Source organism: Odocoileus virginianus, chromosome X, assembly GCF_023699985.2.
Source record: "Odocoileus virginianus isolate 20LAN1187 ecotype Illinois chromosome X, Ovbor_1.2, whole genome shotgun sequence".
Classification (NCBI taxonomy): Eukaryota; Metazoa; Chordata; class Mammalia; order Artiodactyla; family Cervidae; genus Odocoileus; species Odocoileus virginianus.
Window position 1 is genome coordinate 11,563,828 of NC_069708.1, and position 72,089 is coordinate 11,635,916.

A 72,089-nucleotide genomic window follows, 5' to 3' on the forward strand; every position below is an offset into this window, starting at 1 on the left:
TAAAAAAAAAAACCCTGCAAACAACTGTTGAACCCTACTTAATAGGCTTTCTTTGTACAATTGTAAGGGTTAGCAATTTTGAAGTTATTTGTGCATTTGTAAGCTTGAGCAAATGAGTAAATATGTTGAGAATAATGGGAGTTGGGTTTCCCACTGTTGGAGAAAAAAGGTCTGCAAGTAGGAATCCCAGGATAGAATGCAGATTGTGATAAAAAGAATTTAATTGTATTACAAATGAATGAAGCAACCTCACTGAAGTTTCCTCACTGAACGGCCAAGGAGGGGCTGACATAAATAACTGAGGAAATGACCAGCTTCTCTAAGAGGAAAGGCAAAAGGAACTGCACAGAAGCACTGTACCCATGGGGTTCCAGATGAGTTCTGACTCTGGTACATATATATACCGGAATTGAACAATTTCAGTAAATGGATGGTGGGTGGTGAGAGCCAGGTCTCTCACTGCTGGAGTGAGAATCATCAGCAAGGGGAGGAGTCTGGAATAAGCTACATGTTAATAGATTAGAGTTGGAGACATAGGTATAAACTCTTGTTTAGCTTATAGCAATACAGATGTTACCTCTAGAAATATTTATAGATGTATATATTCACAAGTTACTATACACATATATTTCTTTGCTCTGTCAGCTGAAAGAGGCTAGAAGCAATGATACCCCAGTAACAAAAGCACATCTAGTGTCATGACCATAGTTTCTAATACAGTACTCTAACAAAATAAAGTGGTGCAAATTAATTCTAGGGCTGGGGCAGGAAGTATGCCAAGTGAGCCTGGAGCAGCTTTTAGTGCCAAAAAGTAAGGAAATGCTAAAAAGCAAAACAAAAAACATTGATAGGATTATATCAAAGGGACACAGGAGCCAACTGAAAGTTCCCAATGGCCAAAGCTGGAAAATTTTGAGCAACAAAATAAAGTAGTACTGGATTAGTAGCAAAAGTGTAAAATAAATATCTATGAGTCCATTCTGATATAAAGAAGTTATTGAGTAAATAAATAAATGCAGGAGAATAGACAAATTTCCAGTGCAGAAGAATTCCAAATAATTTATGTAGATTCTCTGCCCTCAAGGATGTGGTATGTAACTCCCCACACCTTAAGGTTAAGCTGCAGGTAGTAATAGTGCAATGAAGGAAAGGGGTGGGGAGGGAAAGAGTAAGTTTACAGTGGAAAAACCCAACAAATACTATCCCAACCAGGTGATTGATCCCCAGGTCAAGATCAACAGTGATAAATCACATTGACAGTATGTATCCTGGTTATGATGTGATGATAATTGCACTTTATTTCAGGGGTGTTTCTCCCTGTAACTCTAGTTGAATCCTCAGAAAAACATCAGACAAATTCTAGTTGAGGGGCATAAAACATATGACCAATACTCCTCAAAATCTTCAAGGTTATTATAAACAGGAAGAGCCTGAGACACTGTCACAGTCAAGAGAAGCTTAAGGAGTCATGATGACTACATGGAATGTGGTATACTGGATGGGATCCTGGAGCAGAACAGGGATATTGGGTAAAGGTCAACAATATATGAGCAAAGTGTGGATCCTTTTAATAACAGCATATCAATACTGGTTCATTAATTGTTACCACACAAATGTACCACACTAATGCACGATATTAGCAACAGGGGAAACTGTGTGAGATATATGGGAATTCTGTGTACTATCTGTAACTCAACAGCTATAGTTTTTCTATAATTCTAAAACAGTTCTAAAAAAAAAACAAAAATGAAAACAAACCCTCAGTTACAGATTGCTGGCAGTCATCAGGAAAGGAGAGTGGAGAGCGCGACAAATAAGAACAGCCATGACGGTCCCAGTGCGCCCTTCTAGGGGATTTTGAAAGTTCTCCTCTGTCCAAATAGTCTTTTCTTGGAGAATTTGTGCAGCACACCTTTTTAATCTGCCAGCAGAGAATGGGCTTCGATTAACGCCTGCTTAGCAGCCTCAGGATGGTGGGGAGTCTGAGTAGACCCCCAAGACAGCCTGAGGCAGAGGCTGGGGCACCTGCCCCCGGCAGGGCTCTGCTGACCCAGCAGGCAGAGCAGCCTACATGGGTGTGTGGGAAACAATGATGCTGCCTGCCTCCCTGGGCTGTTTTCTTGGGGCCTCATAAGGATCTACTTTGGGTGAACCAAGAGGTTCAGCTTTGACGGTTCCATTGTATTCTCTCCATGTGGTGTGATCTGGCCATTTCAGCTGAGAAACTTCCAAACTACAGAACTGAAGGAAGCATTTCAGCTATGCAGACCCTTATCAGGCTGTTGCTGCTGTTTGTGGAATTAGAACATCTAAATAAGAGCTGAAGGTGCCGATACCTCGGGTTTTTGGGAGAATCATGAATAAATTGTAGTTTGTGTTTTCACTCCACAGGTGGCCAAGAGCAGAGACTTCTTTGCTTATTAACTGTCTGGTGTGTTTTGACCAAGACTGACTAAATGGTAAGCAAGCTGATCAACCTCAACCTGGTCAGTATGCCTCGGGACAGCCGTGTTTACCATAAAATAAACCCCACATTCCAGGGTTCCAGTCATGTATGGTCAAGAGCCAACACAATTTGAGAGTGGCAAATACTTCCTGGTTTTTCCAATTTCCCTTTTGAATTGAAAAACTGAGAGCCTGCTGTCCCATCGCCAGAAGGTGAAGTGTTAGGTGGCAATTAATATAGGCCAAGGGTTCCATCTCCTCTCCACATATGCTTTGAGAAAAATACTATTGAGTTATGATTTGAGTTTATATCAGACTAGTATAAAACTAGAATAATTAAGATGGAACAAAACATTAGCAACAAATATTTATGTCTTTCTCCTCTCTTGCCCAACAAGGATTTCCCTCACCAATGGGACTGGAGAAAGGGGCCTTGGAAGAAACATTTCTCTCTGACTTGTTGTCTAGTCCACTATGGTGAGCAGATAACATCAATAAAACTTCATTCCTAACTGACTTTGAGGTTCAAGCTTTCGTATACACGTAAGTCCATAAGAGCTGGCAAGGGAAACCTAGCTTCTATACTTATTGATCTAAGATTGGGATTTACTGCTGCCTAGAAAGTTCTGACCAAGTTCAGCTTTGGCACTGTACCCAGAAGAAGGAAATGATAAGTACCACTGTGCCATTGTGGCTGTCCCTTTAGAAAGCATCATGAAAGGTAAAGACAAACACAAATTCCAGAAAAATTTGAATTGGTTTTCCTGTCAACACTACTGAAAGATGGGAAAATACTGATAGAAAGAACTATGTGTTCCTGATAAAATGTTGTCTAACTACTACATAATGCAGAGGTATGTTTCACTGTCTCTGGAAAAACAGGGAATATGTCTTCCTTGAGGAGCAGGTGACCAGTGATCAGTGCAAAGAAATAGAGGGAAACAATAGAATAGGAAAGACTAGAGATCTCTTCAAGAAAATTAGAGATACCAAGGGAACATTTCATGCAAAGATGGGCTCAATAAAGGACAGAAATGGTAGGGACCTAACAGAAGCAGAAGATATTAAGAAGAGGTAGCAAGAATACACAGAAGAAGTGTACAAAAAAAGATCTTCACAACCCAGATAATCACGATGGTGTGATCACTCACCTAGAGCAGACATCCTGGAATGAGAAGTCAAGTGGCTTAAAACTCAACATTCAGAAAACTAAGATCATGGCATCTGGTCCCATCACTTCATGGCAAATAGATGGGGAAACAGTGGAAACAGTGACAGACTATTTTTTTGGGCTCCAAAATCACTGCAGATGGTGATTGCAGCCATGAAATTAAAAGACGCTTGCTCCTTGGAAGAAAAGCTATGACCAACCTCGACAGCATATTAAAAAGCAGAGACATTACTTGGCCAACAAAGGTCCATATAGTCAAAGCTATGTTTCTTCCAGTAGTTATGTATGAATATGAAAGTTGGACCATAAAGAAGGCTGGGTGTCAAATAATTCATGCTTTTGAACTGTGGTATTGGAGAAGACGCTTGAGAGTCCCTAGGACTGCAAGGAGATCCAACCAGTCCATCCTAAAGGAGATCGGTCCTGGGTGTTCATTGGAAGGACTGATGCTGAAGCTGAAACTCCAATACTTTGGCCACCTCATGCGAAGAGCTGACTCATTGGAAAAGACCGTGATGCTGGGAAAGATTGAGGGCAGGAGGAGAAGGGGACGACAGAGGATGAGATGGTTAGATAGCATCACCGACTCAATGGACATGAGTTTGAGTAAACTCCAGGAGTTGGTGGTGGACAGGGAGGCGCGACGTGCTGCAGTCCACGGGATCACAAAGAATCAGACACGACTGAGCGACTGAACTGAACTGAGCTAAAGAGTAGGTCTTTAGAAAAGATTCTCATATTTTCCTTCTAAGGGAAATGAAAGCAGAGAGAGAATGGAACTTGAAAAGTTTCAGAGAAAGCTTAGGAAACCATCAGGAACCGTAAGGTTGTGTTTAGGAAATTCTCTGACTACTGTAGCTTCCTAAGAAATGATTTCATTTAGGCTTTGGGAAAGTGGTTTGGACTATCTTGACCAGTCTTTTGAGTGACTTGAATACTTGCTTTCTCTGTTGCCTGATGAAGGCAGCAATACTGAATTGTCTTCATGGACAAATGCTTCCTTGGTTTATCTGCTCAAGGGCCTCCTAGGGTACCTCAGGAGCTTATACACTTTTTGGCAAGGCAGCTCAGAAATGCTGGGGGATATAAGGACCCAGAAGCAATCCTCAGCCAATAAGAATGGGATTTGGCAGAAGTACTCCGGCTTCCCCATCCCTTGTTGTTGCTGTTCAGTCACGCAGTCATGTCCAACTCTTTGCAACTGCATAGACTGCAGCAGGCCAGACCTCCCTGTCCTTCACTATCTTCCGGAGCTTCCTCAAACCCACGTCCATTGAATTGGTGATGCCATCCAAGCATCCTGTCCTCTGTCATCTCCTTCTCCCCCTGCCTTCTATCTTTCCTAGCATCAGTGTCTTTTCTAATGAGTTGGCTCTTTGCATCAGGTGGCCAAAGTATTAGAGCTTCAGCTTCAGCATCAGTCCTTCCAATGAATATTTAGGGTTGATTTCTTTTAGGATTGACTGGTTTGATCTCCTTGCTGTCCAACAGACCCACAAGAATCTTCTCCAGCACCACCTAAAAATTGTGGTGCAATTCTGAGGCAAGTTCTACAAGATTCTTCAGAGTTTTCACCAGCAGGATCAAGCTCCAATTGCCCATAGTAGAAGCTCTTTCATTAAAATTCCCTTTTCTTATCTTCTTATCTCACTTTGTCCACCCTCTCAACTGTGTTTCCTGAGATGACCTCCTAAATAAAGTGCCTGAAGCTAAGCCACTTCTCAGAGTCTTTTTTTTTCCTCTGAGAGACTAGAGTTGAGACAACTATCATTGGCTTTACCCACTGCTGAGCATGGGAAGTAGAGCCATAAAAGACTGTGAAACAAAATTCATTACTTGTCGCTACATAAATACTTACCATGTAAAGCCAAATAGATGCATGCCAAATTTTGGATTTATGGAAAATTAACACAAATTATTGCAGCAATAAGAAATAGGCTTTTGGGACAATGGCTACAGCTAGAAACCAAAGAAAAATGTTCATAATACACTAAAATGGAGGAAGAAGTGGTGTCTGATTATAACATGTAAATGACTCATGTGCTCATGGGCCCATAAACTTCGTCACTTCCATCATGTTCCAACAAGGACAGCCAAACATATACAGTATGTATTATAGTGGTCTGCAAAACTGCATTTGCTGCATGAAAAAAAAAAGTTAAAAAAAAAGCTGTTCAAGGCTTTTAGTTCAGTATAAATTCATTCCTCTAAAGGAAAATGCCACCCTAAACATTTTTTACTTGCAAAACAATCTTCAAGATATAGAGTAATTTATTTCACATGACATTTACAGAAAATCAACAGAAGTAGCTTTTATAACGTGTGAATCCACAAATCATGTTTCCTTGCTATGGTTATGAATTGAAATCTCTTGAGGTCTCCTCTGGTGCTGCCCCTGGGAGAGAGCCTTTACAGATGATTGTTTCTGTTCACATAAGTATCCTTTTCTCAATGGAAAATTTGTATTATTCTCTACTGGGGCCCCATTGCTTTCTCCATTCCCAAGCCCACAAAGACAGTCATTGACAAGGGTTGCTACATTCTGCCTTAATAGTTCCATTGTCTCCAACATTTCATATGGTTTTCCTTGAAGCAAACAAACCAAAATTTTAAAAAGAAATGTAAAAAGGCACACCAAAAAAAGTGCAAGCAATAGTAATGCAATGCAACTTAACTGGTATAAAAATAATTCAAACATGAAAATCTGGGTGAGCTCCATGAGTGTAATTATAACAGAATCTAGGAAAATGTGGTGACAGCATTAGTGTCCAACCTAAGCACATTATTACAAATGACCTTTCCCCTCTTCTCATTCACTCCCTTCAATACTTGGAGGATGGCTTTCATAATGCCAGCTGAGCTCAGGGTCAGAGTGGGCTCTCATCTGGGGATGTATAACCACAGCATTGAGTCTTTGGCCTGGGTTATTGCTATTTACCATTTAATGTTGGTCAACAGAAGACAGATGGCAAGCAATTACTTTCTGATGGCTTGTTCAGAAATAATCATTATATTTAAAATTTTAATTTATTATAGATTTTTGCCTAATTAGGTCTATATCCTTCATCAGAAGGATCTACAGGTTTTGAGCACAAGCACAGTGGTTGCCAAAACAAAGGTAAATTAAAACATAGTAGTGGGCCAGATTTCAGATTTCAAATGAAGGTGGTGTTGGAAGGGCAGAGGATGTGCTATTAATGAAATGTAGGTGAGTACAGGGTTTGGTTGTGATCTGCATAGTCTGTTTACAGTATTCAAGACATCTGGAAATGCTCAATAAAAAAAGTGACCCCCTTAGTCAGTCTGGGTTGCTATAACAAAACACCAAAAGCTTGGGAGCTTAAATAACATATTTCTTTCTCATAGTTCTGAAGGATGGGAAGTCTAAGATCAAGGTGCTGTGATCATCTTGGTGAGGGCCCATTTCTTGGCTTGCAGATGGTTGTCTTAGTGCTATATAATCATATGGTAGAGAAAGAGCTCTGTTTTCTTTTTCTTTTTATAAGGGCATTAATCTCATCATGGAGGCCCCACTCTCAGGACTTAATTGAAAACTAATTATCTTCCAAAGGCCCCGCCTTCAAATATCACATTGGGCAACTAGGGCTTCAACATATGAACTTGGGGGGATGTAAATATTCAGCACCTTCAAAGACAGGTTCTTGCCAAATCCTCTTCTATCAGCTAACTTTCCTGGCACTATCAGCAGACTTTAACACATAAAGCCTCTCTGTGCAAGTGAACTGAGACTGCTTTAGGTTCTTTGGAAGAGTTTGCCCTCAAGATCCAGTAAGGCTCTTGTTCAGATTTTATAGAAAAATTAAAAGCTTTACAGACAAGCAAAAGCTAAAAGCATTCAGGGCCACCAAACCAGCTTTACAACAAATGCTAAAGGAACTTCTCTAAGTGGAAAAGAAAAGGCCAAAACTAGAAACAAGAAAATTAAAAAGAGGGAAAGCTCACCATCAAAGGCAAACACAGAGTAAAGGTAGGAAATCATCTACACACAAATATGACATTAAAACCAGCCATCATGAGAGGAGAGTATGAATGCAGGATATTTGAAATTAAGAGAACAGTAACTTAAAACAATCATATATAATATGACTATCTATTATATATATATATATGTGTGTGTCTGTGTGTGTATAGACTGCTATATCAAAACCTCATGGTAATTGCAAACAAAAAATCTATAATACGTATACACACAAAAAAGAATAAGAAATCCAAACCTAACACTAAAGATAGTCATCAAATTACAAGAGATGAGAACAAAAGAGTAAAAAAAGAAAAAAGACTTACAAATCCAAAACAATTAACAAAATGGCAATAGGAACATATATATTAATAATTCCTTTAATTTATCTTTTTGGCCACACCACATGGCTTGTTGGATCAGTTCCCTGACCAGGGATTGCACTTGGGCCCATGGCAGAGAAAGTGTCAAGGTCCAAACCACTGGACCACCAGGAAATTCCTGATAACTACTTTAAATGTAAATGGATTAAATGCTCTGACCAAAAGACATAGACTGGCTAAAAACAAGACCTAGATATGTTGTCTACAAGAGACCAACTTCAGATTAGAGACGTGCACAGCCTGTAAGTGAAGGGATGGAAAAAGGTATTCCATGCAAATGAGAATCTAAAGAAAGATGGAGTAGTAACTGTCATTCAGACAAAACAGACTTTAACATAAGGACTGTTATAAGAGACAAAGAAAAACACTACATAATGATCAAGGGATCAATCCAAGAAGAAGATAAAACAATTGTAAATATATATTTACCCAACACAAGAGCACCTGAAGATATAAGGCAAATACTAACAGCCATAAAAGGAGAAATTGACAGTAACACAATAATAGTAGGGGACTTTAACACCCTCACTTACATCAATGTACAGATCATCCAGACAGAAAAGCAAGAAGGAAACACAAACTTTAAATGACATATTAGTCCAGGTGGACTTAATTGATATTTATAGAGTATTACATCCAAAGCAGCAGAATATATATTCTTTTGAAGTTTCAACATGGAACTTTCCCCAGGGTAGGGAACATGCTGGGCCACAAAGCAAAGTGTTGGTAAATTTAAGAAAATTAAAATCGTATCAAGCATCTTTTTTGACAATGTTGTGAGATTAGAAATCAATTATAGGAAAAAAACTAAAAAACACAAACACATGGAAGCTAAATGATATGCTACTAAACATCCAATGGATCACTGAAGAAATCAAAGAGTAAATTAAAAAATACCTAGAGACAAAAATGAAAACATGGCAATCCAAAAATTAAGGGACACAGCAAAAGCAGTTCTAACAGCAAAGTTTATAGTGATACAAGTTTACCTTAGGAAACAAGAAAAATCTCAAACAATCTAACCATATACCTAAAGCAACTAGAGAAAGAAGAATAAACAAAACCCAAAGTTAGTAGAAGGAAATAAATCATAAAGATCAGAGCAGAAATAGAGACTAAAAAGACAGTAGAAAATATCACTGAGACTAAAAGCTGGTCCTTTGAAAAGATAAAGAAAATTGATAAAGATTTAGCCAGACTAATCAAGAAAATAAAGGGAGAGGGCACAAACCAGTAAAACTAGGAATGAAAAAGAAGTTACGACTGACACAACAGAAATACAAAGGACCATAAGAAACTACTATAGGCAACTGTATGCCAATAAAATGGACAACCTAGAAGAAATTGACAAATTCTTAGAAATTCTTAGAAAAATCTCCCAAGACTGAACCAGGAAGAAACAGAAAATATGAACAGACTGATTACAAGTACTGAAATTGTGTCTGGTGTTTAAAAACTCTCAAAAAACAAAAGTCTAGGACCAGATGGCTTCACAGGCAAATTCTATCAAACATTTAGAGAATAGTTAACACCTATTCCTTCTGAAACTATTCCAAAAATCTGCAGAGGAAGGAACATTTCCAAACTCATTCTATGAGGCCACCATCACCCTGATATGAAAATCTGATGAATATACCACACACAAAAAAGAAAATTACAGGCCAGTGTCACTGATGAAAACAGAGGCAAAAGTCCTCAACAAAATAATAGCAACTAAATCCAATAATACATTAAAAGGATCATATACCATGATCAAGTAGGATTTATCCCAGGAATTCAAGGGTTTTTCAATATTTACAAATCAACCAGTTCACATTAAAAAAAACTGAAGAATAAAAGCCACACAATCATCTCAATAGGTGTAGAAAAAATTTTGATAAAATTCAACATCCATTTATGATTTACAAAAACTCTCCAGAAAGTGGGCATAGAGGGAGCATACATCAACATAATAGAGGCCATATATAGAAACCCACAGCTAATATACTCAACAGTGAAAAGCTGCAATAATTTCTTCTAAGATCAGGAATAAGACAAGGATGTGCACTCTTGCACTTTTATTCAACATAATTTTGGAAGTCCTAGCCACAACAATCAGAGAAGAAAAAGAAATAAAAGGAGTTCAAATTGGAAAAGAAGTAAAACTGTCATAGTTTGCAGATGACATGATACTATACACAGAAAATCGAAAGATGCTGACAGAAAACTACAGAACTCATCAATGAATTTGGTAAAATTGCAGGATACAAAATTAATACACAGGAATCTGTTGTATTTCTATAGACTAACAACAAAAAGTCAGAAAGAGAAATTAAGGAAACAATCCCATTTACCATTACATCAAAAAGAATAAAATACCTAGGGAATAAACCTACTTAATGAGGCAAAAGACCTGTATTCTGAAAACTATAAGAAACTAATGAAAGAAATTAAAGATGACACAAAAAGATGGAAAGACATACCAAGCTCTGGGATTGGAAGAATCAATACTGTGAAATACTATACTATCCAAGGCAATCTACATAGTCAGTGCAATCCCTAACAAATTACCAATGGCATTTTTCACAGAACTACAACAAAACTTTAAAATTGGTATAGAAACATGAAAGAGTTGAAATAGCCAAAGCAATATTGAGAAGGAAAAACAGAGTTGGAAGAATCAGGCTCCTTGATTTTAGACTATTCTATAAAGCTAGAGTCATCAAAACAATATGATGCTGGGACAAAAGCAGAAATATAGATCAATGGAACAGGATAGAAAGCTCAGACATAAACTCATGTACCAATTATCAATGACAGTCTCTTCAGTAAGTGATGCCTGGAAAACTGGACAACTACATGTAAAGAATGAAAATAGAACATTTTCTAATACCATACATAAAAATTAACTCAAAATGGATTAAAGATTTAAATGTAAGACTGGATAATATAAAATTCCTAGAGGAAAACATAGGCAGGACACTCTTTGACATAAATCATAGCAATATCTTTTTGGATCCTTTTGTTGGAGTAATGGAGGTAGAAACAAAACTAAACAAATTGGACCTAATTAAACTTTAAAGCTTTTGCACAGCAAAGAAAGCCATAAACAAGATAAATACAACCTACAAAATGGGAGAAAATATTTGCAAACAATGCTACCAACAAGGATTAATCTCTGAAATATACAAATAGCTCATATAACTCAGAATAAACAAACAAACAACCCTACATGTATATGTATGGTTGAGTCCCTTTGCTGTTCAACTGAAACTATCACAACATTGTTAATTGGCTATACTCCGATACAAAATAAAAAGAAAAATCCAACTGAAAAATGGGCAGAAGATCTAAATAGAAATTTCTCCAAAGAAGACATACAAATGACCAAAAGTTACATGAAAAGATGTTCAATATCGCTGTTAGAGAAATGCAAATCAAAACAGTGTGTGTATATATATATATTACACACAATGGAATATTACTCAGCCATGAAAAGAACTAGATAATGCCATTTGCAGCAACATGGATGGACCTAGAGATTATCATACTGAATGAAGTAAGTCAGAGGAGAAAGAAAAATATCATATGATATTGCTTATATGTGGAGTCTAATAAAAGACAACCAAACTTTTTAAAACATAAAGACTTATAGATACAGAAAACAAACTTACGGTTACCAAAGGTGAATGGGGGGGTTGGTGACTGGAGGGATAAATTAAGAGGTTGTGAATAATACTTCTACATATAATATAGATAACCAATGAAGACCTACCATACAGCACAAGGAAATATACTCAATGTTTTGTAATAACCTATAAGGGAAAAGAATCTGAAAAAGAATATATAACTGAGTCCCTGTTGCTGCACCTGAACTAACACAACATAATAGACAATACTTCAATAAAAAATAATAATAAAAGAAAAAAAATATGTGGAAACTTTCAAACTCAAGTTATATAAAAAATACATTTATTAATGACCACATGGCTTTCTCAGGAGGGTGGGTCTTCTTAAACCAGAGCCAGGGCCTCTTTTTCTTTTTATAACCATGGTAAAATTCATGTAAAATTCTCTATTTTAAACCAGGACTTCTCAATCTTTTTTGTGCCATGGATCCTAATGGCAGTCCAGTAAAATCCATGGACTCCCTTCTCAGAACCATGTTTTTAAATGCACAAAATAAAATACATAGTTTCAAAGGAAGACAATTACTTTGAAATTTTGTTGTCAAATTTTTAAGGATTAAATAGTGAAACAGTAGGGCTTCCCAGGTAGCTCAGTGGTAAAGAATCTGCCTGCCAATTCAGGAGATGCAGGTTCGATCCCTGGTCCAGGAAGATCCCCTGGAAAGGAAATGGTAACCCATTCCAGTATTCTTGTCTGGAGAATTCCATGGACAGAGGAGTCTGGTGGGCTACAGTCCATGGGGTCATGAAAGAATTGGGTATGGCTTAGCAAATAAAAAACAGTGAAACAGTAATATATGTTTCTTAATTAATGCATTAATAGTAAGAGCTAGCAGGCAGGACTAATAATTGGTACAATTTCAAAGTGGTGATGAACAAACATGATTTAGCTGCAATAACTATAATCTGACATGAAAATATCTAATTTCTCATGGTGGCAACAGACTTAGGTATTGCTATTACTACTAGGGTTTGTTGCCTAGATACACAGTAGAAGCAAATACTAAACATTGGATGTTCATGAGAATAAAGAAGTAACATTTTTCTATCCAAATTTATGGACCCTCTGAACTCTTAGCTCCAGATTAAGAACCTTGCAGGAAATACAACCAGGTTTGTATGGTTATCTAAGTTTGGAAGCAGATTCTTCTGTTAAGAGAGGGAGGGGGAAACATCTGGTGCTGAGAGGGTTCAGTCTGCAAGGAATGCACTAGGTGAGTATAGTGCAATCATGGTGACGAGATGGCTATGGGGCAGTCTCAAGTCAGTGATGCCTACTCTCAGTTTTTTTTTTGGTTGTTTCTGTTGCAACATTTGATATCAACTACTTATCTGTCTCCCTTTGAAATCTTCATTAAAGTCTGATATATTCTGGAATGTGTTATGAGAGTGGACTTTTTGTGGCCTTTGGATGAGGACCTGTTTTACACATTTGAGAACTGAAGCCTAATGACCACCTGGTCAAAAGTCAGAGCCCCCAAGGACCTCGGGCCTCTGGGGAGTCACAAAAGTCCTGAGAAGGACCTTGGATTCCTGGTGTACAGAGCTGCAGGCATGGCTTATCTAGATCCCCAAGGAACAAAGGCCCCCAGATAATGTCCAGATATACTTGTTTTCTATGTGTGTGTGCAAGCTCAGTTGCTCAGTCATGTCTGCCTCCTTGTGACCCTATGGACTATAGCCCACCAGGCTCTTCTGTCCATGGGATTTTCCAGGCAAGAATACTGCAGTGGGTTGCCATTTCCTCCTCCAGGGGATTGTCTTGACCCAGGGATTGAACCCATGTCTCCCGCATCTCCTGCATTGGCAGGCGGATTCTTGACCACTGAGTCAACTGCAGAATAAGTAGAACTACAGGAGGTATGAGTCTGACCCATTTAGACCCAGAGCCCTCCCACTTCAACTGACCTCTGAAGTCTGGAAGCAGACTTCTGCTTTGGAGCTGAGCTGAGGGGTAGAAACTAGGACTCTAACTGAATAAGTCCCTTTCCTGCCCAGATCTTACACATCCCTGCTTGGCCCAGTACTTCAGTAGAGCCTGAAGTCAGGCAGGTTGATTCCTCCAATTCCATTCTTCTTTCTCAAGATTGCTTTGGCTATTCGAGGTTTTTTGTATTTTCATACAAATTGTGAAATTATTTGTTCTAGTTCTGTGAAAAATACCATTGGTAGCTTGATAGGGATTGCATTGAATCTATAGATTGCTTTGGGTAGTATACTCATTTTCACAATATTAATTCTTCTTGGCACAGTACTTCAATCACTCCTCTGGCATTTGTTTGCTGTCCCCTATTGCCAAATAGCAAGATGGTGACAATGCAAGTGGCACACAGCTAGGGCGTCAAGAGCCTGAGGGAGGTGACATAGTGTAGTGGGCAAGAACTCACACTTTTCGTGCCTGGTCTGAATTTGGACTCTGGCTCTGCTACTTATATTGGTCAAGTTCCTTCACCTCTGTAAGAAACAACTCTCCCTATCTTAAATGAGGAAAAGAGCTACACCTGATTCATGTGGCTTGCATGAGGATTAAACCCAACAATATGTGTAAAGCTGTTAGTGCAGTTTGTGGAACATAAGCAATGTAGCTATTAATACTGTTGTTGTTATTGGTGTTATTATGATTATATCAACCTTCCCCTCATAAGAAAGGTCAGTCTCAGTATTTTTTAAAATTTTAGTGTAAACTAAGAAAATCCTTACACAAAAGACTTTAAATAATTACAGCAATGCTTTCTCTCTGCTCCTCCTCCTATCCATATACCCCCACCACTTCACTTGACTTTTTTCCTCTTTACCTTCCTTTGGAATGACTCAGGTGAAATACTTTTCATAAGGGGAAAAGATTTCTTGAGAACATATACTCACCCTTTGCCCCAACTAACTATCACTGTAAACACCCCTCCCCCACCTACACACACATATACACAAACACATGCATACACACACACATACAAACACACACATTCCTCTCTCCCTGTGATAAGAGAATCAAATTCAGGCCTCCTGCCTGGAACTGCAGAACATTACCATCAGGCTGGTCCATTAAATATCATTTGAAAGTCAATTTTATCCCAGAGTGGTAAGTAGTATGCGTGCTTATGTCTTCATCTACCTTAATTAGGAAAAGCAATTTGCTGCACATTTCTTAAGAAAAAGAAAAAAAAAAAGCTGATCAAATTTGAGCTCCTGATAGATTGAAACAGCGTATGTTGTGGTGGTGGTACAAAGATGTGAAACCACTTCCCACATCTAAATTATGGCTTGGTCTAAAAACAGTCCAGCCTTATGACTCGTGTGTTTTCTAAGTAACTTGCGCAATTGCCCGTAATTATGGAAATAGGGGCTGTCTCCTGAAAGCCAGCCCCTCCTCATTCTGTTTCTCGACCCAGAATAGAAAACTCCATTTTGAGACTATCACTTGAGATGTTTCCACTCCATCATATTTTCTGCGATTCTCTACCATTAACAATCTCAAGACCATTTTCACACATCTCCTTTTGCCAAAATGGTTGGAGTGTCTGAGAAGCTATAGTTCTGTTGAACGTAGGTGTCTGCTTTTCTCATTTGTTTCTTTTAACTAGGCCAGACCAATTTTAACTTACAGGGGTGCTTCTGACTTGAATCCTCCTGAAATTCTGGCCTGGGAGTGTCAGCAGCGCTGCAGGGATGAGCCTGTAAGAAGTCTTTGTGTTTGAGGAACTAAGCAGTCTCTTAAGAGGGCACAACCCCGGAGAGAAAGATGAGTCAGGGAGGAAGCAGCCAGGCCTAGGGAGACTGACCCAGTAAGAGAATTCCAAACTTGAGAAGGAGGAGGTGTGATTATGACTACATGTCTTGTGCTCAGTGGCACTCTATGCTGACCCCTGTGTACCTCTGAACTCACATCTGGGTCCTGTTGAGAGATGAGCTGTTATTCCCCTCCCACCCCCTCAATATTCAATTTGTCATACAGCAGCCAGATTTTCAAGTCATAAATCAGATCATGGTACTCCTTTGCTTAAAAACCTTCTATGGCTTTCCACTCGATGCAGTAGTAAATAAAACTCCCCTTGTGAGAGCTTACAAGACTCTACCTAAGCAGCTTCTGTCTGCTTCTCCCACTTCCTCTTGTGCCTCTTCCCCCTTTGCTTTGTTTGTTTCAGCCACAGGGCCTTCTTTCTTATCCTAGCCAGGCCCATTCTCACCCTACTGCTTCTATATTTGCTTTTCCTTCTGTCCTGAATACTCTTGCCTAGAGGATACCTTCTCATCCTCCAGGTCTCAATTTAAGTATCACCTCCTTATATTGTCCTTTTCTGAGCCCCATAAGTGACAGCTCTTCTCATGCCCCGTAACTCTCTCACATCATCTTTCTTGTGTTATTCTTAGCCCTTATCACAGGCAGACATGATTTTGTTTGGTAGCTAATTTATTGTTTGTCTCTTCCTTCTGAGGACAGGACCCAAGTTCAGCTTCCCTTTCAGAAGCAAAGCCCAAAACAAGTGTTAGGTGCATGGACTTTGTGTTCAAAGACAGAGCTCCCCTAAGTATTACAGAAATAAAAAGGTTTAATATACGAATCAGGGCTTGCCTGAATAGGGGAGAATCCAGAAGAGTAAAGGTCAATGAGACTGAAGCTGCAAGGTCAGGGACACTGACACTCATATCTCAGCCTGTAGCAAAGCACCAACATAGTTGGTTCTCAAGTGTTCTCGGAAACTCTCCTATCTGGCTTCCATAACTCTCCAAGGATAGCCTTTTCTAAACTTATTTCTTTCCAGTTCCACCCAGGTTCCTCTCACTGGCAAATTCTAACTTGCCCCCGGGGTTAAACTGGGTTGACGCCTGTGTGAAACTGCTGGCTACAGCCATGACTGTGATTAGAAATGAGGCTGACTGGATAGAAGGTGCCTGTCACTGGGAGTCTGCAGGGTGCTTGGTGTATCATAGATGCTCAGTAAGTGCTTCCTGAGTGATTGATTGACACGAGGGCCAGAAATGAAAACAGCTGTGACACTGAGTTTGGGAACCCAGTGGCACAAAAGCCACATTACTATGGGATCCCTCTAATAGAGGGTACCTTGAAAGTTTGAGAGGCAGTCTCCATCTATTGGTCCAGACACTGGGCTCTACCAGCATGTAAAGGTCTTGGGCGTTAATGGTGGTGATAGTGGGAGGTAATAGAAAAATATGGCTCCCAGTGAGGAGTCGTGGATAGGCACAGGGATATCTGAGTAAACTTGTTCAGGAGCACATGTGAGACACCTCAGGGACCTTCTAGAACTACTACAGATAAGGGCAGGGGTGAGTGAAACCTTTGCTATTATATGTGATGTAAGTTTATCAGTACTACTGGCTTGGCTAAAGGAAACCCAAGTAAAAATATTTGCCAAAAAGAAAAAATGTGTCATGAACAGAGCACCCACAAGGATGGGGTACATCACTGAAAAATTTAGAATCTCCTAGAATAGCCTGGTTGCCTACAGGATTCTATTAGCCAGTGAGAAGCTGAACTGGCCAGGAGGGGAGAGGAGGATATGACTTTGTTTTAATGGTGTCATTCTTGTATCTGTTGATAGTGTGGCCATGAAATTCAGCATGAATCCATGGGCCAAGGGCATGCAGGAAATCGAGTGGTAGACAGATGGATTAGAATTTAAATCAAGCAAGCAGACCAAAGCACGAATGGTGTAAAGGGCAGTGCATTAACCCCCCTAAACCTCTATGTAGTAAGTATGAGCCTGCTGAGGTCTGGAGGATAGTTAATGAGTTTGACAAGTGCTAGTCCATGAATTCCATAATGGAAAGTGATGCTGTTCCCAGTTATTCAGATAAGATTTTTATAAACCTCTAGGTAGTGTATAGCAAGTTTAATTTTCAGCTTTTACTTGAGTCCTCCTGGGTATGAAGACTGGTCTTCATAACTTTGAATATGCTATTTCTATGTTTAGTCATTCAACAAATATTTGTTGAGATCTTACTATGTACCAAGCAATGAGCTGAATACTAGGGATGTACTGGGGAAGAAAACAGGGCTGACATCACACATTTGTCCAAAAAGAAATGAAAGCTAAACAGATATTTCTCCAAGGAAGACATACGGATGGCAAAAAAACACATGAAAAGATGCTCAACATCACTCATTATCAGAGAAATGCAAATCAAAACCACAATGAGGTACCATTACACGCCAGTCAGGATGGCTGCTATCCAAAAGTCTACAAGCAATAAATGCTGGAGAGGGTGTGGAGAAAAGGGAACCCTCTTACACTGTTGGTGGGAATGCAAATTAGTACAGCCACTATGGAAAACAGTGTGGAGATTCCTTAAAAAGCTGGAAATAGATCTGCCATATGACCCAGCAATACCACTTCTAGGCATATACACTGAGGAAACCAGATCTGAAAGAGACACGTGCACCCCAATGTTCATCACAGCACTGTTTATAACAGCCAGGTCATGGAAGCAACCTAGATGCCCATCAGCAGACGAATGGATGAGGAAACTGTGGTACATATACACCATGGAATATTACTCAGCCGTTAAAAAGAATTCATTTGAATCAGTTCTAATGAGATGGGTGAAACTGGAGCCCATTATACAGAGCGAAGTAAGCCAGAAAGATAAAGACCACTACAGTATACTAACACATATATATGGAATTTAGAAAGATGGTAACGATAACTCTATATGCAAAAAAAAGAAAAAGAGACTCAGATGTATAGAACAGACTTGTGAACTCTGTGGGAGAAGGCGAGGGTGGGATGTTTCAAGAGAACAGCATCGAAACATGTATATCTAGGGTGAAACAGATCACCAGCCCAGGTTGGGTGCATGAGACAAGTGATCAGGCCTGGTGCACTGGGAAGACCCAGAGGGATGGGGTGGAGAGGGAGGTGGGAGGGGGGACCGGGATGGGGAATGCATGTAAATCCATGGCTAATTCATTCTAATGTATGACAAAAGCCACTGCAATATTGTAAAGTAATTAGCCTCCAACTAATAAAAATAAATGGAAAAAAAAAATAAAAAAAAAAAAAAAAAAAGAAATGAAAGCACACATCCACGTCAAGACTGGTATGCAAATATTCATCATAGTTTTTTTTCATAATAGACAAAAATAACCCAAATGTCCATCACTTGGAGAATGGATCAACAAGCTGTGGTATGTCCACTTCATGGAGTACTATGCTGATAAAAATGAATAAGCTATTGGAGCGTGCTACCACATGGATGAATCTCTAAAATATCATGTCAATGCAAAGAAGCCAGCCACAAAATACCACACACTATATGATTTCATTTATAGTGTATCATCCTGGAAAAACCATGATAGTGATAGAAAACAGACCTGTGGTTGCCAGTGAATGTAGGGGATTGATTGTTAAAGGGGCACGGAGTTACCTCAGGGGCTATTTGAAATGTTTTACATCTTGATTGTGGTGGTAGCTACATGATAAAATGCATTTAGCAAACTCTTGATGTTCTACACTTGGAGAGAAAATATTAATGTGTGTAACTTGTAGCTTAATAAACCTGACTTTAAGAAAAAGCACCACCCTCTATTCTACTAGAGGAACAGATGCTGTGCTGTGCTAAGTAGATAAGTTGTGTCCAATTCTTTTTCGACCCCATGGACTGTAGCCCACCAGGCTCCTCTGTCCATAGGGATTCTCCAGGCAAGAACACTAGAGTGGGTTGCCATTTCCTTCTCCAGAGGATATTCCTGACCCAGAGATCAAACCTGCATCTCTTCACATCTCCTGCATCAGCAGTCAGGTTCTTTAATGATTAAATGTAGAAGATGGAACAGACCTATGTGATGCCCCACAGCAATGCCCATCTGCCCCGCTCTGATATCATCTGCTACCCCCAGGGGACAGTTCCCTGTAAACATACATTCCTCTCGTGTCACAGTGTCTTTCCTCAAGTGTACACTCCATGCCTTTTCACTTTCTGTTCTGGAGCTTCTCTAATACCTTGGGCTGTTCAGGCAACAGACAAGCCACTGGCTGTTTGGATGAGTTAAGTCTCAGGCCAAACACTTCAGGTCAGTTTCTGGCATGCATTCTGTACATTTTTTCAGGGAGTTTCCCTGGAATGGAGTTCACATGACCCAAATCCACAATGGCACAAGAGGCAACCCTGACAAAACACCCTTATATTGCCTCTTCATCCTTCTATGTCTCATTCTCCCCATCGCCTTACTCCTGCTTCATGGATATCTCCTAGTACCCTTGTTTCAGGTTTTGCTTTTAAGTTGAGACATAATATAATGTTAGGTATTATGAAATCGTCTGATTCCCCTGTGGCTCAGTGGTAATGAATCCACCCGCAATGCAGGAGACACAGGAGACTTGGGTTTGACCCCTGGCTCAGGAAGATCCCCTGGAGGAGGGCATGGCAACACACTCCAGTATTCTTGCTGGGAAAATCCCCTGAACAGAGGGACCTGGCGGGCTATAGTCCATGAGGTCACAAAGAGTTGGATATGACTGAAGTGACTGAGCATGCACTATGAAGCAAAATAAAGCAAGTGGAGGAATGGAGCAATAGAAATGTTACTACAGATAAGGTCAGGAAAGATTTCTCTGAAGTGGGTGCCTCTGAGTAGAAACTTGAAGTCAACAAAGGAATGAGCTGTGCAGCTAGTTAGGGAATGAGAATTTGGGGCTGAGAAAACAGTAAGTCTAAACATGGAATATTCCAGAAATAGGAGTTCACTATAGCCAGAGCTCAGTGAGTAAAATATGAGGGCCTAGAAGTAGTAGGGCAAGATCATGTAGGATCTCACAGGCCATAAAAAGGACTATGAATTTCATTTTGAATGAGCTAAGAGACTGTTGGAGAGTTTTTGAGCTGAGGAATAAGATAATCTGACTTCTGTATTTAAAAGGACAACTCTGTGCCCTATGATACATCAGTGCTACTCCTGGGCATATATCTGAATAAAACTACAATTTAAAAAGATACAGGCACCCCTATGTTCATAGCAGCACTATTTACAATAGCCAAGACATGGAAGCAACCTAAATGTCCATCAACAGAGGAATGGATAAAGAAGATGTGCTATGTATACACAATGGAATATTAGTCAAAAAATAGAATGAAACAATGTCATTTGCAGCAACATGGATGGACCTAGAGATTATCATACCACGTGAAGTAAGTCAGAGAAAGACAAATACCATATGATGTCACTTATATGTGGAATCTAAAACATGGCACAAATGAACCTATCAGTGAAACAGAAACAGACTCATAGACAGAGAACAGACTTGTGGTTGCCAAGGGGGAGGGGAATAAGGGAGGGAAGGATTGGGAGTTTGGGGTTAGCAGGTACAAACTACTGTATACAGAATGAATGAACAACACGGTCCTACTATATAGCACAGAGAACTATATATAATATCCTGTGATAAACTATAACGGAAAAGAATATGAAAAAGAATGTGTGTGTGTATGTGTGTGTAGAACTGAATCACTTTGCTGGGCAACAGAAATTAACAACATTGTAAATCAACTATGTTTCAATAAATTAAAAAAAAAATAAAAGGACAATTCTGGCAACTGTGCTACAAGGAGATTGTAGGGGTCAATGGTAGACATGGGGGGAATAATCAAGAGCCTCTTCAACTGTGCAAGTAAAAAATGATGGCAGATGATTCCCTTGTGGTAGTGGTAACTTCTGCTGAGAAGTGATTAGATTCTGAATATATTTTGTAGGTATAACTGACAGGATTTGAAGATGGATTGAATGCAGGGTTTAAGAAAAAGGAGATGACTTGGGGTTGATATCAAGATTTTTGTCCTAAGTTATTTGAATAAGGGTATTCTCTTCTGCCTTGTGGAAGACCCCAGGAGGAACAGGTTTTGGTGAGAAAAATAGGGATTCTGGTTTTGAGAAGCCTAGCTGACATCCAAGAAAAGATGTTGAAGCATGTGTGTTCAGTCATGTCTGACTCTTTGCAACCCCATAGATTGCAGCCCGCCAGGCTCCTCTGTCCATGGGATTTCTCAGACAAGAATATTACAGTGGGTTGCCATTTCCTCCTCCAGGGGATCTTCCTGACCCAGGGATCAGACCTGGGTCCCCTGCACTGGCAGGTGAATTCTTTACCACCGAGTCACCTGGGAAGCCCAGATGTTGATGAGGCAATGGGAGAAACAAGCAGAGGATTCAGTGACTCATCAAGGCTTGAGGTTTAAATATGGGAGTGAAGCTCTCAGCAAACAGATGATACTTAAGTTCCTGAGATTCAAGATGACAGCACATAGGGAATAAGTGTGGACAGAGAAGAGAGGAAGTCCCAGCACTGAATGCTAGATCACACCAATATTTAAAGGTCAGGAAGAGGAGGAGTAGCCAGTAGAAGAGACTAAGAATGAACATCAAGAAAAGCAGGAAGAGATCCAAGGGGGTGTGTGGCATCTGCAAGGCCGAGAGAAGACAATGGTTTCAGAAGGAGAAATGGGGCTGATGGGTTGAATTCGGGTCTGAGAATTAGTCTTGAACTTGTCAGGGTCATTGGTGACCTTGAGAAATGCAATTTCAGTGGGATGGGGAGGATGAAAGCCTTGTTCGAGCAAACTCAAAAAAGAAAAGAGAAGGAAGTAAAGAGAACAGAAGTAACTCTTCAGTTTTGCTGTACGAGGGAGTATAGAAATGGGGCAGTGCTTGAAGGTGGATGGAAGATTGAAGGAGGTTTTTGTTTTATCTGATTTCTGATACCACAGGAAGTTTGCATGCTGATGGGAAGCTCTAGAAAGGTGGGCAAAATTAATGATGTGGGAGGGAGCAAGAGAGAAGTCTTGAGTAGGCTGGAGGTGGGGGGAGTCCAGTTCACAAACAGATGGTTTTGGCTTTACACAGGAGCATGGGCAGTTTATTTACTGTAGCAGGAGAGAAGAAGGGGCATATGGTCACAGATGCAGAGAGGCTGAGGCATTTGATGGGGGAGGGTATGGAAGTTCTCTTTTGACGACTTCTTTTCTCAGTGAAAAAGTCAGATCATTAGCTGAGACTGAAGATGAAAAGTAGAGGCTGGACATTTGAGAAGAGATAGAGAGGAAGAGCTGTTTTAGAGACAGAAGGAAAAGACTGACTACGGAAAAGTCAGACTCTTGGCAGCTTCACAGACCTACTTGAAATCGGTGCTCATGAATTTAAAGTGAGACCAGTCATCATGGAGGTGCCTCAACTCCTTGTGTGGCAGGTGTCGGGGAAGTGGAGCGGTGGATTTCAACAGCACTGGGCTGTGAAGGAAGGAGAGATCTGTGAGGGACTGATGGGACTGAAGTGGTGAGAAAGGGGATGGGTATTATGATGGGATCAAAGCCAGGTGAGGAAGGAGCTGAGACCAGAAGAGTACTACAGGGAGTGGGAAGTTGCTAGGATCCATGGATAAATAAGAACTCCTGGCAAGACAGGAGAACTGTTAGGGTTGGGGGATTAGAGAGAGTGATGTGGAGAGCTAGAAGGTGATAGCTGGAGAGAGGAACACATAAAACTGAGGTTAGGTTGCAAACAAAGTCATTGGTGAGGACCTGGTCTAGGATGTGACCACAGGAATGAATGGCTTAGATAGGGCAGGACATATCCTTGGAGGAGAAAGGGTCAGGGATCTGAGAAGCTAGAGAGTTGGAAGGATCATCTATGTTGAGTATTGAAATCACCAAGAATTATGATAGTTGCAGTGGCAGAGAGGTTAAATAATTCAAAGAAAAATAGGTGACTAGATGTGTAAATGACAGCAACAAGGCGTTTTTCATACTCTAACATGTACTGCTTATTATTTTGAATATTGTTTTTTCTTCCAACCTCTTCCCACCCTGTTCCCAACTAAGGATGCTGTCAGTGAACACAAGAAAGTGTCCACGTTCAGACTATTTCTGTAGCTAAGCTAGTGCTTAGCCTAGAGGTGTTGGTTACTAGATTGACAGAGAGTGCAGGACCTTCTTTCCTCAGATGGCTTCTGGAATTTCTGAAACATATGTCCAGATGTGCTTCAGCTGTCATAGCAACCACATTTCTAAAGATAGTGCAACCAAGTCAACTCTCAATTACTGGTTATGTTCAGAGCTCAATTAAACCAGGTGAGAGTTTCTTCAATTGACCATAGGTGTGGACAAAAGATTGAGCCTGAATAAAACTTGGAGAGCCCCTTGGACAGCAAGGAGATCAAATCAGTCAACCCTAAAGGAAATCAACCATGAATATTCATTGGATGGACTGATGCTGAAGCTCCAATACTTCGGCCACCTGATGCGAAGAGCCAACTTATTGGAAAAGATCCTGATGCTGGGAAAGATTGAGGGCAGGAGGAGAAGGGGACAACAGAGGATGAGATAGTTGGATGACATCACTGACTCAATAGACACGAGTTTGAGCAAGCTCTGGGAGATGGAGAAGGACAGGGAAGCCTGGTGTGCTTCATGGGATCACAAAGAGTTGAACACAACTGAGCAACTGAACAACAAAAATGGGAAGCAGTCAGTGTTGTCCCTGATGATTTTCAGTCTCACTGAAAACTTCAGGGCCCAGTTCTCAATCACTGGGGTCTATCACTGTATCACTGTGTTATTTCTGCTAAAGCAGTGAGTTTCAAATGTCAGACAATGACAGTAACCTTGGGGAGCTGTGCAAACTATTAATCCCTGGTCTTTGCTCTCATTAAAACAGATTCACTGGGGTAAGGCCCAAGAATCAACGTTTTCCAGTGCTTCTCAGCTGCTTTTCAGTAGCTCAAATTAAGAAGGCCTGCACTAAAGTGGTGGTTGGCAAGGTTGGACCTTTTCCAGGTGTTTTTATATCTTAACAGTGACCTCTTTAATGGGGTCCAAAGGAGCAGGTGGCTAATGGTAGAATTTGGGACACCTGTCAAGATCCTATTAAGAAGCAGAGGGCTGTTAAATTTTGTGAGTCAAGATAAAGTGCAAGAGAAGATGTTACCATGTGCAGTCAGATTTCAATGGTCTAACATGTGGTTCCAGGAGCAGCCACAGAAGGATCACCTAGGAGCTTATGGGAGGTTCAGTTTAGTTCAGTTCAGTCACTCAGTCGTGTCCGACTCTTTGTGACCCCATGGACTGTAGCATGCCAGGCTTCCCTGTCCACCACCAACTCCCAGAGCTTACTCAAACTCATGTCCATCGAGTCAGTGATACCATCCAACCATCTCATCCTCTGTTGCCCTCTTCTCTTCCCGCCTTCACTCTTTCCCAGCATCAGGGTCTTTTCAAATGAGTTGACTCTTCACATCAGGTGGCCAAAGTATTGGAGTTTCAGCTTCAGCATCAGTCCTTCCAATGAATAGTCAGGATTGATTTCCTTTAGGATGGACTGGTTGGATCTCCTTGCAGTCCAAGGGACTCTCAAGAATCTTCTCCAATACCATAGTTCAAAAGCATCAATTCTTTGGCACTCAGCTTTTATAGTCCAACTCTCACATCCACACATGACTACTGGAAAAAACCATGTCTTTGACTGGATGGACCTTTGTTGGCAAAGTAATGTCTCTGCTTTTTAGTATGCTGTCTAGGTTGGTCATAGCTTTTCTTCCAAGGAGCAAGCGTCTTTTAATTTCATGGCTGTAGTCACCATCTGCAGTGATTTTGGAGCCCTCCAAAATAAAGTCTGTCACTGTTTCCATTGTTTCCCCATCTGTTTGCCATGAAGTGATGGGACCAGATGTCATGATCTTAATTTTCTGAATGTTGAGTTTTAAGCCAACTTTTTCACTCTCCTCTTTCACTTTCATCAAGAGGTTCTTTTGGTCTTTTTTACTTTCTTTTGTTCTTCTTTGCTTTCTTCCATAAGGGTGGTATCATCTGCATATCTGAGGTTATTGATACTTCTCCCAGCAATCTTGATTCCAGCTTGTGATTCATCGAGCCCAGCATTTTGCATGATGTACTCTGCATATAAGTTAAGTAAGCAGGGTGACAATATACAGTCTTGACGTACTCCTTTCCCAATTTGGAACCAGTCTGTTGTTCCATGTCCAGTTCTAACTGTTGCTTCTTGACCTGCATACAGATTTTTCAGGAGGCAGGCCAGGTGGTCTGGTGTTCCCATCTCTTTAAGAATTTTCCATAGTTTATTGTGATCCACACAGTCAAAGGCTTTGGCGAGTCAATGAAGCAGAAGTAGATGTTTTTCTGGAACTCTCTTGCTTTTTTGATGATCCAATGGACATTGGCAATTTGATCTCTGGTTCCTCTGCCTTTTCTAAATCCAGCTTGAACATCTGGAATTTCACGGTTCATGTACTGTTGAAGCCTGGCTTGGAGGATTTTGAGCATTACTACATTTTGAGCATACTATATTATGGGAGATGCAGATCCTCAAGCCTCACTAGAGATCTGATGAATCAGAAAGTTTTGGGTTGCTTTTTGTATGTGTTTTCACAAACCAGACTGGTGATTCTGATGCCCACTCACATTTGGGTATTACTCTTCCAGCCTGTGAGCCCAAGCTGGTGCATGCCCCTTCCAACATGAGGGGACTTGACGTAGGTTGAACTCACTCACTCTCTGGATCCCCTGACTCCCTCTTTCCAGTGCTCCAGGTTGTCAGGAGTGGGAGAGATGCTCTGTTCTGATGAATTATGCCAGGGTGTGTGGCAGTGATGGCGTCTCAGTGTTTGACACTACTGGGGCAAAGATATTTGCATAGGAGGCAGCTCTTCCACTCCCCCAAACACCCTGAACTCTCCTCAGTGGGGATCACCCCATGTTTCCTCTCAGAGAAGGTGTAGGGTAATACATTCTGATGTGTCTATACATCAAACCATCTGTTTTAACCAGGGGTTGCCTTCTGAGGAGCTTCATGACCAACTCATCTCTTGGTTTGGATTTCAGGGCTAAAAGCCACAAGCTAATACCTCCCAGAAACTGCCTGGACTATTTGACCATAGCCATCGCTTCCCTAAAGAATGTCATTAATTTAAACACTTACCTTAACACAGAAGTAAAAGTGTCCATCTATGCAAAGTCACATACAAATGATTTGGAATTACTTCCATCCACTGCCTCCTTCATTAGTCCAGAAGACAAGGGTTCCACTGAATTATACCGAACTCTTACACTGGCTGTTGATTATTTTTAAACTTGCTCTACTATTTAAAAGTAATAGAGATTGCAGTTTTATATGATCTGATTTTTATTCAGATTTGAAAGTCATTCACATCAAATTAAAATTCCTTTGGGCCCTTTAAAATGCCTGAAATTAAAGTTTATGATTTAATAACTAAAGGGTGCACAGGGAATGCAAACTGACTTTCTGAACCTTCGTAATACAGAAATTTCCAGAAGATACCCAGCCTCTCCACGTTACTCTTTCCTCCATTTAGCAGGCACAGTGGTGATGGGGGAAGATCCAGGACTGTTAGCCAAGATACTTGGGTTTCAGTCTATGCTTTGTTGAAAGTGAGTTAGTGCAAAAAAAAAGAGCCATGATATTTGACCACTTATTATCCTTGAAGGACTTAGAAAATCAGAGTGCAAGAACAAACGGGAAAAGAGGGGGGAAAAGTGTATAAAGGGCTGGTGGAATCAAACAACTCACAGAGACTGCAAACTGATGACTACTTCACACAAACAATGCCTAGTTCTAGGAGAAAGAGCTTCCTCTTTCCCTTCTCCTCTCCTATCTTCCTTTCCTCTTCCAGCTTTCTTCCCTTTATCCCACATCTCCTTCTTTCCTTCTTCCCTTCCCTCTCTTTTATCAAGCAATCTAAATAACTGAGCAAGAGTTCACTAAACATCTCTTGGTCCCAGAGGTATGAGAATTACCATCCATCCTTAGACCAGAGCTAGAGGGATGTCTTCCCTGAGTCCTGGGGCTTTAGAAAGTGTGGTTCATGAAAGTGTGGTTCATGACCCAGCATCAGCAGCATCACCCGGGAGCTTGTTAGAAATGGAGACTCAAATACCATTCCAGACTTAATGAATTGGAATGTGCATTTTTACCAGCTCCCAAGTTGATTCAGGTGCACATTCAAGTTTGGGAAACATTGTCCTCTCCTTTGACCATGTCCCTCTGCACCAAGCAGGATTCTGAAAGGCGAAGGGGATATGCCCACTCCAAACTTGTCCATTCTAGGAAACCAGAAATTCTCAGGGTTCCTGGATCCTTAAATTCCCTGCCTTAAATTCATGAGTCTGCTTCCAAGGCCTACTGCACAGCCAGTATGCATTCCTCTAAGCCTGAGAAGCACCAAGATGTGGCTGGTTGGAGGGTGGAAACAGGGAGGTCTGTGGAAGAAGACTGGCCACGCCATGCAGGATGGCTCTGTGGGTGGGAAAGGGAGGTGGTCAGGTGCCAGCTCTCTCTACTCCTCCAAATTCCAGGGTAAAACTGCAAGGAACCCCGGAATTCTAAATTCACACCCGGCCCTGCAAATTGTTATGACAGTTTATTTGTCAAGATAAGAGGAAAGAGGCTTTTTCTTTTAAACATTTGTTAGCTTGATGTATAACTTTCCAACATTCAGACGTGTGGTATGTGGGCCTCCCTTTGTACTCTTGGCTCAGTTCTGCAGATGTTAGGGGTGAGCCTGCTGGTGATGGGGTGTGAGGGGACAGCTGAGGTTTTCCAGCACAGCAGGCCCTGCTTGTCTTCTGGAGACACAAAGGGAGAGCAGCTTTGCATGCTTGGGGACTCTTCCTAAACCTTGAGGTCTTCTATTTAAGGCATTTCCTTTAGAATGTCCTTAGAGGAGTTATTCGGGCTTCCCTGGTGGCTCAGTTGTAAAGAAGCCTCCTGTCAATGCAGGAGACGTGGGTTCAACCCCTGGATCGGGAAGATCCCCTGGAGAAGGAAATGGCAACCCACTCCAGTATCCTTGCCTGGAAAATCTCATGGACAGAGGAGCCTGGTGGGCTACAGTCCATGGGGTCACAAAGAGTCGGACACAACTGAGGGACTCAACAACAACGAGAGGAGCTTTTTGTCCATCCTTTAACCAAAAATCTCTTCAAGTTCTCTCTCTCTTTTTTTTGTAAATATTTACGACATCTTTATTCGGCACTGGGTATCCCGACATTTGTTTATTACAGTTCCTTAGAAAACAAGCCAAAAAATCTGCACAAATTAATAAAAATAAAGGCCCAAGGGTCATATTCACATGGAGCTGGACCTATCAAGGCGCCACCCCAGTGTACGCACACACACGCACACACGCATGCACGCGCACGTTTGCATGGGCGCGCTTGCGCAAACACAGAGACTCGCGGCTTCAGGTGAGACATTTGTAAGCTTTGGGGAGTGTGCGCGGGGCTGCTTCCATGTTTTGGCATTTTTAGGATGCCCTCCCCGCCCCATCCCCATGAACTAAAGATGCCTGGTACAGCCAGTAAGGTAGCAGCGTGTGTGCTTGGCAGCTTTATTTTTCCTCACGGGATGTCTCAGAAAATCACCCTTCGTCTGGCAACTGGACACTGTGTTTGATTCACTCTTTCGAAGATTCAAGCTCATGTTAGAAAGTTACATTTTTCTCAAAAGCGCCTGCCCAGTACACGGTGTAGAGCACAGGTTTTCCGACTTAGCACCTTGGGTACCATCCCCGAAATTCTTAGTTGCCAACAGGGAGGCCCAGTGGTCTGGATTGTTAGCAAACACCCCGGTGATTCTGATTGTGGTGGTTGTCTGGCCACACTTGGAGAAATCCTAATATGGAAAGGAGGTGGTGTTACAGTCCCTGCGTGGTCTTGTTCTGTTTATATGCCGGGCCATGGCTGTCAATTAGCTGTACAGATGCTGGTGACTCATTAGTGGCTTGGAGCTCATGAAATCCCTGCATTTAATTTAACAAATATTTATTAGGCATCAGCTCTGTATTGGAATGTAATGGGCACTGAGAATCCACCAAAGTATAAGGTATAGCTCCAGCTATAAGGAGCCTCAATGCCTTTTCTGTCTGTTTACATTGTCAGGACTGTCATTAATGTAATTTTGGAATATCTGTTTTGTTTCATGGGTAGAGTCCTGTGTTGGAGAGAAAAAAGGAACAAAACAATACAGAGGAATGATGCAATATCTATTAGTTAAGCACAATGCATTGAATGTATCTATAGTTACAAAATATCCTGACAATCCCAACTGCAATTACAATAAATCTGTCTTAATCAAAAACCATCAATTCAAAGCCTTGCAGAAAAAAAAAATTTTTTGCACCACTAAAAATGAACTTTGAGGCTCATGTGAAAGAATTTTTAAAAAGAGTTATTACTAAGATGAAGTCTATATAGCTACAATTATGTGATAATGGGGAAGATAACCATTTAGGCTGTATTATTCGAATAAAGGAAGAAACTGTTTCTTTTTTTTTTTTTTGTTTCTAGCCATTACTCAACTTGATTATCTGTGTTGTCCCCCAAATTCCAGGTAATCGTTTTGCCTTGGCTTTCTTTGATCTAGCTTGAGTTTGGAATTAGAGATGTAAGCAATATCCTTTTTGTTAAATTCCGTGCATAGCTTCTGAGACCTAATTCATCGGCCGACATCCCTGGACAGAGCATAGAAACCCACCTGGACACTGTTGTCAAGGTTTCTCACACATACTTCACTGTGGAAGCTGTAAGCCTCTGAGGAAGGGTTTGTTAATTAAATGCCTTTTAGTCATAAGGTTTAATGAGACTGCTTTTAAGATATATTTGGGGAATTAATGGAATATCTATTTTCTTTTCACACTCTCCCCTACCAAATACATATACACACTCCAGTCCTTGACTTCTAGCTCAGAAAAATCAAAGCTGGGTTTGTGATTTATTCTCAAACTGGAGTTAATGATTAAAAACCCCTCCCAGGGCCTCCCAGGCTGAAGTCTGGGGATGAGGGATTCTGCCTGTGTTCACTTGGAGAAGGAGGAAAATTTCACATTTACAGAAGTGCACCTACACTGTGGAAAAATCTTCCACTCTTGTCTGAGAACTGCCCAACTCCTCAGTTCTCCACTCTCTGCCTCCCCTCCTGCTACTTTTCTTACCTCGATTCAACACTCAGAAGAGACCCAAGTGGCCTTCAGCTGAAATTCTGACCCCCAAAGCAGATTTCAGATGCGGGCACCATCTTGCTTTGGGGGCTGTGAATTACAGCCACATTTGACCCTTACCCCTACAGAAGGGCCTCTCTTTTGAATGCTCTGGGCCATGCACTGTCTTATGACACCAGTCAAGTTCTCTGGGGTTTCAAGTGTGGGGCCCTGAAAGGAGTCCCAAGCCTGGCGTCTTCTCTGCTCTTTCGTTGATAGGAGATCACTTTGATGCATCAAAGTTTCTGAGTCAGGAAAGCCCATTCTTGGGCCACCTGTCTGGACATGTGAGCTTCCTACACCATGGCCTATGACTGACTCAGGGAGGCAGTGGGGCAGCTCTTCACTTTGCACCACAGGCAGCCTTTTCCAGGTCACACCTGCCAACAAGGCAGCCTAGAGGGTGGTTTGGAAAGTAGCAAAAGGTGAAAAGGCAGCAGGCTGAACCAAATGTCCCAGTTCTTCTCTTTCTCCCACCCCTGATGACTTGTGTTTTCTCCCAGACAGCTGCCATTTTGGTCTTCCAGCCACTCTTAAGAATAGAATTGTGCAGCTTCAGGCCAGGGCAACTTCTCTGTATGTCAGAGGTGAGGGGAAATGAAAAGGATTCTGGACTAAGTGCCACCTCTCTGAGAAGTCACGCAGCCCTGTAGCAAGTTGAGGGGGGGGGGTGTGGTTTATGTGGGGTGGGGGAGGGATGTGAGTTGGAGATGGGAGAGGGTCCAATCTAAAGTCAACAAAATCCAATTGTTCCTCCCTCAATTCTTCACTCTCTTGTTTTCCTAATCTGTACACACACACACTGTCCCAGGGCAGAAATTCTTTCCACAGTACCCCTTGGTGGTGGTCATTCAGACCCTGCTTAAATGCTTCTACCCACGGGGATCTCATTTTCTTGTGAGATTGCTCCTTATAATCCTGTATACTAATATCCCAGATCCCCGCTTGTAGGCAATGGGTTTAATGGCATGAGCTCAACCAACCCAGCCCCTCTGAGGAGCACTGGCTTAGACTAAAGAGGCTTTGACCTTTAAGATGAAGTGGTGAACCCAGTTGTCCCTGGATTCAGGCCATACCACTCTCTGGCCTCAGATAGCCATTAATTCTTCAGTGAGCCTAATGCTATAACCTTTGAGTGTTTAATGTAAACAACTTTTTTGTGCTTTAAATGCTGCAACCACAGTTGCTTCTTGTTTGTGCTAAAAGTCGTGTTCTCCTTGTATTGGGTCCAAGTGGCCCAGGTAGAAAGTCTTGAAGAAACTGAAGAAGAGGTGCATTTTCAAATGAAATGAAGGCAGATGGAAGCTGGAGTCATACAAAGGACATTCGAGTTGGATTTTCCCAGAGAGACTTCAAGACTGTAATACCCATTTGCCATGTTTTATGTTTAATCTTCCTCAGGCGTTTGTTTTGCTCCATTCCCCTCTAGGCTGTCTCAGCTGTTGTTCACGGATGGTACTGAGGATGTTTCTACTGCAAAGTTTGATCAGCTAGAGCTCTTTCCACGTGTCAAAACACCCAGCTTCAACTGTCTTGTGGGAAAACTCGAGAAGGTACTGGTTTACCTAATGGAGGAGTTCAGGGTGGGGGCTGGGTTTAGGTAGAGCTTGATTCAGAGGCTCCAGGGCTGTCACCAAGAGGCACTGCTCTCTGGAGACTCAGCCTCGCTCTCCTCCATCCATCGGTTCACTTCTCAGATTTCACAAGGTGGCAGGGCACTGGCAGTGGCTTCTCACTATTTTCTCAATTGCACATCTTGTTAGTCCAATCAGAGGGGGACTTGATACTTTGACAGGAGCTCCCAGCATGTGATTCCCCCTCTCTTTCTGTTTTCTACACCCTGGTGTGAGAGGTGGAGCCCACCTAGACCGTTTGTACTTCACCTCAACAGAGGGATCTCTACCCAAGCCTATCTGGATTGTTGTTCAAAGAGGAGCTGACAGATCCTGGGAGGGAGATTGAACATGTGTATAGTAGGGGCAGCTTTCAATTTTCTTCTTGGGCGATTCTGCCCCCTCAGTGCAACTCATTTATACATCAACATGGGAAACAGACAGCATTGGAAGTGGTGGCTTCAAACACAAGAGGAATAAGATACCAAGGATAGTTTTGAAATTAGTGCCAATACAAGGAGGGAGATAGAGGAAATTCTACTCTGGGTGGTGGGAGAGGAGGAAGCTGAGAAGAGTCAGAGGATACAATGTAAAAGTGGTTTGGCCACAGTATCCTCCAAAACTGTAATAGTGATAAGAATAACAATAACAATAACAGGAATACTTTGCAATAATGCATATTGAGCATAATGCTGGACAGAACTTTACATGTATTAACCCATTTAATACAAGTACTTTACATGTATTAACTCATTTAATCCACACAACAGCCCTATAAGTCAAAACAGTTATTATTATTATCATCCCCATTTTATAGATGAGAAAATCAAGGCCCAGAGAAGTTAAGCAACTTGCTTAACTAGTAACTTGCCCCACAGCTAGTAAGTGGCACAACTAGGATTTCAACTCCGATAGCTCTTAACCCGGGCTTCCCTGGTAGCTTAGCTGGTAAAGTATTCACCTGCAATGTGGGAGACCTCAGTTTGACTCCTGGGTCGGGAAGATTCCCCTGGAGAAGGGATAGGCTACCCACTCTGGTACTCATGGGCTTCCCTGGTGGCTCAGATGGTAAAAAATCTGCCTATAGTGCAGGAGACCTGGGTTCAATCCCTGGGTTGGAAAGATCCCCTGGAGGAGGGCATGGCAACCCACTCCAGTATTCTTGCCTGGAGAATCCCCATGGACAGAGGAGCCTGGCAGGCTGCGGTCCATGGGGTCCCAAAGAGTCAGACACAACTAAGCGACTAAGCACAGCACAGCTCATAATCCCCACATTATAGTGTCCCCAGTGAATGGCATTATTCTGGTGGCTCCAGGGACAGGAATATAGCTGAAGAAGTGGCTTGAGTCATTCTCTAGAGCTGGCAGCATAGCAGACTCAGAAGAAAGGCATAAGAGACTTCATTTATTCTTCACAGGGGTAAAAAAGATAATTATGCCCCATACAATACAATAAAGTATCAAGATTGCTGTCTAATAGGAGGAATGTCAGGAAGTGCAGGGTGTGGTTTAACTCTCAGTGTTCTGCCAGGCTAGCCCCTGACTGTAAGTGGTAAGTGTGACTGTGGGCAAGTCATTTAACCTCTCGGTTCCTCAGTTTCCTTTTCTGTGAAATAAGGATGACTGTGCCTTGTCTCCCTTGTTGTATCATTATGGAGATTAGACAAGATAATGTGAGATGAAACACTTTGTATAGCGAACTTGCAGTCATAATTATGCTTTCTATGGGCACTTAAAACCTTATTTGCAGTAATTTATGGCATTGTCATTGGGGTACTTTTATTAAAGAAAAGTTCGCTTTTCTAAAGAGTATTATATATTATCTTCCAGAAATAACTTACATTTCAAAAATTACATATTCAGTGTAGATAATTTCAAAAACAAAAATGAATATAAAATGAAGAAAACAATAAAATTGCTCGGAAAAATCTACTCAACGTTTTGGTTAATATTTGTTTCAGTTCAATTTCTATGCCTATCTATGCTTTTTTTAAAACCTAATAATGTTTCAGTTTAATATTTTATCTTACATATATACAGCCTTTACTCTTTTGTAACCTACTTTTCCCTATTGAATTTATTAAGAATATATTTCCTTGTCATAAATCTTGTATAACAGTGACTTCTAAATGTTTTGACCATGATCCATAGTAAAAAAAAAAACATTTACATCACTACTCAGTAAACACACACACACATGCACACACTCATACATATAATTGCCTGATACTTGCCATTAGTGTGTATGGTGTAGTCTGTTATTTTCTATTTCATATTAAAATGAAATTGTATAGAATAGATGGAATACAGTGTTTCATGATTTACTTATAGATTCTATGACCCACATTTAGATCACAATTTGTAGTTTAAAAAATTTGTGGAGATATACCATAGGATATGGTATAGGATTTGTGGAGATATACTGTAATTATTTAACAGATCTCCTATTAACTTCTATATATTTTAAAATATCTTGCCATTTATTCTTTTGTTCATTAAATTGTTCAATAAATATGTATGAAGTGCCTACTATGTACTGTTCTAGGTGCTGGGGACACAGTGGCAATCTAGTAGGATAAGGTCCCCATTGGCACTGCACTTACTATCTATGGGAAGCAGGAAAATAGGCAATATACATATCTACAGACCAGGAAACACCAAGATAATGTGATGGGGAATGATGGAGAAAGAACTATTTTAGGTGATGGTCAGGAAAGTTTTCTCGAAGGGGTGGCATTTAAGCTGGTATTTCAGTATCTAGAAGGTATCGGTTTTTTTAAAAAAAATTATGTATCTATTTTATTTAGTTATTTTTAGTTGTGCTGGGTCTTCCTTGCTGTGTGGGCTTTCTCTAGTTGCGGTGAGCAGGGAACTACTCTTCATTGCAGTACATGGGCTTCTCATTGCAGTGGCTTTTCTTGTTGTGGAGCATGGGCTCTAGGGCACACAGGCTTCAGGAGTTTCAGCTCCCAAGCTCTAGAGCACAGGCTCCATAGTTGTGGCACATGGGCTTAGTTGCTCCTTGACACGTGGTATCGTCCTGGACTAGGGATTGAACCTGTGTCTGCTGCATTGGCAAGCAGATTCTTATACACTGTGCCACCAGGGGAGTCCTCGAAGATATTGTTGAACTGCATCTTGAAAAGATTTGGTGTAGGAGAATTTAGGCTGGGAGGACAGGTAGCAGAAAGACCCAAAGATGGTCAAGAGCCTGGAATGTTTCAGGATCAGGAGGATGGCCAGTGAAACCCCATAAAAGTGAACGAGGTAGAAGAGCGAGGGTCATAAAGGTTGAGGTTAAAAAAGTTGGCAGGGGTCAGATCATCCAGGACTTTCTGTTGCAGACGTGCTCTGTCTTTGTTTACATCCACAGGTATGTCTTGAGGGAAAAGCTTGAGAAGCATCTTGACTAGCAACAGCTGTGAACAAGGAACATTGGGTGGTAGGGAGAATGAAAAAGTGACATTTTTCTGAATGAAGGCTTCCGTATGAAAGAAGATCCAAGTTTTGTTGGAGGAGCATGGCCTTGGCACAGCACCTTGTACACCTTTTTGGGGAGATTTTAATCTCCCAGAAAAGAGGATCTTTGACTAATGTACTGCCATGTCCTCAACACCTAGCACAATGCTTGACCCACAGTAGGTGTTCAATGAATGTTTGTGAGGCAAACAAGTAAGTAAATGACATCTCTCACTCCCAGGCACATAAGCAAAGGATAGAGGCAATTTGTGACAATTTTACATGTTCTTGTAGTGTGACCTGCTAATCCTCATGCTAACAGAGGAGAAAGGCCCTCCATGTGGTGAAGGGAGAGTATTTCTTTAGCTCCTTCCTGGTGAAGTCACAAATTCTCTCTCAGAAGGTATTATTTATTTTACTTGGTCTTTTTTTTTAAATTTTATTGAAATGGCATGACGACTCACCAGCTGTTTTTTTTGCAGTGAAAAAAGATAACACATTGTGATTGCCAGAAACAGATGTTGAAGAGGGCTGGAAATTTGATTTTTCCACATCAGGGACCCTGTTGTTCATTGAAAAAAATTGACAGGGTTATTGAAAGCTAGACTGTTGGTTTCTTTGAGGTTGTTCACTCATTTTGTTGAAAAAGGGATGGTGGAAATTGCAAGAAAAACAGACGAGCCCTGGAAGAGCCGCTTTGGCTCTGAGTGGCTCCCCGAAACTTAGCCTTCCCCTGCCCTGCTTACTTGTTGCCATCATCAACCTGTGCCCTGGGTAAACATGGAGGAGGCAAACAGAGACATTTTATTCTGGTGGTTAATGAAAGCCTCTCTTAATTGTCTTCCAATTTCAGAGTAAATAGCCTGGTTTTTTGGAATATAGAAAACATTCCAGAAAGCAGTGCTGGGAAGAATATGACAAATAGGGAAGAGATCTCTGAGAGAGCAACATAATACTTCCTTCCCTAAGGAATTTGAAGCAGATCACCACCCTAAGCATGGTCACAGGGTTAGAAAACTGTTTTGGTGTTCATTGAAATAATTTTTCTCCTGGAAGATAAAGACAGCCTGTCTATGGGGTGGGGGCTTTCTATTGTTTTTAGCATAATTGTTGTCTGTCATTATTTGAGCTTTTTTTTAAATAGTTGAAGTATAACTGATTTACAATGTTGTGTTAGTTTCAGGTGTACAACAAAGTGATACAGATTCTTTTCCCTTATAGGTCATTAGAAAATATTGAGTATAGTTCTCTGTGCTATACAGTAGGTCCTTGTTGATTATCTGTTTTATATATAGTAGTGTGTATATGTTAATCCCACCCTACTAATTTATCCCTCCCCTACCTTCCCCTTTAGTAACCATGTTTGCTTTCTATGTCTGTGGGTCTGTTTCCATTTTATAAATAAAATCATTTTCATCTTTTTTCCACATTCTACATATAAATGATATCATATGATATTCATCTTTTTCTTTCTGGCTTATTTCACTTAGTATGATAATCTCTAGGTCTATCCATGTTGCTACAAATGGCATTGGTTCATTCTTTTTTATGGCTGAGTAATATTCCATTTGGTATATTATATAATATATATATGCACACACACACACACACACAGAATATCTTCTTTATTCATCTGTCGAGGGACAGCTTGCTTCCATGTCTTGGCTTTTGAGGTCTTTATTGACGCATAGTATTCATACAGAAAATGCACGGTCATAAGTATACAATTTGATTGATTTGCATAAAGTCAACACACTGGGTGCTGAAACCAGCACCCAGATCATGAAACAGAACATAACCAGCCCTCTAGAAGACCCCTCCTCCTGCCCCAGTCATCTCCACCACAAAAGGTAATCACTGTTTTGTCTTTAAGCACAATAAATCCATTTTGTCTGTTTTAACATATATTGTAAATAGAATCTTATAGTAAGTACTCTTTTGTGTCTGGCTTCTTTCGTTCAGTATCATGTTTATGAAATTCATCCTTAGTTTTATATATAGTTATAGTTCAGTCATTCCCACTGACATATAGTCATCTATTGTGTGACTTTTCCTTTCTTTTCTTTCTATTTTTGATAAGCATTTGGATAATTTGCAGTTTATTTATTTATTTAGTTTTTACTGTTACAGCCAGTGCTACTTTAAGCATGTCTCTTGGTGGCCCTGTGTACCCATTTCTGTTGGTTATATTCCTAGGAGCTGAATTGCTGGTTTGTGTATATCCCACTTTAGTAGATGCTACCAAACAGTTCTCCAAAGTGGTTGCACCAGTTTACACTCCTATTAGCCACGTGGGAGAGCTCTGGCCTCTATCTTTATGCTGTTGTTGCTCCCTACCCTCTTGCCTTGAGTAACTTCAGTTGTTGCCACTGTGCTCCTGAAAGTGTGGTTTGACAGGATGTCACTTGCAAAAGGCTATGCTCTTAAGCAATTTTCCCTACTGCCTCTCTCACTAATGCAGTGCAGACTGCTCAGCATCTGCTCAGGTATGAAATTAACCTTTACATAATGCTGGCTGGGATTGGAGGAGGTGAAACTAGAGGAAATCATTCTGGTTATTGAGACTTGTTTTTCAGGACTGTAGTTTCAAAATGTCCCTGATTCCCCAGATATTAAAGCTAACAGAAGGAATGAGTAAAAGCTTAACTTGCTTTCTGAAAAGGAATATAGGCAGGTGTTAATAGAGTTATGAAAATCAATATGAATTGTAATTGGGGTTGGGCTATGTGGGTTCAAATCCTGGCTCCATCACTTACTGTGTGACATTAACGAAATTACTTAATACGTCTGTGTCTTGATTGCTTTGGCTGCCAAGAGACAATAGTAGTAACATCTGCCTCAAAGGGATAGACTTGTGAGGACTAAATCTGGCACTACATGTGAAACACTTAGAAGAACGCCCAGCATGTGGTATGTGCCATGTGAGCATTAGCTGAGTGACTGCCTGTCTTAAGTCTTGAACCCTAGAAGTGGTGCCTGAGAAGAAGATTCTTGTTTAATGAGGAAGTATTCTCTAGAGAAAGGAAGGCCAAGAAGCAGGACAGGGCAGGGGAAGGACCTAAAGCAAGGATGTGGTCCATCCAAAGTCCAGCTTTAGTGTATCCTATGGGGCTTCGCTGGTGGCTCAGACAGTAAAGAATCTGCCTGCAATGCAGGAGACATCGGTTCAGTCCCTGGGTTGGGAAGATCCAATGGAGGAGGGCGTGGCAACCCACTCCTGTACTCTTGCCTGTAGATTCCCATGGACAGAGGAGCCTGGTGGGCTACATCCCGTAGGGTTGCAAAGAGTTGGACATGACCGAAGCCAACTAAGCAGCAGCAGCAGCATGGTGGCTCTTGGAACGTAAATGGCACCAGTTGCCCCACCTTGAAGCAAGGGAGATGGCTTTTCATACCTCCCATTGTGATCTGTCATTGACTGTGGGCTGCAGGGGCTGGAGCACTCTTGGACTGGGGACTCTGCTCCTATTGGCTGAGGCCAATCCTCCAGAGAAGGGGACATCTATGAGCTCTTACCTGGGGCTGGGTGCACCTGCCAAAAAGAGGATATGAGTGGGGCATGAGACAGTCTATTGTTCCTAATCAGGCTTTTATTTGTAGTCAAGTCAGAAAAGTCACAAGTTCAGTGATGCTAAATAAAGTCTTTGAGGGGTAAGGGAGGTTATCTTCCTAGACATTCTTTGCCAGGGACAAGATGTCCATGGGCACCCAGAAGTTCTAGTAGTCTTTGCCCACATGAATAATAAGCCCGTGAGTGTATGCCCTCCCACACAAACAGCTGCCTTGGTACAGGCTCACAGCATTAAGGCTCACTTTGTAAGCCTGGCCCTTCCACTCAGTGGGGCCCTCCTTTAGCCCTGCTTCTCAGGACACTTTCCTTTACAGACCACCACTTTAAGTTTTTCTCTGCCTTCTGGCCATCCCAGTCCCTGTGGGAGAAATGAAAGGAAATACACGGAGGGCATCATCTATCTGAAGGTCTGGATCTATGGTGCTTCCTAGTGAAATGTCACCATCCCAAGTCTCGTGACTTAATCAGAATTTACGTAATGTGCCCTTCTCTGTGGGAGATGGAAGCAGGTGACCTCTGCCAGATGTGCGTTTGGTTTCTAGGAGGTGGCTCTGCTGGCCATGCTTCTCTCAGGAGTCAGATTTCCACACAGGACAAAGCAACATCAAAGCAAGATGAGTCACTGCTTCGACAAATGGGAAGCCTGACTCTGCACCCAGGGAATTCAGGGGGCGCCAGTGCACACCTGGGTGCTGATGGGGGTTAGGGGCTGAAAGAACATGAAAGAGCCAGTCTCCCACTAAAATCTATGTCTCCTCCTTTCAGTCAGATAAACTGAGAGAGTTGCATCTAGCCTGCCTGGGAAGTAAAATCTCGGAAAGGGAGATTGAAGGGACAGCAGCACTAAATTGAAGTCTGCAACATATACCACGTCTAAGCATTGGTTTGTTGGATAGTAAGTAGCTCATCTGTTCGTTTGTTCATTAATTCGTTCAACTGGTGTATAGCAAGTATCCTCTGTGTGCCAGTTTCTGGGCTCCACAATTATACCTATCAAGGAAATCAGCCACAAAATAAATAACTATAATTGTGATGAGTGTTAAAAAGCTTAACGCACCCGAAATTGGAAGCTCTAGCGCATGTTCAGGCTTCGCTGGTGGCGCAGTGGTAAAGAATCCACCTGTCAATGCAGGAGACTCAGGTTTGATCCCTGGGGTTGGGAAGATCCCTGGAGAAGGAAATGGCAACCTACTCCAGTATCTTGCGTGGGAAGTCCCATAGACAGAGGAACCTGGCAGGCTACAGTCCATGGGGTCACAGATGAGTCGGACACAACTTAGTGACTAAACAACAACAACAAAGGACATTGTTTAGTACTACCAGGAGCAGAGTTGGGAAGTTTTTCTAGCATAGGAACAGCTGCTTCTGATACACAGGAAGCCTATGAGCGGAACAGAAGGCAAAAGCTGGAAAAAAAATTAGATTTTGCATTCTAGTGCTTTGGTTGCAAGGAATGACCACACGAATGCCTGCCAGTTCATTCACGCATCTGTTTGACAAATATTTGAACACCTCCAGTTTATACCAACTAGACTCATTTCAGATTCCACAAGATTATTTTCATAATCTATATAGTGGCGTCATTCCTCGTATCCTCCTGGGGCCGCTCTATTCAGATACGCCAGAAGACCAGCTGGGTAGGCGAGAAGTTAAAAGGAAAGCCTGATGGAAAACTGAAATGATTCCATCAAGAAAAATTGCTAATTGTGGTTTCTAAACCTTTCCCCCAAGGATGTTTTAAAGCAGGTAGTGAATTTTCATGTGCCAAGCAGGAGGTTTTGTTTATGTCTTTACCCCTGAGGAACAGCAAGAGAGGTGGCCAATGTTCCATGTGATTGTTGGTCACTACGTGACTCAGTGGTCAAAACAAAACCCATGGGACCTAAGTCCTAAGGCCTGTGCTTCACCATCAGCTGTAACTTCCTCATTGCTTTTTATGGCTGGTGAATCTGGCTCTTTAGAGTGGCATCCAGTGCAGCTCGAGCAGCCATGGGTTTAGCATTTAGAATTAAATGGAGGCAACATAGGTGAGCTAGGCAGTGCAATATATTGGTATAGCAACAGGAAGAGCAGCAAGAGCATTAGTAGTAGTAACAGTAAGATGGAGCTGTAACCACTTATTGTACACGTTGAACACTGTATTTAGCACTTGTTTGGATAGGTCTTCCCTTGTGGTACAGTGGTAAAGAATCTGCCCGCCAATGCAGGAGACACTGGTTTGATCTCTGGCTGGGAAGTTCCCCTGGAGAAAGAAATGGTAACCCACTCCAGTGTTCTTGCCTGGGAAATCCCATGGACAGAGGAGCCTGGCGGGCCACAGTCCATTGGGTCACAAAGAGTCGGACATGACTGAGTGACTAAACAACAACAACTGGATTATCTCATTTAATTCTCTTAACAGTCCCAGGATGTGTGTTCTGACTTTCTTCTCCAATAAAGATCAGTCAAGTTGCCCATGGTTACAACCATTTAAGTGGCAGACTCTGAACTGGATGCAAGGTCTGGCTAACTGCAAAACCCATTCTCTTAGTTGTTTCTTTTGATTACCTCTCAAGAAAGTGAGCTTTGGTGTAAAAGAAAAATAAATCTGCCAGTTAAAGCAGTTATTAAGACTGCGGTGAGGCTATTGAAAACACTTTGTCCTTTGATTTTCTTGCTTGGAAAATGCACACAGCCCAGTGGGGTGGTGAGGATTAAGAGGATTAATTAATTGAAAATCTGGCACACAGTAGGCACTCAATAAAGGACAGTTCCATTTCTTTCTGTGAAAGCCACTTGGATTCCATTGCAAGAAGGAAATCAAGGAAGCATTAGCTCAAATTAAGCCTTTCCAAAGGTCTAAAGCTAGCCTTGCCTGTGTTTTCCCAGCTTGGTAAGTAGGCTCAAGAATAATACAACCCTCAGCTGAAAGCCTGCTCCTGAGTAAGCCCTGACCCCTGATGCTTCACAGGAAATGGTGGTAGGTGACTACTTCCATTAAATTGAGTAACTGGTATGAAAATAAGCTCATATATAGCTATTTGAGGATTTAGTCTGTAATCATGTGATACTATAGTTACTATGAGAGAAGAGAGCTAAAAAACGAACTCTCGGCCAGTGAAAATGTTCACGTTTGATAATAGTGCTCCTTCTGGTTTGAGAGACTCCTTTTCTGATTGGTTGTTAAAGATTCCAGAAAGTGAGCCCAGTGACCTCTCATCCATTTTGTTATGATTGGGTACTGAGTCACATTCTTACCTCTAGTCCCCAGTGGCACTCCCTAAATGGCCTTCCTGCCCAGTTTCCAAACCAGGGCCTAGTCATATTCCAACAAAGCTGCTGAGGGCTTCCTGCAATGGAGGCCACTTGAGGGGTGTTTGCTCAAGGCCTGGGTTTATGTCATGACTCTGCCTCAGGCTAGGTGAAACCTCTGTCAGTCTCATCAATTGTATTTAGTCTTTTCAGAGAATCAGTTTTGGCTTTGTAGAATTTCTCTATTTATGTAAATGTTCTTGTGCTTGTCTTTATTATTTCCTTTCTTCTACTTTAATTTGCTATGTTTTCCCTTAGTTCCTGAGATGAATACTGAGATCACTGACTTTCAGTCTTAATTTCTAATTCATGGATTTGAGGCTATCAATTTCCCTGTAAGCATGGCTTTAGCTGCATCCCACAAGTTTGCTCTGCTATATTTTCATTATCACTCAGTTCAAACTATTTTCTAAGTTTTACTATGATTTCTTCTTTTACCTAAAGGTCATTTAGAAGTCTAATACTTAATTTCCAAATATTTGGTGATTTTCTAGTTATGCCTATTTTAAAATTAATTTCTAGCTTAATTCAAGTGTGGTTAGGGAACACATTCTAAATAATTTCAGTTGTTCAAAATTTGTTTTGATGTGTTCTGTGACCCAGCATATATTTAATTTTGATAAATATTTCATTCTTAATTGAGATATCTGTGTGTATACATGTGTGTGTGTGTGTGAGAGAGAGAGAAGTGGGGGAGACTTTATTTGTGTGGTTCAAATCTTCCATATTTTTCCTATTTTGGGGGGCTTGTTTTTTTTCCCTAGAATTTGTGGAGGGAAATAACTACCAAGATAGAAATTATAAAAATGATCCAAGTTTCAGAATGAAGCACTCACACCTGTATTTTTCATCCCTTAGAATTATTTTAGATAAAACTCTTGCTTGGCAGAAAGATGTATATTTGGAAAAGGTTGGTCCAAAGTCTTGCTCATAGTCTTGGCTTTTCAAGAATAAGGGAGTTACATTAAAATTCCTCATGATGGTGCATTTGTCTGTTTCTTATTTATTTCAGTTCATGATTTTGTTTTATATTTTGAGGCCAAAATGTACATATTACATATATATATATATGTATTTTATAAGTATTATTATACACATATAAGCTTCTTTTATCTTCCTAGTAGACTGACCCTTTTTATCAAATGTTCTTCTTTTTCTCCTGTAATGCTTCTTACCTTTAAGCTAGGATTCTTGGGCTCACTTCAAGATGTTTCCCTTTTCTCTGAAATCTTGGCCCCACAAATTCTGGCCTCCTGGGTAGCCTTGAACTCCAACAAGTTTTTTTTTTCTTCCTATGTTATGAGACTTTCAAAAGCTCCATTTGGGTTCCCAGTCTCTTAGTTGCCATGTTATACTTGGCTTCTTCAACTCTTGGCCCCAAGTCTCTTATGAATCAGAAGATACATCAATAGGGAAATTGGGGACAGACGCCAGATTCATATTCCCCTCAAGGCACTTCCCTTCTCTCTGGGATCCTGGTTGCTATATACTGAATGTTTGTGCCCCGCCCCCAGCCCATGTATGCAAATCCTGATCCCTAATGTGAAGGTATTAGGAGGGGGGGCCTTTGAGAAATGATTGTGTCCTGAGGGTGGAGCCTTTATGTATGGGCTTAGTGCTTACATAAAAGAGACCCCACAGAGCTCACTTGTCCCTTCTACCATGTGGGGACACAGCAAGAAGATGGTCATCTATGAACTAAGAAGTAAGCCCTCAGCAGACACTGAATCTGCCAACGCCTTGATCTTGGACTCAACAGCCTTCAGAACTGTGAGAAACAAATGTTTGTAGACAGAGGAGCCTGGTGGGCTACAGTCCATGAGGTCGCAAAGAGTCGGACACAACTGAGTGACTAAGCACACACACATTCAAACCACCTGCTACTATTTTTATTACAGCAGCCTGTGAGGACTAGGACACTGGCCTTTCAAGTCCTTGCTGCTTTGGAAACTCTCTGAGGCCTTCACCCATGTTCTTTGTATTTTTGATCCATTCTTCTAGTCACTCTCATGAAAGGGCTAGTCTGCAAAAAACTGCTCCAGCTTTATTGGAAGTGGGTGCCTGGGTGAAGATTTTTGGATGGTCCCTTGACATGGGTAAGCCTTAGTTTCCACATTTGTAAAATAGAGGCATACAAGACATAACTCAAGGGATTGTTTTGTGGCTTAGATATATGTTAAATGTATGTTATAAGCCTAAAAGCTATTTGAACACAAGCTATTGTTAAGTCTTTACATGATTGAGGTTCCTGATGCAAAAATAGTGGTGGGTGTCCATATGGGGCAGTCGTTGACATGGACAGGTCTACCTACGGGTGTGAATAGAAGTGACTTCGGCTGGGAGCTTTGACTGTTGTAGCTGGTGAATTCATCATTCTTTAAAATAACAAGTCACCTCCTCATGGTGTTTGGAGGTCCCAGAATACTATTCCAAACACTTTCTCCGAGGACTGACTTGAAAAATCCAAGGCCATCTACAAGGTCCTTGGACTACTCTTTTCCAAGTAAATAGCCTTTTAGCAAGAAGGAATTTATCAAAAATAATTTGAAAGAATGGAAAAGACAGGTATATGTACTTCGTTCTGAGAGATCTGGGCCACTGTGATCATTTTCTACTCTGTTAGTTACAATCTTAGGGTTTATCTGTGACTTTTCCCAGTGAGTGAGTCTTGCTCAGTTCAGGTTAAATAGGAGAGTTTCACAACTTGTTGGTCTATTCAGAGTAAACATTTGCATCAGCTTCAATTCTCTCCCATATGGTCCTGACAGTTCCACACTTAGCTACAAGTTGCAAAACTCTCTGCCTTTTTTTCCCCTGTGCAAAGTCAACACCATTCTTGCAGCACAAAGATGCATTTGTCCATCCCTTGACTGGTCTTTTGGAGAAGACCACTTTACTTCTTCCCTGCCGAGAGGTGGGTGATAAGACCTGCTTCTAGGCCATTCTACCTGGCATTTGAAAAATCTGTTCTGCCTGACATTTGAAAAAATTGCCTTTTTATGCTTATTATCATGTCCACTCTTCTAGAAGTCCCACAATCCTGATGTCTTTTTGTCTATACAAAACCCACTGTGACTTGAAGCTGCCATTAAGGTCTGCACAATGCAGTCACCAATCAGGCCTCAAATACACTTGACCTACAAATGTTAGTTCAGAGGGGTATCAACTTGATTCAGGGTCACCCATTAAAACTTGAACTCCAACCAGCCCTTTGAATTGGCTAAAAAGCTCCTTGATTGCCCTGATGAAATAGACCACCAGACATTACAGGGGTTAGTGAGAGGGGAAATTCTGGATGCTAAAGTCATGGTTCTCATTTGGATGGTGTGGAGGTGGGGAAAACACTTTCCAAATGCAAATACCAGGCTATACTTTAGGCCTAATGAATCATAACCCAGAGCAGAGGTACCTCATCCCTTCCCCTTCTTTTCCTATCCAGAAAAAGCCATGGTGCCGAAGAGCAGAGTGGGTTGAGGGCACTGGCATCTGTGGGTGGTAAGTGTGGCACCATTTTGATTGTGCCAAGGTTCAACAGATGTCAAGAGAGAAATTACTGGACAAGAAAATTCCTGGGTACAAGAGACCTGATTCAGCTATACGGTTTATTCCCTGTGAGTGAAAGTAATTGACTTACTCTCTTAACAATTTCTTAAATAGGAAATGTGCTAATGAGAATAGGTGCTTGATAAAAGTTTAGTGCTTGACTGTTCGTTCTTGTTGTTGATGCTATTCATGCTATCAATGAAATGATGAAGAATTAGGTGTTATTATCTGCAGTGCCTTTGGAGAGTCCAGATGAACACTGGCTGCCTGGTTGAAGGTTGATTTATACTGAATACTTCCTCATTATGCTAACCACAAATCTCATGACCAAGTTGACTTCCCCTTCCCCCATTCTCAAATTTTTAGGAATACTCATTGACAGCGTATTAACTCTCTTGAAAAGAAGTTTGGCAATATGTATACATGGGATCAGTTAAACAGAGGGTTTCCCTGGTGGCTCAGATGGTAAAGAGTCCGCTTGAAATGCGGGAGACCTGGGTTTGATCCTTGGGTTGGGAAGATGCCCTGGAGAAAGGAGTGTCTACCCACTCCAGCATTCTGGCTTTGGAGAATTCCATGGACAGAGGAGCCTGGTGGGCTACAGTCTAGGCGGTCACAGAGAGTTGGACATGACTGAGTGACTTTCATTTTCACTAAACAGAGAGCTATCTAAAGAAATTAATAGAAAGAAAGAAATTGACAGACTCCTAAATTTTTTCTGTGTCTGGGACAGTTGTTAACACTAAAATATTATTTGGATGAAGTCAGGGTTCATTTTTGTTCACTACTGAATTCTCAAGACCTAGCACAATGCCTGGCACAGGAAGGTATTCAATAAATATTTGTTTAATGAATGAATTAATAATTAAATGCTACCTACATGTCTCCAGATAAATCATTAATGTGTCTACCCTCATTTTTCTCTCCTATAATACGGGATTAATAATACTTAATCCTTGGAGTATTTGAAAAAAAAATAGAGGTAGTGGATTCTATGATTTGCAGCCTGGATTCTCTTTGAAGCATGAAGTGCTCATTCCCCCCACTGTTGGGAGTTTAGCAGCTGACAGCTCTCAACTGAGTCCCACTTTGTGATTTGTCTCAGTGGCAGAGAGCCACCTAGCCCGAGGTCATGCTCTGTTCCTGGGACATCCCACCCCCAGTGCCTATCGACCACAGTATATGAAGGCTCAGCTCCCTTCCTCCAACTCAGGATAACTCTGTTGAGCCATTTTAGCTCTACAGTGCCCCCTGAGATCAGCTGAGGCCTTCGATGGAACTGCATTATAGTCCAACTTCTTTGTCTGCCTACTTCTGCTTCTCACCCCTCCCTTCCCTAGGTGTTGACCCCAAGAGCAAGCCCTAATAAATCTCCTGCATCCTGATCTCTATCTCAGCCTCAGTGTCCGCTTTCACAGAATCCAACCAGAAACGGAACATTGTTATTGTTGTTGTTGTTTCATCACTAAGTCATGTTCAGAGCATAGTGTATGCTAAATAAAACACTTACTGGGTCTGGCAGTCAAAGAGGGGCAAGGATCCACTAGAATACATAGCTGTTTCTCCCAGCCCAAGAAGCGGACTCTTTCATGAGTTCTGACAGTCCTAATAAAAGTGTTTTCTGTTAAATCCTCGTGGATGAAGATCAGGGAAGGAGTTGCTGCATTGGCTTACCCACCAATGTCTCTTCCAGTCAGTACAGTGTAGTAGGTGAGCAGGTGGACTTTGGAATCAGACAGCCCTGTGTTCAGATACCAAGCTTGCCATTCACCAGTTATGCAACTTTTGGCAATTCATCTTTCTTACCCTCGGTTTCTTCATCTACAGAATGAGGATTATAAGAATTCTTAACCTCCTAGGGTTGTTATGAGAATTAAATGAGATGAAGTAGGTATTGCTCATAGCATGGGGCTAGTTAGCACTTAATAAAAAGAGTTGTTATTATGCTGTGATCAATGGAGATTTATAACACAATCAAGGCCCGGAAATGACTTTACAGATATAGAGAGCTGGGCTTTGATCATGCAGGCAATTGTAAACATATCTGCAGTAAATACAGAGATGTATCAGGCCCAAATCCCACTCCAGGGAAGGACTTTGTACTCCAGCTGTCAGCTTGGTCTGGGTTTGCTTCAGCTGTGGGAAGCCACCTCAGCCCAAGAACACATGGCCTTTACAATGACTGAGGGAAAAGAGGGGAATAAAGTCCCAACCATTTCAGTCCAACCCAGGAGCACTCCTGGGCTCCCCAGGAGAGGGGGGGATTGATAGAGATTTTGTCCAGCCTGCAACACATTTCACATTCTCATTCTGACCCCTCGTACTTCTGCCTCCCCCTCTCCAGAGCTGTGGAACCCTCATAAATAGGCTTCACCCCAAACCCCATCTTAGGGTCTGCTTCAAAGAATCCAGCCTATGACAAAGACTGAGAGTGCAATGAAAGGGTACCTCTTCAGGTTTCACTCCCCCATAACACCCCCCCCATTCCTTTTGTTCATCCTTTTATCTTTCAATCTTATCCCTTTGTCTGTGTTTTGTACTCTCCATATTCAGAGCATTTTGTTTTAATGGCCTGTTGTACACAGCTTGTCCACGAGCTGTCAGGTCGTGGCAGAAGCCTATTTAGACAAGTTGTCAGGTTGAACGGGAGAAGAAAAAAATTCCTAAATCAATGTGTTTTCGCATGCAATCACATGTGGGCTAATTTATCTGCAGCCACGTTCTACCCTGCCAGTTTGGCATAAGGGTCCTCAGACAAGGGGGCTGCGAGTTGGCTGATTAACAGAGCGATTTTTATTGGGAGAAGGACAACACCATTGTTTTATGGTAATTATCACCATTTGAACCTGTGCACACGCTCATGGGGAAGATTAAAGGAAAGGCTCTGTATGGATGATGAAGCAGCTCAAAACACACACGGGCTCGAGGGCTAGAACTATTTAGAATATTAACGTTCTCTACCTTGGAAAAAGCCCCTGGGAGGCGACAGATTGGCTAACTTTTTAAATAGTCCTAGTGCCTTATCTGTGGGACTGAATGCAAGTGCGTTCTGTTTCTAGGGTTGGGAAAACAGTAGGATGACTTGCTTGGAGATTAACAGTCAAATCCATTTCAAGGCTAAGAACAGAGCCAGTCTTTATGAGGTGTGAACTAGGCCATGCAACATCCTCCCTTACATGTTACAAAAACCAAAACCAAACCAAAATCCAAAAAACAGCACTGAAGCACGCATATGAGATTTGTTTGTTTGTTTTTTTCCATAGAGTGTTGTGGCTGTGGTGGTTTTACACTTGAAACACACCACAGACTTCAGAATACTTACCAGGTAAATTGAAAACTCCAGCTGGGGAAAACAGACTTTAGTATTTTTTTTCTTTGATATTTGATAATTCTCTTTGCATCTTTGTCCATTCCCACTGCCATATCTGAGTTTAGGACAAGGATAAAGTGAAATAAGTCTGTCACTGCAAGGCAAAGCAGACAAGCAGAGAGCTATAAAAATGGCTTGCCGACTGGAAATGGCTGTTTTAAGGGTTTGTGGTATATGATTAACTTAAAAGAATCTTGCTCAAATTGTTAAGAACAAACTCTTTGGGGTCTGCAGGTATATCGGTGGCTAGAATTAGAAACACACGGTAATGGGGACTATGACTTTTGGAGATCGTCCCACTTCTACGACTTTCTCTGCTTTTTATTTTTATTCCCTTTACAAGTAAGAATCATTAAATGCTCTCCTTGTGGTTGGAGCAGGAGAGAGAAAGGGCAGGGGCATTTCTGAGAATCATTTTGTTAAGAAAACCCAGGCTCACGGATCAAAACAGCTCTCTTCCCTCCCAAACGAAGAAGAAAGATACATGTCTGGGCACTCTGGAACTCCTACCCAATCAAGAAATGCTTGCCCCATAAGGGAACATTGGAAAGTTGAGCTGCTAAGAGCTATTTTAGAGCCCACAGCCAGGCTTCCATTCTGCTGCCATTTCTAGAATGTCTTAGAAAGACAGATTTCATAATTGAAAAATAAAACATTGGACATGCAAATGTAATAGTTTTTTTTTCACCTTTTGCAAGGCCACTGAAAATTTTTTCTCAGGGAGAGGAAATCAGTTTTCCATTAAAAGAAGATGCTCAGTGTAAACAAGACATATCATTTGCTTTGTAATTATGAACTTAGATGAAACTGGCAATAGGATATGAACCAGATATGTTTCAGCTGTAGCTTCATGCCTGAGCTTTTTTTTTTTTTAATCATTATCTGATTTCTCTCGATTTACTGAAATTTTCTAGAAAACAAATTTTGGCCTCCATTTGGTTTTTCTCAAAATCACCAATGATCATTGATTTACTCACTGATTCCTGTGGTATAGCCAGCTAGTGTCAAGTACTGTGCTAGACACAGGAAACATGGAGCTGAAGGCACAGCCTTTGCTTTCAGGTTGCACACGGTCAAAGGGAAGAGTGGGCAAAGTGAGAATTATTGAGCCAGCGAGTTATGAGAGCCGACACTTTGACAGAGCTTCCTCACTGTCCCCCAGCTACTAGTCGGAGTGGTTCCATGTATCATCACTTAATCCTTATGACAACCCTGTGAGGTTGTTGCTCAGTTGCCAAGTTGTGTCTGACTCTTTGTGACCCCAGGAACTGCAGCACACCAGACCTCCCAATCCCTCACCATCTCCCAGAGTTTGCCCAAATGCATGTCCATTGAATTGGTGATGCCATCCAACCATCTCATGCTCTGTCATTCCTTCTCCTATTGCTGTCAATCTTTCCCAGCATCAGGGTCTTTTCCAATGAGTCGATTCTTCACATCAGGTGGCCAAAGTATTTGAGCTTCAGCTTCAGCATCAGTCCTTCTAATGAATATTCAGGGTTTATTTCCTTTAGGATTGACTGCCTTGAAATGATGTCACCTCCCCTGTGAGGTAGGTAACCTTATTAGCTCCAGTTTTCATGTGGGGAGAGGCACAAAAAGGTTGTTATTTGCTGAAAATCACACAGCTAGTAAGTGGCAGAGCCAGAATACAAAGGCAGTCAGACAGGTTCAAAGCACCATGCTGTTCCCCAATACTAGGGGTTGGGTGGAATTGAGGTGGGGCTTGGAATGGGGAATAGTCAAGGCAAGCTCTCCAGAAGAGATGACATAACAACCTCAAAAATATCTCCATTGGCCATGTCAGGATGAATACCTATGGAAACCTAATTACTGTGTAAGGCAGAAGGCTGAGGGCAAGGAGCTAGAGTTTCCAGGACTTAGCTCCAGGCAAGAAGGATCCACAGTGCCTGAGGATGGCAGTGCTGTAGGCCAGTGTTTCCACAACTGTGGTCTTGAAACCTTAGTGTTCTCTGAGACAATGGTGTGCACTTGGACAAAGAGGGTTCCAGGATCAAATAAGTTTGGGAAACATTTGGCTCAACAGAGGAAAATGGGTTTCTTCAGATCTGAAAGGCCCTTAACAGACTCATGTACCCTGTGGAACACCAAGAGGGAAATAGAATCTGAGCACAAATTCTTCCTTCATAGAAAGTCCTACGAAGACTTCATAGAATAAGTGGGTCCCAGAGAACACAGTCAGTGAAATGATGTCTTCCAAGAGGCATGGAGGGGGCTCAGGTGGGCTGGAACCCCGAGGCCTGCTCTGTCCCTTGACTGGATGGTAAGAGAAGCCCTACATTGGGTGGCCGGTGCTGGGTTTGGTGTTCAGTGCCTTTTATTTTGTCAGTGACCGGACTCGTGTCTAATTACTTGAGCCCTCTCCCTGATCCTTTGGTCCCTGGTCTCCTCCTCAAGGATGTGGACTGTTCTAGTTCACCTTTCAGGACCTGTGAAGCCAGCCTGTTTCTCTAGCAGATAGTCAATTTCTGAGGTTTGCAACCAAGAGAGCTGCCTGGTACACCCAGGATGTAGACTCTATCTCCTCTGGGCCCTTGTAGATGTTCCAGCTCCAGATATGATGGCTAAGTCTAGTTTCTCTGGACTTGGCCTTGGAACATGAAGAATCTGTTAGCCTTAACTTTCCAGTTGGTTGAGCTTCTCCTGCTAGTTTTTCCTAACTAGACCCGCCCTGTTTCTCCCTGCTCTTCCTTCCTCCTTTTCTCTCTGCCTCCTTCCCTTCTACCCTTCCCTCCTTTGATATTTATTATGCAAGTTCTATGGGAGCCACTGAATTAGATTTTAGTGTTGTCTCACATGACTTCTGGTTCCAAACCAACTAGCTAAACTCAGGTCAAATGCGTCATACCTTGGTGGGTTGAGGGACATAGTTATTGTAAGGGCTTGTGTGAGGGGCTATGTGAATGACTAGACAAGAAGCATATCCTTCACATATGGTTTGCAAGTGCATGTAGATCCTGTTGTGTGTAGATACTACTGGGATTCATAAAATATATCTTAACTCATATGAATTAACACTGCTTTTGTCATTATGTATTTTTTAATCAAAGCATACTATAAGTGCTATTATCTTGTTCAGTTCAGTTCAGTTCAGTTGCTCAGTTGTGTCCAACTCTTTATGACCCCATGGACTGCAGCACGCCGGGCTTCCCTGTCTATCACTAACCCCCAGAGCTTATTCAAACTCATGTCCATTGAGTCACTGATGCCATCCAACCATCTCATCCTCTGTCGACCCCTTCTCTTTCCATCTTCAATCTTTCCCAGCATAAGGCTGTTTTCAAATGAGTCAGTTCTTCATATCAGGTGGCCAAAGTATTGGAGTTTCAGCTTCAGCATCAGTCCTTCCTATGAATATCCAGGACTGATTTCCTTTAGGATGGACTGGTTGGATCTCCTTGCCATCCAAGAAACTCTCAAGAGTAGTCTCTACGAATTCCTTGATACTGAAAGGGGAAGGAGTCCTTTATTCTGCCTTAACCTTGGGCTTTGGAGTCATCCAAACTTGGGGTCAGATTTCACTTCTGTCACATATTAGCTTGGTGACTTTGGGCAAGTTGCTTAACTTTGAAAACCTTAATTCCCTTACCTGAAAATGAAAATCATACCTGCTTCATGGGTTTCCATGGAGATGAAATGAAGTCATAAATGTAAATCATCTGACAAGTTGCATTGTAGCTCGATAAATAATTATCGATATTGTTAGGAAGAAATAGAAAGGAGGTGGGGGAGGAAGAGAGAGGAGAGTGATGGAAGAGCATTAGCCATGAGCTGCCTGGAGAATCCCAGGGACGGTGGGGCCTGGTGGGCTGCCGTCCATAGGGTCGCACAGAGTCAGACACGATTGAAGCGACTTAGCAGCAGCAGCAGCAGCAGCAGCAGCAGCAGCAGCAGGTAGGAGATGGGGATACCAAGGGAGATTGAAAACAGCTTTCTCTGCCATTATACATCTTCTGCCATATCTTTGACTCTTCTGAGGTTTAGCAGAAGTTCACGAACTGAAAAGAACAAGCAACATTCTGACAGACATGCTGACCAATGCTAGGAGACACTTGTATTTTTGCTACCCCACATCTGAGCCACGTTCCTATATTCCTGGATGGAGTTTGGTGGGAGACAAAGGAGGGGGGCGGCACCCCGTGTTTAGTGGTGACCTCCAGTGACAGTGGCAGCGATCAGAGGCGGCAGTGCTTGGGATTCTTGCTGCAGTAACCTATATGTGCTGGTGGTTATGAGTTTCTTTTATCATCTCCTCTTCTTGATTTTTTGTCAAGTCTGTGAGCTAATCAATATCTTACCCACAGATTCTTCTTCAGCCTCAGTTCTCTAGGGTCAATTTCTGAGGTTTGCAAACAAGAGAACTGCCTGGTACACCTAGGATGTAGACTCCATCTTCTCTGGCCCCTTTTAGATGTTCCAGCACCAGATCTGATGGCCAAACCAGAGCTTTTCTTCCTGGCCCCATTTACATGGCAGAGATGTGAATGCCATTCTGTCCTAGTTCTACAGCCTGTCTTCCAGCATGGTTGGTGGCAGAAACCCCATCATACTGTATTTTCTCTCTGTCCTTCTGTATCTGTCTCTAGCTGTCTTGGCAGTGGGACCAGGGGGGACAGTGGAGGGATGACTGCAAAGGCTGCCTAGTGCCATGTGCAGCAAGGTCCTAACTGGTGGCTGTTTTACTGATGAGTTATCTTTGTAGGGTCTCTTTGTTGTAGAGATGACAGCAGTTAAACCCACGTGTGTGGGGGGGCAGACAATGCTAATTCTCCCTATTCTGTCCTCTCTTCCCTCCCTCCACATATTGTCCCCCAAGAATCTGCCCTCCAGGACACCCTATGGATGCCCTGGTCCAGCTTACGCTGTTGTTTGTTGTGGGAGAGGATGAGGCAGGGGTGAGTGCTGCTTTGAAATCTCAGACTCCCTGAAAGTGCTCCACGGATCCCACATGCCTGCAAAGCGCTCTTGTTTTGTTTTCGCATTTCAGATGTTAATTATAAGGAAGAGAATTAGGCATATAAAACAAATTACATTGGCAGCGTTTGCTTCACTCGTTCACCACGGGGCCCAGGCGCCCCTAATGAGATGTGACTACAGATCATCGTGCTTCCTGCAAACAGCCAGTTGCTTCTAACGTGGCAGAGCCTTCCTTGCGTTGCTTGAGAATTAGCCACAGGTGTAGCATTTGACTTGGGCGAGCATCACCCGCCCAGGGATGGTTGGTTAGGTCAACAGTGGGAAGAGGAACGGGGAGAAGAGAGAAAGTGAGAGGCTTTAGAGCTTCCTCATAATTTCCATTAGGCACTCCTCTTCCACCTCAAATAAATGCATAAGCCAAAAAAAGCAGTGTATCTCTGTCCTTTCTATAGCAAGCAATTCTGCACCTGCCACCAGACACAGGCAGTGAGTGGTGTTTTTTTTTTTATCAGCATTTAATAATATTAATGTCCCCAGTGGAGAACAAACGTGCATTCTACCATGGGTCGAAAACTGTTTGTGGGCTAATTGGAAAACATTACTTAATGTTTTCTTTAATTAGAATTAATTACAAGACCCGAGTAAAGAAATAAGTCCATACATGAGATTCTAAGACCTCACACTGTGATGTGAAATTTCCCTGGGAGAATCTGTCCTCAGAGAATACCTTTGGCTGCCTATGGAATATGTGTACGTAAATATCTGTCTTCCTTGTGAGCATGACTCTTCTAACATTATTGATATCAGCACAGGTATAATTGACTTATTGGCTTAAAAAAAGGAGAAATATGATATTGGATCAGAGAAGCCTGCTTAGAGAGAGGCTGTGACTTCTTGGTTCAGTCAGCTACTAATGGCTATGGCATTTGGAGCCTCGGTTCTTTCAACTGTAAATGGCTGGACTAGAATTCTCTAAAGTAATTCAAGCTTGAGCATTCTGGGTTTCTCATTTCCTACCCCACGATTTTGTCTTGAGATCGCTAACCATGAGACATCAGAATTGAGGCGGGGGGAAGGAAAGGTTTTGAAATAATGGAACAGTTCTAGAGAAGTTATTTTGACTGGAGTTCCAACTTTTAGAGATAGTCAATGTATTTATCCCTGAAAACTGCGTTTTTAAAGGAGCAATACAGCAGTTTTTGAGCTGAGTCAAATGTGCCTCTGAGAACAATCCATTAGCAACTCCTGACTACATATGAGTTTGGATGAATCAAGCTGTATTCTGCAAAACCATATGTGCATGTAGGTACAACCATCCTGTGCTGTAAACATCTCCCAAGCCATATTCTGAGGACCAGAAGTATTCTGGGATCTGTAAGTTTGGATGCAGTGGAGAGGGAAATTCTGTGGTTAAAGAAACTTCTGGGAGTGCTGGAACAAATAATTTTGCTGGTTTCTTCATAATAGGATCCACAGAGCGTTTGTCATGCCAAGGGGCTGTATGATTTTACTGGGACATACAGTGTGTGGTGTGTGATCTTATTTGACTTTTGAACCCCTTTATGAGTATGTCAACAATTCATGGGAGACCAGTGTCCTGCAGAATCAATTTAAGAAAAAACATGTTACATAATCAGAACAGGTTATTTTAAGATTTCAGCTAAAAGTCCAAGCAGAACAAGCATAGAAGAAAGAATAAACTAGAAAAATGCAGAAAAACGTGGACTTTGATCAGTTTCCTTAGTGAAAGGATTCAAATCAGAATAATTATTGTTAGATTAAGGGCAATCAAATGATTTTTTATAAGTGGAAAATGCAAAACCCAATGATATGTTAAGTAAATTTTATTTCTTTAAGAGATAGAGAATTCTGTTTTTCTCTTAGAACATTTTTAAGTTGTGTCATTTAGAGGGCTATAGAAAAGATACATGATTGATAGCAATTTTATTTTTCCATTTTAAAGCTAAGTAAATAAAAATCTATTCACATAAAGAAGGAATCGTATTTTCCTTGTGTTAAGAAACCACCGGGTAAATGTCTTAGTGTCATAAAGGGGATTGTGGGTGTGATGTTCTTGTTATTAACATGAGTTAGGTATGATATATCCAAAGAAATTCTGTTTTGCAAATAAGCGTTAAATAAGGCCTCCTCTAGAGAACAAAGATGACCCAATGTAGTTAGCAAGATACCCAATAAAGGTGTAAGAGTCAGAAGTTACCAGGATAAGGGTATTTCTTTTGCAGGTAGAAAATTCTTTTTTCCCAAAGTTATAAGATTTTGTGCCTATCAACAAAACAGATGTCTCAGGAAGAAATTTTAAAGCGAGTAAAAAATTTCAACCTGAGCATAAAGAGTTTGTGTACTCATTTGTTAGAAATGCCATCTAAAACTCAATTTATTATTTTTTATTTTGATTAACAATATGTCTTTGTTCCTCTTTCTTCTTCCCTTTCCCATGTTGCTTAGCACCCATTATCAGTGATGTCAGGAGAAAGGGAAAAAGAAAGGATTAAAAAATACCACAGAATCATTTATCAGAAGGAGTACTTCCTGAATGCAGTGTAATTTTGCTCTCAAGTAAGAATTTTAAATCTTCACTGAGTGATTCTTTGTCTCCTGGGAAAAGGAGATTTCCCTTCCTGGGTGGGTCAGCGCTCCCGTCTGCCTAACACCAGACCATCCCTCATTGTAACTGCGGCTATTATGCTGCTGGTTGAAAAGACCCTGGATTTATGCTGTGTAGCATGGGCAAATGGGACACCGGCCTGTAAAGTTTGATTGATCGGATCTATAGGAGGCCGTCTGAATGCCACCGCGGCGTGTGGCTGGTGTTCCTTAGTCCCTGCAGCAGGCTGCCATGGTGGGGCTGAGCTGGGCCACTTCAGGCAGCCTGCACTTCTCAACCTCACTCAGCTTAGCTGTGGTGACACAGGCCAGGGGCAGTGCAAGCTGTCTGGGGCTGTGTGCTAACCACGAATGACAGATACCTGTGCCACTGGCTCGTGCTTCCCAGCAGTAGATTCTTAACTAGAAACAGTGGGAAAACCACCCTTCTCCTCCAAAGGGGACTGCAGAGGTGAGGGCTGACTTGTATTTCACATTGTAATGAAAAGATGGTTACTTGCCAGCAGGATATTAAAACTATAAATACTGTAAAAGATGAGTTGGCAAACACTGTTTCCTCAGAGAAGTCTTTTCTTATGCCGCAGACTGGCTGAGGACCCTCTGTTATATAATGCCCTATTTCTTCCTTTGTGGCATTCACAGGTGTTGCCATAAATGAATGCATTATGTAATTATTTCTTGTGATAAGTCGCTTCAGTCATGTTCGACTCTTTGCGACCCTGTGGACTGTAGCCCGCCAGGCTCCTCTGTCCATGTGACTCTCCAGGCAAGAATTCTGGAGTGGGTTGCCATTTCAATGATTTCTTATTGGTCCCCAAATATTTAATGTTAATTCCATATGGATAAAGATCTCTCTCCTGCTCCCTAACACTCAGGGCAAAATACAATTTTAGCCCTTCCCTCCCCTCCCCTCCCCTTTCCTTCTCTCCCCTTGCCTGCATGAATAATTTAGTCCTAAAGCCATTAGGTGGGGGCAGAATAGGATAGGTGTCCCTGGTGGCAAGGGGAGTGGCTGTGGAGGCCTACACCTAGATGTCAGAGCCCTTGCAGGGGGAGGATGGCATCCGAGCCCTCACACAACCAGAGGAAGTGCTCCTATAACTTACATCCCATAACAGGAAACTCTTGGCCTACTCAGCCACTTTGGGAAGCAGAGAGAGGGCCATCAAATTTTGACTGCAATTAGACAAAACATCTGTTAGATTGATCTTTTTTTTTTTTTCGTTGTTTCAACCAGTTCTTGTGGCCTTGTAGAGACAGACCATTAGTTAATTTAGTTTGATGGCCAGTAGTGTATGTGCTAATTGAATTTTTGACTGGGTGTTTGGGAATCATAAAAAGATGTGTGTGTGTGTGTGTGTGTGTGTGTGTGTGTGTGTAGTAACAGAAAGACCACAGCCTTTGAAATCAGAGAGATTTGGCTGTAGCCTCAGTTTCCTCATTAATATAATAGGGTTGATAATAGATTTGCTTGCAAAATTGTGTTTATTACATAAAATAAGCTGTCCATATTCATTCATTATAGACTCTTGACATAAGATGCTCAAAGACAGGGGTGCTTCATATTTTTTGTGCCGTGGACCCCCTTGATGATCTTGTGAACCCTATGGATTCTTTCTTAAAAGGATGCTTTTAAGATGCTTCAAAAGTATACAGAATTAAAAAGGGAGCCAATTACATTGAAATATAGTTATCAAAATATTAGTAAACACACTTGTGATATAGTAATTTATATGTTCTATTGATATATTCAATGGTAAGATCTCATGACAGATCCCATAACTACCAAAATTTTGAGGCAGAGATGGGCATAAATGATATACTGAGATATTATGAACAACTGTAATGATACAAACAAATCTGTGCTATTTATTGGTAGCAAAGACATAACAACTATTATTAAAACTGGGATCTGTTTCCTATACTCATAAACAAACAAAATGCTACATTTTAGTTAGAGGTTAGCTTCTATAAAAATTTCAGAGTTTTCCCATCTAAGTTCATAGACCTCTGAATGCTAGTGTCAACTTTCTCCATGGAGTTCAGGTTTAAAACCCTGATTCTAAACTAACATTGGGCTTCCCTGGTGGCTCAGTGGTAAAGAATCCTTCTGCCAGTGCAGGAGATGTGGGTTCGATCTCTGGGTCGGGAAGATCCCCTGGAGGAGGAAATATCAACCCACTCCAGTATCCTTACCTGGAGAATCCCATGGGCAGAGGAGTCTGGTGGGCTAGAGTCCATGGGGTCGCAAGAGAGTTGGACATGACTTAGCAACTAAACAAGAAGGTAACACTGACTTACAGAAATCTTTCTACACCTCTCACCTTTTCTGAAAGTTAGTACATAGAGCCTCTCTGATGGCTGAAGAACTTTCTGCCTTCCAACTGCCATCATGGGTTTGTCTTCACCTGGGGATTCTGGAGCCAAGGCCTGAGGCCACCTGCATCCCTCTCTGTTGTATATTTGATGTGCCAGGGCTTGACCCAGTGGAGCCTGGGTATGCTTAGACCTTTGAAATGTCCAAAACAAGGTGCCTCTGCTTGCTCATTGAGGCTGTGTGTATGCCCAGCATTCTTTATGCTTTCTAATTCCCATCACTGGCCAAGCTGGCCAGGCTTGCTTCTGAGGAAATTCTAATGTAGCCATAGCCACTTGTATTAAAAAATGATCTCCCTTGCTTCCAGCAAACTATTTGTCCTCTGAACTTTATTTATAAACACCCCCATGGTTAAGGCATCTGTTTCTTCACATTCATATCCCTGGCTCCAGTCTTCCTAGCCCAGAAGGACAGTTTCAGCCTGTGGTTAGGCCAGGTGACAGAAGCAGGTAGCCTGTGAATGAGGCTGAGGAAAGAAAGGCTCACCACAGGCCCCACCGAACAGGCAGATGGAAATGCCAGGGAAGCGCTCTTTCCATCCTCACCTCCTCTGGAGTTTCAGGGGAAGTAAAACTGAAACGTGATTTTTGCCTCTGCTCAGGCTGTAGAAACAAAGGAGGTGGAGCAATGAAGAATCCAAGAAGAAAATAAAAGCCCCCGTTTCTACATCAGAAAAAAAAAAAGCTACAAAAGTTTGAAGAAAGTATCTCCTTGCTTTTATCATTGGTAAGGATAAAGAATATGTGTGGCTTTTTCTGCTTGGAAACTGGCCTCTCATGTCAGCTCAGAATCTCACGTCAGCTCGGAAGAAATGATGAAGAAACATGCGGACTTTGCAACTTTGCAGTTACTGTTGTTGTTATGTCCATCTCTATATCTAGTAGTTGATCTTTTCACAAACTCCCTCATGCCTCTTTTGGGAAGGAAGTGGAGGAAACTGGGTCACTTGGAGTTGAAAACAGAGAAAGGAGAGAAGTATAGTTTTGTGCTGGCTCTAGAGGTGAGCTGGAAATCACCAGTGAGAGGCCTGGGCAAGGACTCCCTGAGGTAGCTTCTCGATGTATTACATTAACAGTGCAAACTGTCCATTGAGAGAGCAGAGAGGGCTCTTGGCAGGCAGAAGAGGAAAAAGATGGTGTGCTAGACAGCTTCCATCTCTGTCTGAGGAAAGGATTTCCCCCCTAAGGCACCAAGCATTAGTAGCAGTTCCAGGCCCCTGGGTAAAAGAGGACAGAAGGAAGAGAGGATGATTAATTAAAAATGCAGGCTGACCCTGAAATGATCAAATGAGTACTAATGACTCCCATCAGCCTCCTTGGTAGAAAAGAAATTATGCTAAATGCTTAGAACCACCATGAAGGTCCCTATCAGGCTACTTTTCCGACTTTTCTAGTTTGGCTAAAATCTCATGCCTGATTTTTATCATGCAACGTAGTCAGATTTCAGGTCTTTGGGAATGTCAGTGTGTTTATATGTAAGATAAACTTTCTCTGACAATAGTTACAGCTATCCTCAGTCAAGGACATGTTATGCAACCAAAGTGGGGGCCTTCTGAGATAGAATGAAGGAGAAGATTCTGGAACCCTGACACTGAGATCTCTCCTCTTCTTCTGTTCTTTAAGTAATGTTGCCATTTTCTGTGGACAAAAGCCATACTTCTTCACTGTAGATCATTAAGTACATAAAGGGAAGAAGAGAGAAAGGGAAAATGTAGCCTCTAGTTTTACCACCCAGAACTGCCCATGGTTAACAGCTTATCTTCTTTATTTCTTCTCTTTCCTTGGTTTCAATTTTGTCTATAACATTATAGATTAGATTAGATTTGATTTATTTAAAGCTATTTGTTGATGTGAAGAGAAACTGATGGAGGTCACTCCTTTGGCTTCAGGTTGCTCACAGTTCAGTGCATCACACAGCTGGTCACTTGCCTGACTTCCCCCATTGGATGATGAGTAACTTGATTGCCCCAAGCAGTTAGATCCTCCTGCTTGGTGCCCCTTGCCATTTTGGATGGCCCTCTCTTATCATATTGTCAGTTCTTGAAGTGTTGTTTTTTCAAAGACTATTCTTTTAACCAACAAGTTTCAGCTCCAACTTTAGGTCAGGGCCAATGCCAGCTGCTATAACATACTTTATTTTACTTAGTTCAGCTCATTTTTATATTCTTAGGGTGGGGCCAGTGCCTGGCATCCAGGAAGTTGAATTTTAAAACTAAAGGTATTTTGGAAGGAATGTGAGCACTGGAGTTAGACTGGGTTTGAATCCCAGCCCTTCTATATAGCTGGGTGACCTTGGGCAAGGGATTAAACCTCTCTAAGTCTCAATGTCCTCATTTGTAAAATAGGTATAATACAGTCTTCAATAGAGGCCCATGGTGAAGATGAAATGATAAATGGAAAATTTTGGCTCATGCTATGTGTTCCATACATAGAAAATTAATGAATGAATGAAAAAATAATGAATGACTGATTAGAGTCCAAGAAATCAATCCAAGGGCTACTCTGTATGTTTACATGGAAAAAGAGGAAGAACTGAGACTCAGCCTTTGGGCCCCAGGGCCTTCAGTCTCTCCTCTTCAAATCTGGTCTCAGAAGAGGTACTAACATGAGCCATTGAATTTTTGGTGTGAGTGTAAGTGGACATGCCTCTCTGAGAAACATTTGCATTTTCAATCAAATTTCTAATTGTCTTGTTTAAGTTTTGAAAATTTTAGAGGGTTCACAGTTTCTCCTGGAGCCCATCTGTGAACCCTCTGCCACCCATTAAGGACCCCTTGTGTCTCAACAAGTATTGATTGGGAGATCACAGAGAAGTGAATGAGAGACGTGTCTGGTAGGATGCATTTTAATTGGAAGCAAATCAAGATACAATTTTAGTAATTGAGGCAGGAAGCAATAACCACCTGTACTCTGGTGGTGCCCGTCTGTGTGGAAAGGAAAAACAGATTCCAGAGAGCTTAAATGGTGAGAATTGAGCATTGTGAGGTCTAACCAGATGTGAGGAGAGAGGCAAAAAGAACAATTCAGAGAAGCTCTCAGCTTCAAACCTGAGCAGCCGAGGTAATGGCACTTCCCCTGGGACCTATAAGATAGCACAGAGGGGAGCTAGCTCTCTGGGGGAATAGGTGATAAATATGGTTGTGCATGTGCGTGCATACTCAGTCTCTCAGTTGTGTCTGACTCTGCAACACCATGGACTATAGCTTGCCAGGCTCTTCTGTTCATGGAATTCTCTACATGAGAATACTGGAGTGGGTTGCCATTTCCTACTCCAGTTGTAGCCATGAAGAATTTGCAGTGGTTGGGAAGCAGCCATGGTAGGGTGAATGTCTACCAAGCAGTTGTTGTTGTTGTTCAGTCACTCAGTCATGTCTTATTCTTTGTGACCTCATGCACTATGGCACGTGAGGCTTCCCTGTCCTTCACCATTGCCTGGAGCTTGCTAAAACTCATGTCTATTGAGTCATGATGCCATCCAACCATCTCATCCTCTGTCACCCCCTTCTCTTCCTGCCCTCAATCTTTCCCAGAATCAGGGTCTTTTCCAATGAGTCAGCTCTTCACATCAGGTGGCCAAAGCATTGGAGCTTTAACTTTAGCATCAGTCCTTCCAATGAATATTCAGGGCTGATTTCCATTAGGATTGACTCGTTCAATCTCCTTGCTGTCCAAGGGACTCTCAAGAATCTTCTCCAACACCACAGTTCAAAAGTATCAATTCTTCAGTGCTCAGCCTTCTTTATAGTCTAACTCTCACACTGGTACATGACTACTGGAAAAAGCATAGCTTTCACTAAACCAACCTTTGTTGGCAAAGTGATGTCTCTACTTTTTAATATGCTGTCTAGTTTGTCATAGCTTTCCTTCCAAGGAGCAAGCAGTTAGAAATGCAAGGTCCTCAGATGGCCTCACAGCTGAATTCTACCAAAAGTTTAGAGAAGAACTAACACCTATCCTACTCAAACTCTTCCAGAAAATTGCAGAGGAAGGTAAACTGCCAAACTCATTCTATGAGGCCACCATCACCCTAATACCAAAATCAGACAAAGATGCCGCAAAAAAAGAAAACTACAGGCCAATATTACTGATGAACATAGATGCAAAAATCCTTAACAAAATTCTAGCAAACAGAATCTAGCAACATATTAAAAAGATCATACATCATGACCAAGTGGGCTTTATCCCAGGGATGCAAGGATTCTTCGGTGTTCACAAATCAATCGATGTGATACACCAGATTAACAAATTGAAAGATAAAAACCATATGATTATCTCAATAGATGCAGAGAAAGCCTCTGACAAAATTCAACATCCATTTATGATTAAAAAAACCCTCCAGAAAGCAGGCATAGAAGGAACATATCTCAACATGATAAAAGCCATTATTAAGCCAATAATAAACATCATCCTCAATGGTGAAAAATTGAAAGAATTTCCCCTAAAGTCAGGAACAAGACAAGGATGCCCACTCTCACCACTACTATTCAACATAGTTTTGGAAGTTTTAGTCACAGCAATCAGAGAAGAAAAAGAAATAAAAAGAATCCAGATTGGAAAAGAGGAACTAAAGCTCTCATTGTTTGCAGATGACATGATCCTCTACATAGAAAACCCTGAAGACTTCACCAGAAAATTACTAGAGCTAATTAATGAATATAGTAAAGTTGCAGGGTATAAAATTAACACACAGAAATCCCTTGCATTCCTATATACTGAGAAAACAGAAAGGGAAATTAAGGAAACAATTCCATTCACCATTGCAACGAAAAGAATAAAATACTTAGGAATGAATCTACCTAAAGAAACAAAAGACCTATATATAGGTAACTATAAAACACTGATGAAAGAAATCAAAGATGACACAAATAAATGGAGAAATATACCATGTTCCTGGATCAGAAGAATCAATATAGTGAAAATGAGTATTCTATCGAAAGCAATCTATAGATTCAATGCAATCCCTATCAGGCTACCAATGGTATTTTCCAGAGAACTAGAACAAATAATTTCACGATGTGTATGGAAATACAAAAAACCTCAAATAGCCAAAGAAATCTTGAGAAAGAAGAATGGAACAGGAGGAATCAACTTACCTGACTTCAGGCTATACTACAAAGCAACAGTCATCAAGACAGTATGGTACTGGCACAAAGACAGAAACATAGATCAATGGAACAAAATAGAAAGCCAAGAGATAAATCCATGCACCTATGGACACATTATCTTTGACAAAGGAGGCGAGAATATACAATGGAGAAAAAACAATCTCTTTCACAAGTGGTGCTGGGGAAACTGGTCAACCACTTGTAAAAGAATGAAACTAGAACACTTTCTAGCACCATACACAAAAATAAACCCCAAATGGATTAAAGATCTAAATATAAGACTAGAAACTATAAAACTTCTAGAGGAAAACATAGGCAAAACACTCTCTGATGTAAATCATAGCAGGATCCTCTATGACCCACCTCCCAGAGTAATGGAAATAAAAGCAAAAATAAACAAATGGGACCTAATTAAACTTAAAAGCTTTTGCACAACAAAGGAAACTATAAGCAAGGTGAAAAGACAGCTTTCAGAATGGGAGAAAATAATAGCAAATGAAGTAACTGACAAAGAATTAATCTCAAAAATATACAAGCAACTCCTGCAGCTCAATTCCAGAAAAATAAGCGACCCAATCAAAAAATGGGCCAAAGAACTCAACAGACATTTCTCCAAAGAAGACATACAGATGGCTAACAAACACATGAAAAGTTGCTCAACATGTCTCATTATCAGAGAAATGCAAATCAAAACCACAATGAGTTACCTTCTCACACCGGTTAGAATGGCTGCTATCCAAAAATCTACAAACAATAAATGCTGGAGAGGGTGTGGAGCAAAAGGAACCCTCTTACACTGTTGGTGGGAATGCAAACTAGTACAGCCACTATGGAGAACAGTGTGGAGATTCCTTAAAAAACTGGAAATAGAACTGCCATACAACCCAGCAATCCCACTGCTGGGCATACACACCAAGGAAGCCAGAATTGAAAGAGACACGTGTACCCCAATGCTCACTGCAGCACTGTTTACAATAGCCAGGACATGGAAGCAACCTAGATGTCCATCAGCAGATGAATGGATAAGAAAGCTGTGGTACATATGCACAATGGAGTGTTACTCAGCTATTAAAAAGAATGCATTTGAACCAGTTCTAATGAGGTGGATGAAACTGGAGCCTACTATACAGAGTAAAGTAAGTCAGAAAGAAAAACACCAATACAGTATATTAACACATATATATGGAATTTAGAAAGATGGTAATGATAACCCTGTATATGAGGCAGCAAAAGAGACACAGATTAAAGAACAGACTTTTGGACTCTGTGGGAGAAGGTGAGGGTTGGATGATTTGAGAGACTACATTCAAACATGTATATTACCATATGTGAAAGAGATCACCAGTCTAGGTTTGATACATGAGACAGGATGCTCAAGGCTGGTGCACTGGGATGACCCTGAGGGATGAGATGGGAAAGGAGGTGAGAGGGAGGGTCAGGATGGGGAACACATGTACACCCATGGCTGATTCATGTGAATGTATGGCAATAACTACCACAATATTGTAATTGCCTCCAATAAGTAATTAGCCTCCAATAGGTAATTAGCCTCCAATTAAAAAAAAATTAAAAAGAAATGCAAGGTCCTGCAGGAAAATGGTTCCTTTCATCACTGGTAACATTGTGATTCTATGATGACTGGGGCATTGGGGGTGGGGGGGGAATGGCGCCAGAACTTTCATTTGGAAATCTTCACCTCACCATGTGAGATGGGAGGAGCCAGGAAGGTGAATACACTGCCTGAGAAAAACAATGTGGAAAAATTCATATAGGACCAGGTACTGAATTTTGAAATAAAGCCATTTTAGGGTCCAAACTATAAGAAATCAAGAGAGAGAGAGAGAGAGAGAGAATGCCAAACAGGGGGATATCTCAGCAAAGAGTGGACCACCCAGCCAGAAGAACGAGGACACAGGAACATTTCAAAAGACTGAGACAGATGGAGACTGAGAGGGGCCTTACCTCCTGCTGGTGCTGAGCCATGAGCTGAGATCCTGCCCAGGAGAAGGAGAGGGGGCAGCACAGGGAATTCTGAGTTTGTTTGAGTTTTAATCTGGATGACTGAGAAAATCACTGAAGTGTCTGACAGCCCATTAGTGATCAGACTAGGTTTTCTGCTTCAGACAGATGGGAGTACCAGATAGAATTTAAGTCCAGTTTATAGGATTTTGTATAACTTGAGTCAGTGACTATAAAATTCCTACTGTCCAAACCATAATAGCATGAATGCAGAGAAATATCTATTGTCTTCTCTCTTGACAGGTGTATTGATAAAGTACCCTTCCATTATCTGATTTGATTTTCCTCATGAAACAGGTAAAGCAGGTATCAAAGTTCCATTTTACAGATGTGGAAACTGAGGCTTGGAAAGAGAAAGGAACATTGACAAAGTCACAGGGTTTGTGAGTGGCCATGCAAGAACCATAACCCAGGGCTTAGGCTACTGAGTCAGAGTTTCTTCTATACCAGAACCTCTTTTAAGGATAAGGGCAGGGTTTCTTAACAGCCCCTTGGGAATCTATTTACTTTATTTCTTTCAGGTTACAGAACCCAAGTGATAGAATCTAAATGATCTTTGGGGTTAATGTGCTGACAATCGTGCTTATTAATTGTTGTAAAATAGGAGTGTTGCATGTGTGTGTGTGTGTGCGTTCACGTGCATTTTGGATAAGAGAATTCAAAGATGATTTTGAACCATGGGCCTTTCAGCATGTCTTTTTTTTTTTCCCATTTATTTTTATTAGTTGGAGGCTAATTACTTTACATCATTACAGTAGTTTTTGTTATACACTGAAATGAATTAGCCATGGATTTACATGTATTCCCCATCCCAGTCCCCCCTCCCACCTCCCTCTCCACCCGATCCCTCTGGGTCTTCCCAATGCACCAGGCCCGAGCACTTGTCTCATGTACCCAACCTGGGCTGGTTATCTGTTTCACCCTAGATAATATACATGTTTCAATGCTGTTCTCTTGAAACATCCCACCCTCGCCTTCTCCCAGAGTCCACAAGTCTGTTCTATACATCTGAGTCTCTTTTTCTGTTTTGCATATAGGGTTATCGTTACCATCTTTCTAAAGTCCATATATATGTGTTAGTATACTGTAATGGTCTTTATCTTTCTGGCTTACTTCGCTCTGTATAATGGGCTCCAGTTTCATCCATCTCATTAGAACTGATTCAAATGAATTCTTTTTAATGGCTGAGTAATATTCCATGGTGTATATGTACCACAGCTTCCTCATCCATTCGTCTGCTGATGGGCATCTGGGTTGCTTCCATGTCCTGGCTATTATAAACAGTGCTGCGATGAACATTGGGGTGCACGTGTCTCTTTCAGATCTGGTTTCCTCGGTTTGTATGCCCAGAAGTGGGATTGCTGGGTCATATGGCAGTTCTATTTCCAGCTTTTTAAGAAATCTCCACACTGTTTTCCATAGTGGCTGTACTAATATGCATTCCCACCAGCAGTGTAAGAGGGTTCCCTTTTCTCCACACCCTCTCCAGCATTTATTGCTTGTAGACTTTTGGATAGCAGCCATCCTGACTGGCGTATAATGGTACCTCATTGTGGTTTTGATTTGCATTTCTCTGATAATGAGTGATGTTGAGCATCTTTTCATGTGTTTGTTAGCCATCTGTATGTCTTCCTTGGAGAAATGTCTGTTGAGTTCTTTGGCCCATTTTTTGATTGGGTCATTTATTTTTCTGGAGTTGAGCTGGAGGAGTTGCTTGTATATTTTTGAGATTAATCCTTTGTCTGTTGCTTCGTTTGCTATTATTTTCTCCCAGTCTGAGGGCTGTCTTTTCACCTTGCTTATAGTTTCTTTTGTTGTGCAAAAGCTTTTAAGTTTCATTAGGTCCCATTTGTTTATTTTTGCTTTTATTTCTGAAATTCTGGGATGTGGGTCATAGAGGATCCTGCTGTGATTTATGTCGGAGAGTGTTTTGCCTATGTTCTCCTCTAGGAGTTTGATAGTTTCTGGTCTTACATTTAGATCTTTAATCCATAAGGAATCCAGATAGGAAAAGAAGAAGTGAAACTCTCTCTGTTTGCAGATGACATGATCCTCTACATAGAAAACCCTAAAGACTCTACCAGAAAATTACTAGAGCTAATCAATGAATACAGTCAAGTTGCAGGATATAAAATTAACACACAGAAATCTCTTGCATTCCTATACACTAACAATGAGAAAACAGAAAGAGAAATTAAGGAAACAATACCATTCACCATTGCAACAAAAAGAATAAAATACTTAGGAGTATATCTACCTAAAGAAACAAAAGACCTATACATAGAAAACTATAAAACACTGATGAAAGAAATCAAAGAGGACACAAACAGATGGAGAAATATACCGTGTTCATGGATTGGAAGAATCAATATTGTCAAAATGGCTATACTACCCAAAGTAATCTATAGATTCAGTGCAATCCCTATCAAACTACCAACGGTATTTTTCACAGAACTAGAACAAATAATTTCACAATTTGTATGGAAATACAAAAAACCTCGAATAGCCAAAGTAATCCTGAGAAAGAAGAATGGAACTGGAGGAATCAATCTGCCTGACTTCAGACTCTACTACAAAGCCACAGTCATCAAGACAGTATGGTACTGGCACAAAGACAGAAATATAGATCAATGGAACAGAATAGAAAGCCCAGAGATAAATCCACGAACCTATGGTCACCTTATCTTCGACAAAGGAGGCAAGGATATACAATGGAAAAAAGATAACCTCTTTAACAAGTGGTGCTGGGAAAACTGGTCAACCACCTGTAAAAGAATGAACCTAGAACACTTTCTAACACCATACACAAAAATAAACTCAAAATGGATTAAAGATCTAAATGTAAGATCAGCATGTCTTAAAGTGTAGGATAAGGTAGCAGCCAAAAGCACTGACTTTCTATGTGAATCTAGACACATCCTCTCCCTTCCATTTGCCTCTGCTTGTTATCTGTAAAATGAGGATGATAATACCTATTTTGTATGGAGGCTAAGAAGATTAAATGGGGTCATTTGCATAAAGTACCTGGCTCTCAGATCTTCCTATTGTGAGCACACCACACCCGGTGGCCAATATAAGCAGTAGCCGGTGGAAGGCCGCCCAAGATGGTTGCTCTCCTTTCAGGTCCCAGATCATGTTAGGGGGACTGGAGCTGCTCAGGTATGACAAGCTGTGGCCTGGGGCTTGGCCATCTTTCTAGCCCCTTCTTGAACCTTGTGGAAAAGCTAATTAGGGCAAAATGGGGAGCGATGGATACAAAAGTAGGGCTTGGGGAAATTATCCAGCTGGATGTCATAGAGAGACTTGCTTCACAAAAGAGCATTTTTTCTGGAAAAAACATTGACTACCTTTTAAGAAGGTTAACAGCAAGGGCTGGGTACTCCATGGTGTTTTTGACCAGCCCTTTCCAAGTAATGGCTACAATTCTCCTCATGCAATGAATTCATAAGGGCAGAAAATTCAGGGAGACCAAAAGGAAGATAAAGAAGGAACTTGGATGCTGACAGCCATGGAAGGGGGCAGGAAGCTGCCCCAGCTCTGGAGAGAGAGGCAGGACCCTTGAGGGCTTTCTAGGGACTGCAGGCATTCAGAGAAGGAGCTGGAAGGAAGAGAACTCTGTGGGGGATGAAAGAGGGCATGAAGAGGTATCAGAAACCTTAATGTTTTCATCAGTTTTAGATAAAATGTAACAGATTTTCCTGCATGACCCTGAAGTTGGCTAAGGAGGTAGTCTTCAAAAGATAAGCTTGGAAATTAGTTGGAAGAAAGCAAAGGGTGACCTTCCAAGGAGATACACACAGAAGGGAGTCAGTCCCCAAACTTGTGTCAAGATGTCGTCCTTATTATAACCTGGTTCATAGCAGGGGCCCAATAAATAATTGCTGGTGAAATCCATGAATTATATACACACCTCACACTGGCCCTTGGAGGTAAAACCTCCGTTTGGTTCACAGGTAGAATGAAAGGCTGGGCCAGCCCTGCCAGTTCGACTTGAGCTAAATGAAACCATACCCTGAGAAAGAAGTGACTTAGAAAAATAGAAATCATTACTGTGCCATTTATATTGCACCTCTTGAGGTGGGTTACATCGTCCTACTCTCCTGATCTAGATAGCAGTGGGAAATAGGAAAGTGTGGGTGGGGCAGGGCCGAGAGACTGTAGTGTCCTTCTTCTGTCAAAACCTCCTTTGCTCAGTGACTAAGCTTTTCCGATCAAACGTGTTGTCAATTTACATCTATGCTTCTTCTGGAGGTATTTGCATTTTAAGCTTCTTTTACAGTGAAAAGAAAAGCATGTCCCCAGCTAAACGGATTTCTGACATTAGGGAGCAGGTTGGGAAGGTTTTGTGAGTAAGCATGAGGACTCCCGGAGTCTTGGAGGATGGGCTGTTGCTGCCCACTGAACCCCCATTGCAGCTGGGCCTAATCAGTACCCTTGCAAGAGTCTCTAGGCCCTAGCAGCCCTGAGTACAGTACATTGGTCTTTCTATCACCAACTTTTGTTGGAGAAGACAGTTCACCTGCCTTTGGACTGCTTGGTAAGAATAGCCCACTGAAATAGAATTCAGAAGGGGCCAATTCAACTCTTTTAGCATCAGAGTCCTGAGTGCCCTCAGGAGAGCATGGTGCCTGCTCAATCCTAGTCATCTTTCAGCCACCAACCAGTCTGTGCCTTCTGGTTTCTTCTCAAGCCCTGGCTTGCCCTACTCCTCATTGAGATCTCCTTTCTCTTTCAAGTAGTGGTACCTATAGTCTATATCAGCAATTTTCATAACCGGTTATATGCCTGAATCACCCAAGAAACTTACACAATATTGGGGATAATAGTTCCTGCTTATTACATGCTGGGCATTGTTCTGAGGAGACTATGTATGTTAACTCATTCATTCTCACAACAACTCTGTGAAATAAGATTCCTCTTAGTGTCACTACTTTGCAGATAAGAAAACTGAGGCTCAGAGAGGTGTGGTCCCCTGATGTGCATCACAGCTATGATGGTGTCAAGATTCAAAATGGAGAGTATGCCTTCGGAGTTCATGCTCACTACCTTTCCACTCCACTCTCAAGAGTCTGCTTTTCAGAGTCCTAGTACTGACCTCCCAAGTCAAGAGCTCCTTGGAGTAGAAAAAGAGCTAGATGTTTATTTTTAACACTTCACAGGAGACTCTGATGTGAACCAAAAGGTGAGGGTTGTTGTAAATAATGAGAACTAATTCTATACTTGGCCAGGGGAGAATATGTAGAATTTACCAGGAGCTGGTAAATGCCCTGTAAGTGTCAAGTTTCTAGGACAGAGGGTAGCCTACCCTTACCTTCTCCTTCTGGAGAACAGAGATTATACCTTTGTTCATTCATTCATTCAACAAAATGTGATGGGAAGCCTACTATGTGCCAGGTGCTGTACTAGATCCTGGGGAATATGGAGCTTATATTCTACATGAGAGAGGCAGACACTGAGCAAATGAATGTATAACCTCCCATGTAGTGATAAGTGCTATGAAAAACAATAATGCAGGTGAAA